This window comes from Pteronotus mesoamericanus, unplaced genomic scaffold (genome assembly GCF_021234165.1).
Source record: "Pteronotus mesoamericanus isolate MK-2021 breed Mesoamerican mustached bat unplaced genomic scaffold, CSHL_Meso_final contig_84, whole genome shotgun sequence".
In the NCBI taxonomy this organism is placed as follows: domain Eukaryota; kingdom Metazoa; phylum Chordata; class Mammalia; order Chiroptera; family Mormoopidae; genus Pteronotus; species Pteronotus mesoamericanus.
In genome coordinates, this window is record NW_026555267.1 from 5,151,759 (window position 1) to 5,223,847 (window position 72,089).

At 43.8% G+C, this 72,089-nt stretch overlaps 1 protein-coding gene across 1 annotated transcript; it reads right to left on the reverse strand.

Moving 5' to 3' along the window:
- Positions 1-12,022: 12,022 nt before the first annotated feature.
- MMD (monocyte to macrophage differentiation associated) lies at positions 12,023-39,194 on the reverse strand. The gene is made up of 7 exons (XM_054585436.1): positions 38,903-39,194; positions 31,681-31,762; positions 27,660-27,820; positions 24,036-24,110; positions 22,320-22,421; positions 20,304-20,373; positions 12,023-13,903 (listed from the first exon to the last, which is right to left on the reverse strand). The coding sequence occupies exons 1-7, from the start codon at positions 38,926-38,928 to the stop codon at positions 13,703-13,705; spliced, it is 717 nt and encodes a 238-aa protein (XP_054441411.1). The 5' UTR covers positions 38,929-39,194; the 3' UTR covers positions 12,023-13,702.
- Positions 39,195-72,089: the final 32,895 nt, after the last annotated feature.

Genomic DNA, 72,089 nt, shown 5'->3' on the forward strand with positions numbered 1-72,089 from the left:
TTCAGTTGGGGGGGGCGGGGAGAAGAGGCAGGGGGAATGGAGACTTGGAGAGGTTAAGATACAGAAAATAACAAAATAGAGATGCCTTTCTGAGACCCACAAGCTGTATCAGATCCTCTGTGAACAGGTGTGTTATGCCTGGATCCCGGCTGGACTGGGAGTCCCTCGATGGCTGGTGTGTGTCCTAGGCGTCCCTGCCTCCCCCAGGCCCGCTTGAGATGTTTGTGAACATGCTCTGAAATGAGCTGAGTTGGAAACAGGTCCCCCAGGCACACCTGGGCTGAGTCGCCTCTTCGCTAGTGCGTTCATTTGGGGATCACCTAATTGCCTTGCCTCTAACTTGACCTTTCTCATTCTCTATTTCTTCATCCATAAAATGAAGGTAATGATGGTCCCTGGGGTAGTACAAGGTTAAACGGTATAAGGTGTCTGAGAGCTTGCCGTGACCTAGAAAGGGCTGCGAAGTGTTATTTTGGAATGTCCTTGCCTTTTGGGAGACGCGCACTTCCTGCATCGTTTCTACTTTTAAGCAGTGCTCTGGCTTATTCACTCCATTCCGTTCAACAGACATATGTCAAGTGCTTTCAATACGTCAGGCATATCACGAAGGGCCTCACCTGGGTATGGAAATCTGGAAATGTAAGATGGGGACACGTAGGTGCGTCAGAATCCTCGTGGGGAGAGTGTGTGCGGCGGGATGGACCAGCTTCCTGGGGTGGGGATCGCAACCCCCCGGAGGCCCCATCCGTTAGGATGCCCGTGGTCGCTGGGCATTGAACCTAAATCAGAATGTCCTGGACAAGCAGTTGGTGCTCCTGACTAGAAGGTCCAAGGCTGGGTGGACTTCCGGTTCAATGACACAGTGGCTTAAGCACAGCATCGAGGACTCAGTCCCCCCTCTCCTTCCCTGCTCTGGCTGCAGTGCATGCCTCACCCTGTAACAAGCTCCCCTCAGGATACGGGCCGGCTGCCAGCAAGCGGGGCTCTTAGCTTCCTTGTTCACAATGAATGGAGGCAGGGAGGGCACTCAGAAACTGGAGCCACAACTCATGACTTTGGCCACCCCTCCCTTTTTTTTTTTATCCTCACTCCTCACCCAAGGATGAGAGAGAGAGAGAGAGAGAGAGAGAGAGAGAGAGAGAGATCGGTTGCCTCTTATACAAACCCCAACCAGAGGGTGGAATCCGCAGTCTAAGTATGTGCCTTGACCAGGAATCAAACCTGCAAACTTTTGGTGTATGGGATGATGCTCCAACCTACTGAGCCCCCAGCCAGGGCCTGACCACCCTATATTAAATAGTTATCCCTACCTCCATTCTTGTTAGCCCATCACTCTGCATCATTTCCTTTGCAATTTGAAACATTCTTTATTTTACTTATTATTTATTTACACATCGATTTGTTCATAACCAGCTCCTCCTCTGGAATATAAGCTCCATAGGGTCATGGATTTTGTTCACACTGGTCTCAAAACCACCTTCACCAACGAACGGGTCCCTCCTCTATCCATAGCAGAGAGTCTGAATCTGTTACCAGGGGTCTTCCCCTCCGTCCTCCTTCCTAAGCCCACCTTGCTTCCTGCCTGGGTCCTGACCACTGGTGCTGCCAATCAGGATTTGGCTGGAATAAGAGGACCTCAGGTGCCACGCGGAGGCGTGCCTTTCTAGACAGGATCGGCCTGAGTCGGGATAGCCGGGGTGCACAAACAGGAGAGTGGACCAGGGGAGCCCACTGTAAAGTTGGGAAGACAAGATGGATAGACAAACTGTCCTGGAAGTAAGAAGGCAAAGAGGTAGAGGGCAGCAAGAAGGGTAGTCAAATGGGTGAAAGCAAAATGGCGTGAGGCGAAGGGTTTAGGACCAGCTCTGAACAGAGGGTGGGCGGAGCTCTCGGGGCGCAAACTTGCGTCCCAGAGCACATCTACCACACTTAGTGTGGCGGTGCTCCACGGGCCCTGTGAAATAGCGATAATAGTCCTGCACACTGTTAGAGCGTTTTGTAACTGAACCAAGCAGATTCCCAGACATGGTCTCATGTCGCTGTCACAGCCACTCTGGGCGGGGGTGGGGGGTTGGTTTGATGATTCCTATGTTGCAAGTGAAGAATCCGAGCCTCAGAGTGACTTTGCAGAAGCCACACAGGCAAGAGGAGGAGAAGCTGGGTGTAGGTGGTCTCCTTCAGCCTCGAGTTCATCCCACCTCAGTGCAGTGGAAGAAGAACGGGCTAACAGTTTGCACAGGTGGAAATACATTTATACTCCTTAGGCCTAGGGGTTTTTTGTTTTGCCTTATTTGCTTCCCTGTTTAGAGTTAAGTTGTTGGGTACTCTTGTATACCTATGGCATTTTCCATAATAAAAAAGTTTAAAAAAATGAAAAGAATCAGGTGGAGTTGTTTGGTGAGCCCCTGGCCAAGTACATCAAGGGGAGATCAGGTGAGGAAGGGTTGGGGCTTCAGCGCTTTAACATTTGACTTGGGAAAAAAAAAAAAAGAGAACATTTGGGAATAGACATAAGAAAATTCATGTGTGAGCTCAAGCAGCTAAAAAAAAAAAAAAACCACACACACACACACACAAAGGAATGAGTTGTTCCCTCTGGGTTTTATATTCTCTTGCCAGATCCTTTAATTATGCTTCTGTTCTTTTTTTCCCCAAATTACTTTTCCCCGGGACTTAAATAAAGAACAGACGATGCTTCATAGAGACTTGGTGGAGTGGCCTTTCAGAATTGTTTTCGCCTGGGTGCAGGTCCCTGCTCGATCTCCAGCTCACTGTGTGAGTGCGGGTTACTGCTTACCTCCTGGGAGGTTCGCTTTCTCCAGCTGTAATGGAGGAATCAGACCACTTACCACCCAGTGGCCTCCTAAGAAAACTGAAAGAGAAGGCAGGAAGGCCCTTGGACAATTTCTGAAGCAGCCTGTCTTGGGCTGGGAGGTGCTATTATTAGAGCACTCCTTATAGTCACCAGGGTGTGTGTGGGTTCCAACAGTCCAGGCGCTCGGCTGGCCCAGAACCAAAGCCGAGAGGACCTTAGTGAGCCACCCGGCTGGGGCCTTAGACCTTGTGAAGCTGGTGCTCTTTCTGGGGCTCCAGACGCCTCCTGGTTGATTTGACGTGGTTTCCTCCCACAAGGTGTTATCAATTTGCTCTGATGCTTAAGGAGACAGTGTCCTGAGAGAGATGAGGGCAGGCCTTGCCGTCCATGCTAAGGGACAGAGTATAATCTTAAAGAGCAGATCATTTCAAGGAGTACAGATCATTTTCATTCAACAGTGCAATGATTTTTTCACTGGTTGGATTCCCAGTCAGGGCACATGCCTGGGTTGTGGGCTAGGCCCCCAGGAGGGGGCGTGCAAGAGGCAACCAATTGATGTTTCTCTCACTCATTGATGTTTCTTTCCCTCTCTTTCTCCCTCCCTTCTCCTCTCTCTAAAATAATAAATAAAATCTTTCAAGAAAGAACCTGTGTTAAATCAAACTATTAGGAAAAATTAAACATTAAAAAAATGGATTTAAAGATTTAGAAAAGAGCAGAGAGTTTGGGCCTCGAGACCCTCACCATGGGCATCAGTGGGATCACCAGCGATGAGTAAGGAGGGAGAGAAAATAAGAGGCTGAAGAGGACCCTGGAAGCCTCTGTTTAAGGATGAGGAGAGCAGGAGATTGTCAACGAAAGAAACATCCAAACCTGTAGAGAATATTAAGAGTTTACTTGACCCAAACCAAGGACATATGCCAGGGAACACGATCTCAAATGCTCCAGCAAATAACAGTTTTGCAGCTTCTTTTATACGTTGAAATTAAGGAGGGAATGTAGGTGGAGGGGGATAGGAAGCAGGGCAGGAGCTGGATTACAGGATAATTAGCAAGATTATGAGCTTCACTTCTGGTGTTTCAAAGGTGTGCTAACCTAGGTGCGCAGGACAATGGTTTAAAAGCTTTCACTGAAGAAATTAAAGTCCCAGGGGGCGTGACTACTCACCATGACCTGCCCAGTTAGGAATTTATGACCAGATCCCCCTCAAGGTTACTTTCCATAGACCCTCTTTTTTCATCCACAATGTGCCAGGTAAGAAGACAGAAAGAGAGGCCAGTAAGGCATGAGGGAAACCAGGGGGACCTCTGTCAGGGAGGCCAGGCCGAGGGGAGATTTAGGCAGGGAGAGTCGAGAATGCTGTCGAGCTCTTTAGGGAGAATAAGTGTAATGGAGGCCCGAGGGGAGCTAGGGTTGGAAGAGCAAGGCCCACGTCACTGATGGGCATGGGGAAGAGCCTTCGGCAGGACCATGGCCATTGACCAGTCAGTAACATGGGACGAGAGGAGCTAGGAGCAATGCCACCTGCCTGTAACCCTTTGCCCTAATTTCTAGCCGAGGGCTATTTCACATTCTGATGAAGAGAAATGGTTGGAAATGGAATTTTGGCACCTACTGATTGTCAGGTTCTGTGCTGGACACTTTATGCAGATAATCTCACCTCAGCCCTTGGAGGCTGATTGCATAACCTTCCCTTTCCAAAGGAGGAAATCAAGGCTCAGCAAGGCCCAGTCTCTCTCCTCTCCACTGGTTGCCAGGTCGTACCCCCCAAAGCAGATTTATGAAGATCCACACGAGTGGCTTCATATCTGTGAAGGGCCAGCCTTTCATGTCTCACTGGCTCAAGCTCCTTAAAGGTAATAAAAAAGAGAGATTTGGGTCAGATATAGGATATGGCGCTGAGGCCTCCACGTGAACAAAGTAAATCAATGGGCAGAAGAGGGAGATGACAATGAACAAAGAAGCTTTCTTTTAAAAGAGGGAAGGACAGCCCGGAGGGCTGGGGGAGGGGGGGTGGGGCGGAAGGACAGCCAGGACGACTTCGCTCCTTCCCCATTAGGGAGCTGCGGCTCTGCCTCTGCACAGTTACCCCACTCGGGCTGCCTGGGAACACAATGGCCCACTTTTTATCTTTAAGATTGGTGCTCATTTTCAAATTAATATTTTTACAGTGTTTCACTACCCTCTGAGGCTGACGGTCATATTACTGTCATTCGCGTTTTAAAGATAAACACACTGAGACTCAGCGACTGGCCCGCGTCCTGCCTGCTATCTACTTAGTAGCCAGGACTCAGACACTGGGGTCTTTCTAATAGACCCAGGGATGGATGATTCCACAAGGAATCTCATCACTAATGACAACACCCCACACAATGCCTGTGGATCTTATTGTGGCTTCCAAGGCCCTGTGGATCCCTGTTCAAGAAAAAAATTACTCATGACTCTTGCTAAAGATGGTAAGGCAGACTTTATTTGGGGGGTAGGAGTGGGGTTCCTGCACGGGGGGTTTAGAGTTGTGGAGAGAGACAGGACTCAACAATACAACAAAGACAAGCAGGGATTCACAGACAAGTAGCAGGGAGGAGGCAGTGGATGGAAAAATACTAAGAGGAAGCACCAGGACAAGGGGGATTCTTACTGAAGGCTGGCTACAGACACCAATAGTGAGGATGAGGGATTTCATTTGCTATCAAGAGTGGGGGACTTTCCACTAAGCGACTCAGCAGGATTCTTACTAAACCTAGGCCAAACAGGCCAAGGGCAGAGCCCCAGGTCAGGGACCTGACACAAGTTTGATCAGAGGAGGGTCTTTATCCTCATCACCAAGACTGCTCTCCCCTCGCTCAAAACACTCCAGTCGGGGCATCCTTCTGTACCAGGCATGCTCCTTGCCAGGCCTTCGCACACTGTCACTCGGCTGGAGTGGCTTTCCCAGCGGCATCAGGCCCTGTCAGGTCTGCACTCACCCTGCCCTTCTCAACCAGGACTTCGCCAAGTGGCCCCTTTATGCGCTCCTGCCCACCCTGTCTACGGTGGGCATCTTTCCTGATGAGTTTTTCTCCGCAGTGCTCATCCCCATTTAAAATAGGATTTATACCTTTGGTTTAGCATCTGCTTCCCCCGCAGTGAAAGCACGAGTCCCTAGAGGCAGGAGCGTGGCTCTGCTTTGTTCCCTGCTGTATCCCCAACACCTGGAATAGCACCTGCACTGCAGGAGGGACTTGTTGAATGAGTGCGATGCCTGCATGAAGGTCTCTCTAAATAACCCTCAGATCTTGATTATCTATGTCAGAGATTTTCCACCTTGTTCATCTCATGGTACACAGAGTAATTACTAAAATTCTGTGGCACACCACAAATATATTTCTTGCCAATCTGACCCAAAAAATAGGTATGATTTTGATTCACACTGATGGCTGTTATTGTGTTGGTGGTTGTCATTTTTTTTCATTTGACAGTCCCAGGCTGGGGTGTCCAACATTTTGGCGTCTCTCAGCTGCACTGGAAGAAGAGTTGTCTTAGGCCACACATTAAATACATTATGATGCGTAATCACACACACACACACAAAATCTCATAGTATTTTAAGTGAATTTATGATTTTGGGTTGGGCTGCATTCATAGCCATCCTGGGCCACATGTGGCCCACAGCCGGCAGGTTGGACACCCCTGAAGGGGAAAAGAGGTCAGTGTCCCTAACTGGATAGTCAGGTATTGCATGTTTTAAAAATTCTTGCAGCATGCCAGTTGAAAATTGCTGATTTATGTCAACAGCAAAGGATAATAATCCCCAAGGATGGATGATCCATCCAACAAATTCATAATGTACTTTAGCAACTATTATTTCAGTTTAATACAGCAACAAAAGAATGAACTCGGGTAAACCATGACATATGTGCCTTTCCATAAGAGTTCTACATGTTACGTGCTTATCGGGGCAAGGGGAAGAAGCCCAGAAATATTGGGACAAAAAAAAGGCATCTAGGATTCAGAATTTGTTGCAGAAAATTTCACATGCACACAAGGTCATCTGCCTTACTCCCCAGAATGACTGATGAGTTGATGTACGTATATTATGTATAGCAGGCCCTTGGCAGGCACCCAACCTGTATTAGCTGTATGAGGTTATTATTATCTCCCCTTCCAGGCATTCAATGCAGCATTTTCCCAAATATACCTCACACGGATTCTGACACCTGCCACGCCTTCTCTCCCGTGCAGGCCCATGAGCTTCCTGTGCCTGGGGTGCTGTCTTTCCCTTACCATGTTTTTGCCCCCTGTCCCCTGGTAATTCCTCATTCACCCTTCAGGTCTCAACTGAAACAAGCTCTGCAGGGAGGACTTCTGACTCCCCCAGGCAGGGTTAATCATTCCCTCCTCCAATAATAGCATCCCATACAAACACTGCTATTCCATTGCATTATACTTCCTAATTTGTTCCCAAGTCCTTCTCCCCCAGGGACAGCAGGAGCCTGGAAGGCAGAGACTTACCTTACCCAGTACTGTATCGCCAGCCACTAACGAGGGTATGACACACCCCAGGATTGGGGTGAATGACGGAGGGGCTATAGGTAGCCCCGGCACTGTCAGCAAAAAGGGAGGCCGCTCAGCCTAGAGAGGTGCTTCCCAGTCATCAGCCCTGCCCCGGGAGGCTAGGTCACCCTGCTTCAGAGGAGCCTGACCCATGGGAACAGAAGTGCTGCTGACACGGAGGGAGCATCGTTCCTTCTGCAGGGCGGGGTTGACCACAGGTGCCTGTCCCTGAGCTTCTGTGGCGCTGTCCAAAGCAAGAGCTGATCTCACACAGGGAAACTGAACCCAGCGCAGCAGATTCAAATCTGCACGAAGTCAGACACTCCCGGTGAAAAGCTAGTTGTCAGCATCACCTCCCACGGGCCCGTACACACTGTCCCGTTCACTGGCCACAGGCATCTGGGTGGTGGGCAGGTCAGCACAATCTCACCAAAGCCTCAAATCCAGAATGAGGCACTGGGCCAGGGAATCATCTGGCCTGAGCAACAGGCAGGGGTTTTGTCTTTTTTTCCTTCCACCCCCGCACCACCATTATAGCATCCTCAATGCCTAGACCAGTCCCTGGCACACCCTTGATACCCATTTAACATTTGCTGAATGAATGTGTGACTAGGGGCCCCCACAGGCCACTAAGGGTTGACCTGGTTGGGTGGGACTCTCAAGAGGCAGGCTCATGTGTGGGTACTGTTACAGTTGTCTTCTTTTCTACCCTTTCTCCAGCTAGGGCTCAGCCTCTGTCTTAGGAAATACTGAATATTAAAGAATGCTTGTTACAAAAGATACAAAATCATTGGGGAGCCTGGGGTGACCACATGCCTCCGCTGAGTCTCGGCCTTGGTTCGTCCAGGACCATTTTTGAAGAGCTAAGAAATGCACAAGGTTTTTTAAGGAGCGTTCCTACACTGTTCCTTCAGGTTGTTTCCATATGAAAAACCCCGGCAGGTGGACTATAACCATAATTTTCAAAGTTTGGCCATATGGGAAGGAAGCTAACATTTATCTAGTGCCAATCATACACCAGAATGTATAAACCAGACACTTCTTAAGTTAATCCTTATGGCTGCACTCAGAGGCAGGTGCCATACCTCTTTAGCAGATGGGAACTGAGGCTCAAAGGTGAAAGTAACTTCCTAAGATCACCCCGCCCACCTGTCACAGGCTGGCGGGCACCACGCCCACTCAACACCCAGACCCCAGATGGGATTCAGAAAACACTCTTGATTTTTAACAGAACCAAATCCTTTGGCTCAATAAATCTTCCTAATTTTTGCAGGGACTGACACATCCGATCGGGTGTACTACCTTGGCCTGCTACAGACGGCAAGAGGCCCTGGGACCTCTCCCAGGAGATAAGGTAAGGCTGCGATGCAGATTTTTCCTGAGGTCCCTTAAGCCTGGCTGTTCTATTTTGACTTCTGCACTCCTGACTGCAGTGGAAGTCAGAGGGATAATGAGCTGTGTAGGAGACCGAGCACATTCTGTTGTGTTGAACAGGCTCCTGATGAGAATAGCTTAACTCCCCTCGCAAAGGAGCTGAGTGCACGGTAGCACCACGGAGACGTTACAGGGAGGTAGGTGGGAATGAGCAGCACAGGACGTAAGAACATGTCGGCCCTGTCTGCTTAAAATAGCAAAAGCAGCAGCAAGACGCGCCTGCCGCAATTCTAACCTTGTTAAACTAAAAACATTCCTCAGGTCCTCTCGGGAACCTTTACTTCGCTTCACAAGGAAGGAGGTGAACCATGGCCTTCCAGGTTGGTCTCCTTTGGAGGTTTTCCTGTTCCACTCTGCGTCTAACTGGCACATGAAAACAGTAGATATAACCTAGACACCAAGTAAAAATGCAGATGTTTGAAATGAGCTGGGTTTCTTTTTTTTTCTTTTTTAAGCTCTTCCTTTGAGTAAATCCATTAATAAACCTTTGACCTAGGAATTGCACTTCTGAGAATGAAAATAGGCTTCCTGGGAAAAAAAAAGATAGTTAAAAAAAAAAGAAAGAAAATGGGCTTCCTGGGTTCAGTCTGGCCCTGCCACTTACCTTGTACAAGGAAATGCCTGCATCTGTGCTTGTTTCCTCATCAAGAAGCTGGGCATAATAAAACGGTCTGCCCGTAAGGTGTTTTATAAAGGTTACACGAGACACCCCATGCATACTAACACAGCGCCCAACAGAAACATTGCCTGCTTATTATTGCCTTCAAGACCCACTCGTGAATATGTGCAAGGCTATGCACTGATGTTCACTGCAGCTCTGTTTACAATAATTTAAAAAAATGTAAAAATCCAAAATTAAGTGAATGACTAAGCAGAATGGCACATATCCAGTCCAGAAAGTTGATGGAGCCACTGAAAATTCTGGCTTTGAACATTATGTAATATTTTTAGATGCTATGATGAAATGAGTGAGGAAAAAAAGCCACACATACACATACACGCACACACAATTACATGTAAGGCATATTTTATAACTGGATAAAATAGAAAATATCCTAGAAGGAGGGTAAACAAGATTGACAGGAAGTCCATGAAAAATGCCCTGGGATGCATGAACTCGGGGTCCTTTTTGGTTCTCTGTTCTCTATTTTTCCAAGGTGTTTTATATATTTTTAAGAGTAAAAATATGTGAAATATTTAAAATGAAGTTGCTGTTGTTGTTGAATATAATCTGCCTTTAGGCTCAGCGGGTCGCAGAACTTCACGCAGTTTCTTTTACTGTGTTCAGAAAGGAAGACCCGAGGGAAGTAGGGTGGGCAAGATGATCTCCCAGGCGTGGGTTCTCTGGAAGCTTCAGCAAACAAGCTTTATCTAGGATCCACTACTATGTCCATGCCAGTTTCTCGTCCAGTTTCCTGCCGTCGCTATGACTGTTCTGGCCGACCCTTAGCCGGGAAGCCATTAAGGACGCGGAAGCCATGAGGCAGGCTCCAGGCCGTCTGTGAGAGCCAGCCTGGGTGTTCTTGTTCTCAGGGTTCAGTGTGTCCTAAAAACTTTCTTCTCAGTCTCTCTCCTCCAAGCCACCCCTCTGTCAGTCCCTGCTCTCCTGCTGTGAGCCCAGCGCTATGCTAGACGCGGAGGGCCGAGCTGGAGCTGCAGGTCCGCCTACAAGGGGTGAGCCCCCGGGCCACAGCGGGAGCATTCAAGCAGGCCCAGTCCCGTGAGGGAACAATAGTGCTGTGGAGTTAAGGGGTGGGCTCGGCTCACTGTGCACGGGGCCTGGGCCACCAGCACAGCAAAGGTGGCCTCGGACGGAGGTGTGGAATGAGTGAACATTTGCCAGGGTAGAAGGGCTGAGGTAATGGCATTCCAGGTCAAGGTCAAGGCCACAACAGGTACAAAAGCAACTACAAAAGCCCTGTGAGGGCCTGTTGGTGTGGGGGAAGGCCATGAAATTCACGGTGGGGCCAGCGTCTGTGGGGTGCAGTAAGGGGAAGATTGGGAGGAGTCAGTGTGGGAGGAGCCTGTGCTAAGAATGTTGGCCTGAGTGCAGGCTACCCGGTCAGTGGGTTTTTAAGGCAGGGGACAGACATGCTCAGATTCTCTTGTGGGAAGGTAATATTGATAGCAGAGTAGAGGATGAGCCCATCCGTGGGTGTGACCAGTGGCAGGGGGTACGAATGAGATGGCAGCTGTGGCCTGCCTGGAGCTTCTCAGGGGCTGCAGTGAGAAGAGAGGCGAGGACCAGACCAGGGAGTTGCGGCCGGGGTGGAGGTGGTAGCTCTGGCTGCCTGGTTGGACCTGCGGGGGCGGGAGACAGGACTCAAAGGCGTAAGACGCTGTAACTAAGAGAGGGAATGTCAGAGAAGTGGGCTGGTTGGGGGAGGGAAGGTAAGGAACGCGGTTTGGGACTGCGTACAATGTGCTGGGGGCATGTGGGCAGTGGATCAGAGAGGTCCGGCCTTCAGCGAAGCTTTAGGCTGGCGATACTGACCAGGAAGGTGACAGGATGAGAGTGGGCATTTGCTCTGGACGTAGGTGAGGCTACCCCGGTGGACGATGGACAGGAGAGCGGAATCCTTGAGAACAATCACGCTGCATAACACGCTGGCTTCTACGTGAGATCTGACGGCAGGTTGCACAGGGTGTATGGAGGCTCCAAATTGCATCAGCGGAGTTTTCTTTTCCACGCGCATGCCTAATTAAATTTCTTTCAGACCAAATTTTTTTGTTTGCTTTTGCTGACTAAAAATGCAAGGGTGTCCAGTGCACGTGAGACTTTGGAACTGGGCAGACCGGGTTCCTGTCCCAGCTCCCTGGTTCTGTTTCCCGATGGCAGGAGTGAAGCACATCCGACACTCGGAGTGGGTAGGTCTGCCATATGGTGTGTGTCTGGTTGGTAACCTCAGCCCTACAGCATATTATATAAGTAAAATTGAAAGTTTTTTTTCTGGTAAAGATACATCACTTATAATATGTATACTCTTTAGGTCCCAACTAACATATTTTACAACAAACTGAAAATGTGTGTTGATTAACGTTTGAGCTGGCTCTGGAATTCCAATTATTAAAAAGGGGACTAGAATGTTCTAGATGACAGGACACATTTGTTTTTCTTCCCATCCTGACTTTTCAAAAATAAAAAAGTCTGGTGTACAAATTACAAATGCCAGATAAACTCAGGCTCTCAGAAGTGCATGATCATGTTCATAGTCTAATTTAGAGACAGTGGAACAAATCCAAGTAACAATTTTATTCTAGTTTACAGCCACAGTTTTTTTTACATACATTTTAGTGGTTTTGACAGTGTTACTTTTGAGCAAACTTAAATGAATCCACAAAAGTTAATATATTAAAAATAAAATACACACAATAAAACAATAGGCATCCAAATGTTCAGAATCATGCAGGTAGGGGTGGTCTGGTTGGTGTTATTACTGAGTACCTCGCCCATTTAAAACTTCACCAGCGAATATTAGTTCTTCTGTTCTTCACTCCCATATAATTCACCAAAATGAGAGAATTCTAAACATACATGCACAAAATCAATAAATAAGCCTCAATGTAACAACAAACCAGTAATTCCATTGATCAAACCCAGTAGAAAATAGTCAATATCAGCACCTGATCTAAAGGCGAGGTTGTCTCATTTATTAAAACACCAACAGGAGATTAATCAACAGAGCAACTAATATGTTAATCTTAATATAAGACACTGAGGGAAAAAAACCAAAAATAATACATTTAAATACCACTCCACTGAGCTAGCATGTAACTCATGGACTACAGACACATGAGTTTCTATCTGTCAAACAATGCTTTAAATATTTTTCTATCAAAAAAAAAGGAAAAAGGTCCATCTAGAGGTGTAGAAGGTAGAAATATGGATTTATGCATCTAATTCCACAGTTTAAAAATGAATATCAAACTGATCATATAGAGCTAAGCGACAATGACTTCACCACCGGGCACCAAAGAGGCAGGACCACTATTCACTGTAACTCCTAACGCTCTTGGGGAGTTTTCAGTGGATGGCCAACCCAACAATATGGTAATGCAGACTGAGCGCCCATCCACTGCTGGAAAAGACCCTGAAGAGGACATGGCAAAGGCGCAGAGAAAAAGTGGAATCTTTTGAAAAAGTTAATGATATCAAAATACTTTTCCATCATTAGTAAACCAAACTAGGTCAAGTTTATGGCCCAAAGCAGCATGAAATTCAGAGTCAGAGGTTGGCAGAAAAAGTCTGGAAAACTGCAGTTTTTAAAAATTGGCAATTTCTCCATGGCTAATAAAACTACCAGAAGAGGTATAATGTTTGTTCGTTTGTGGAATGTTGACAGCTTGCTGCAAAAATTCACATGGATGAGGAACTGCGGAGATGCACGTCAATGGAACATTTTTTAAAAATTTACAAAAAACTAAAGTTACTATTTAAAAAATAACCATGTTATGCCAAGATGAAACATGGTAAAAGTAGTGTAACTTCTGTCCATGATTCTTTACATGGCTGATGGGAAAGTGATACAATTTTCTCTTAAAAAAGGAAGCTTTGCTATTGCACTGACTTTGACAACCTGACCTAGTCATTTAGAAAAATCATGTAGTAAAATCTGTAAAATTAAAATACAAAATTCTGGTTTGTAAACATCAGTTGGCCAAGTCTATCCAGAGTCTTGCATGATAGTGGAATGGAATGAATAATTAATTCACTAGCTTATTTATTTGTTCTGGAAAATTGCAGAACAAATAAGTACAGCATCTATACTTTCACAGTAATTATATTCAAACTATATAAAGAAAGTCAGTGCAGCTGTCTTCTTCTTTCTTTTTTTCTCCTGTGCAATATTCAGCTTTTACCCTACTCCCAACTGCCATAATTGAGATAATACTGGTTTGGAGACCTAGTATACAGACTGGTCATAAATGTCGCATAAAGTCTGTAGGACTTCGGTAAAGATATTTCCAAATGGCATAGTAATGCACTGCAGCTGCTGTGGCCACGAACAGGTGCCAGATGGCATGGGCAAATGGGATAATGCCATCGCTCTTGAAGAACACAACTCCTAGGCAATAAATTAAGCCCCCACAGGCAAGTTCGTGAAGTCCATCGGTGTTATTCTGTCAACAGAGGAAACAAAAAGGTTTTGATGTTACTCTGACGTGACAAGCTAAAGAAATTAATTGCAATTTCCCCTAAGCCTCCTAATTTTCTAGACAGCAAAGTAACTCTGCAGAGACAGATTCCTGATCTGTATATATGAATTAAATCTAGAAGTCTCTCATACCTTCACCTCAATTACCCTTTGGGCTGAACATCATTTTTTTAAAATTGACTTTAGAGAGAGAGTGACAGAGAGAGGAAGGGGGCTGGGAGAGAAACATCGACTTGTTGATCCACTTAGTTATGCGGATTCATTGGCTGATTCTCCTGTGTGCCTTGACTGGGGATCAAACCCACCATGGCTTATTAGGACGACACTCTAACCAACTGAGCTGCCCGGCCAGGGCCGGGCTGAACACCCTGATGCAACCAAGCAGGCAGGTACAGGTCCCACAGTACAGAGCAGCACATTCTGCTCACCTCCGGCACGTCTAAGCAGGCTGCAATTGCATCCAGGCACTGTAGTTTGTTTTAATGTAGTATAACCCTTGGCTTGCATCTTCCCCTTTAAAAGCTGTCTTCCCACTAAGGCATGCCCACACCACTCCATTTATAATCTACCTATCAGCACGAGTTTCCACTTCCCTTTGTCCCCCTCAAGCTCTGTTCTACAATGACTGCTTTCTTAAGACTTCCCCTGCCTGTGTGTTTATGACTTCCTTAAAGCTGACACAGTCAAGTCATAGCTAGAAGTGACCTCAAAGACCAGGGAGCATATAGTACAACATATTTTCTACCCTTTCTGATGTGGCCAGGGCTTTTTGCCTTTGAGCCTGAACTGTTCTTAGCTTAGCAGGAAGTTAACAGGCATGTGTGCTTTAGCACAAAAAGGAGAAAGTTTAGGCCACTCTTGGTTTTCAAAGACCTAGACCCATCTTCAAGGTTAAACTTGGCTGTATGAATGGGAAGAGAGGCAGGGCTTAGGGAGCTGATGAAACAAGTCAGTCCCCTGGATTCCCGGGCACCAGGAACAGAAAGGTCTTGCATTCTGCAGGGGAGGCGGAAACCTAAGCCAGATGGAGGCAAGGCCTCGGCGGGGGACAGGTGTGTGGGTGTCCCGGAGGCCTGGGCACTGACAGCTGTGACCTTTTGAGCCTTGGAGCAGGTCCTGTGGCCAGTCTAGCAGGGACCATGAGGATGTCCTAATGCAGCGGCCTACTCGAATGGGCCCCATGGGCTTAGGCCCAAGCAGTGGCAGCAGCCAATGACCCTGACCTAAGAACCAGGCAGGAGGGTCTAGGGCCATGGGATCAGTCTTATCTTCAATGCTCTCATTAAGCCCCAAGACTTTGGTTGGATCGAAAGATGGGAAGGAAGCCAACTCCAAAAGACCATACCAGATTTCTCATTTCTCTTGGTAAGATGGAACCTGAGCCAGATTTATTTTAACACACACACACATACACACACACACAATTTTGTAAAGGTTTCAAAGCAATTAAGATTCATTAATTATGCAAAATTCTCTGTGTATGTGCATTAGGAGCATTTTTCTAGAGGTTGGTTAAGGCTTTCATTGGATCCTTAAAGAAGGGGTGTGACTAGCAAATGGCAAGAACCACTCGTCTAACATGACCTCCTTATTTTAGAGATGGAAAGAAAAAGACCAGAGGAAGGAAATAGCCTGAACAAAGTCACATAGCTGGTCATGGACCAAGGTACCGCTCTTTTTCATTCCGCTAAATTAATAAGCAAGAGACAAAACCAAATACATGGGTTGATTTTGATACATATTCTGTTAATAGAAAGTTGCTCAAGGAACTACATTTACCTTTCCAATTTTCCAAGAACCAAAACACAGTTAATCCTAAAACAAAACAAAATGTTTCCTTCATTGTCAATGTCATTATTGTGTTCCTATGTACCAGGCACTGTTTGAAGCCCTGAATGTATTTATTCATTTAATCTTCACAACCCTGAATTAGGTATTATTATTAGCCTAACTTTACAGCTGAAGAAACTAAAACACAGGATAAATCACTTGCCCAAGGCCACGTAACTTTTTAAATGTCAGAGGCAGAATTTGAATCAAGGTGTTTTGGTTCTTGAACTTACATTTTGGGGGTGGGGGGGTCATTTTAAAAATTGATGATTCATTTCCAATGTGTGATACATAGATTTTAAGTGAACAGTAGAAGTTTTGATCAATGTACCCACCTATGTAACCTATATATCTCTTGAATTACACAATTATCCCAACACCTCAGAAAGTTCATTACCCCTATCCAAGCCCAGACAACCCCCTTCCACTAACCATTTTCCTTATTCCTGTTACCACAGACTAAGTCTATCTGCTCTAAAACTTCACATGACAGAATTACACTCTATGTACATTTTGGCTTCTGGCTTTTTTGCTCAATATAACATCTTTGAAATTCATGCATGTGTTTATGTGTATCAGTCATTCATTCCTTTCTACTGCTTAGCATTCCATTTATCTGTTTAACATAATTTGCTTATCAATTCTTTTCATTTGGGGTCTTATAAATAAAATTAATATTGATGTTATTTTACAGGTCTTTTGTAGGTATGTTTTTACTTCTGTTGGGTAATACCATTTGAGTCCTAAGTGTTTAATTTTATAATATACTGTTAAGAAATTTTCTGAGACCTCGGGTCAAGATGGCATAGTGGCTGTACCAGTTTACCTGCCCCCAACAATGAATCAGGGTTCCAGTTATTTTACATCCTTACCAGTATTTGGGGTCAGTCTTTTTAATGTTCACCATTCTACAGGGTGTACAGTGGTAGCGCATCAATGTTCTAATTTTCATTCCCTTGGTGACTAATGATGTTGAGCACTTTTTCAAAGGCTTATTGGATGCTTGCATATCTTTCTTTATGAAGTCTATTTTCAAGTGATTTACCAATTTTTATAGAAGTGGCTTTTTATTATTGGAGTGTTTTATATATATGTTCTGTGTCAGATACATATAGAGAAAGCAAATAATTTCTTCAGTCTGTAGCTTGTCTGTTCATTTCAAGTTCATCGATCTTTACTTCTGCATTATCCAATCTGTTGCTGAACTCCTCCAATAAATTTCTTTCATAATATATCATGGTTTTCAGATGTAGAATTTCCATTTGGTTCCACTTTATAGTTCCACGTCTTTTCTGAGATTCCCCTTCTGTTCATTGTTTTAAAGCCCTTGTATGGTACTTTTGACATCTCTGTCATTTTGGATCTGTTTCTAATGATCTGTATTTCCTTTGATATGTGCATTATGTATTTTCTGCTTCTTGCTTATCTAGTAATACTTGTTTGGATGAGGATGCCAAGTTGTTAAAGAGTATAGACCTTGTTGCCTTCTTTTAAAGAAGGTTGAGTTTTGCTCTTCTTGGCAGCTTATTTACATAAGCTGCCAAGAAGAGCAAAACTCAATTACTGGAGAATCAACTGCATCCTTTCCAGTCTTGTTTGGGAGCTTAATTATCACAGTTCCAGCACAGTCTTCACTCTAGGGCTGGAGGAGCGCTTCTAAGGCATGGTGTCGCCGACTACCCGAGTTATTCGGCACCATCTTTCCACCCCTGCTGGTCGGAACTGATATCTCCCCCCACGAGGCACCCTCTGGAATCTCCATTTACCCCACAGCCTTCCCATAGCTGCCCTTGCCCAGGGCATGCAGAGTCCTTCCCTGCACCAACGCAGCTCAGTGTTCAGCCAAGGACTCACGGGAGCCCTGGAGACTTCCCTGTGAAGGTCCCTCCTCCTTGGTACCCTGCCCCAAACCACTGCTGGCTAAGCAGCTGAAATGCAGCTTCTGTTTCCTACCTCCGCACCCTGGGAGGCTACTCTCTGGCTCCACTTTTTCTGGGCGCAGTTTAAAAAGTGTCCCCAGGGAGAAAATGGGGTAATTTGAAGCTTATCTTTTGGTTTTTCTTCCCTCAAAGATCACAGTCCTGCACTGCCTGTATCCAATACCAAAAGTCTTTCACACATTTTCCCCCCAGTTTCATAGTTCTTTACGGCAGAAGGGCGGGTCTGAGAGCCATGATTCTCACCAGAACCAAAGCTTTGCATCATTGCTCATGCTGTTGCTTTGTGGGTTCCGATGGATTGTGAGGTCCTTTTTGGTCTGGTCTCTGTCTGGCTCAACACCTTGGTCACAATTTACCTGCACAATTAGTGCCCACCCTCCCCCCTGCCCGGCCGCCACCATGCATATACATCCTCAAACAAATACATACACACTCACGTTCCAAACAGTGAACTATTCTTAATTCTTCAAAGTGGCTCGTACATCCCCCTTCCTGGCTGTATCCTCTACCTATACCACCTGCATCGCTCCTACTCTTTTTAGGCTCCTACTTGCCTTTCTGAATCAGCTCAAATATTACTTCCTCTGGTATATCTGTCTTGTGCTCCCATAGCAACCTGTGGTTTCCCCAATCAAAGATGTTATAAAACTTTATTACAGCTTATTTCATATGAATTGTATTCTTTTGAGATAGAATTTTATTAGAGGAACAACTTTAAATAAGTTTATTACCTCCAGAATGTGTTTTACTATATAAGCTGCTGATCTTTAACCTGAAACCATGCAGAAATAGAGAAAACAAAAAGATAAAAGAAAAACTAGCTCTGGTTGGTGTGGCTCAGTGGACTGAGCACTGGCCTGTGAACCAAAGGGTTCCTGGTTTGATTCCTGGTCAAAGCACAGGCCTGGCTGCGGGCCACGTCCCCTGTTGGGGCTGTATGGGAGGCAACTAATCGATGTGTCTCTCACATGTTGATGTTTCTCTCCCTCTCTTTCTCCCTTCCCCTCTTGCTCAAAATAAATAAATAAATAAAATCTTTAAAAAAAAAAAAAAGAAGAAAGAAAAGGAAAACCAATCATGAAAAATAAAGTACATGAATCTTTAGGGAATGCAATACTGTAGAAAACTATGTTTTTTAAAAATTAAATTTACTTGGTGACATTTGTTAATGAAACGGGTTTCAAGTGTACAATTCTATAATGCATCATGTATGTATTTCATGCTTGATTCTAAATTCTGTGGGGGCAAGTGTGGGGATTATCCTGTTTGATTATAATATTAGCCACCTGCTACTTAACCACTTGTAAAAATGCCAACAAGGCTAATAAAGATACTGGATAAACCAGCTCTTATGATACCCAGAGGGATTTACTTGAAGTTCTTCTCCAAGGCCTGATCACCTGTCTCCAAAGACCTTGCTATATTGCTTCAGGTGTCCTCAGTTGCCCTTTCACCATATAGCATTCAAGACAGATTACCTCCTTTCAGCCCTTCACCTCCCTCCCTCCAGTCCCGGTTGCTTTGGTGCTAGGTAAAACTGTTCAAGCCGTCATAAACCTCCTATCTCAAAGAACATATTTTATTATGTTCTCATAAGGCATATTCCCTGGAAAAAAAATAAGCAAACCTGCAACTCCTAAATCTTTTAAAGGTGTTTTTGTGGCCAAGCTAAGAACTACGTACAGTAAACTGCATTGCTATGAGGTGCCTATGAGCTCAGGAGTGAAGTTATAGGAGCAGTTCTGACCACGGCAGGCTGAGAAGGGAGTCCAGACTGAACGCTCTGTGACTTCCTTGGTTAACACAGTGGCCAGCACCAAAACTCAGAGGAAGACACTGGAGTACACAAGCTACAGGCACAAGTAACCAGCTGGATGAAATCTGAGGTTGTGATGATATGTTTTTGCTTCAAGTTGACATATACACGTAGATTTCTCAATGGTAATTTGGTTTGAAAGGGAGTTCAACATGTACATGTGCAACTGCCTACCACAGGCGATGTGACACTTTCACCCATCAAAGTCCCCAAGGGAAATTTTCAAGCAGAGTTTAAAAAACAGCACTTTCCTGAGAAAGAGAAATAATATGACTTATACTAAGTGAGAGGAAAAGTAAGGTGCAGAGATTTCTGAAATATCCAATAATGTTGAACCTTTCAGGTTCTTCCAATTCTTAGGGTTTAAAAAGTGAGTAATTTATATTTCCTCCATTGTAAGAAACCTCAGAATGTGCCCTCTTCCATGGATTTAGGGTTAAGACACTAAGGAATACCCACCTTCACATAACCTCACACCTGTCTGGGGGGAAGAGTGGGAGCAAGGGTGGGGTGAACAGAAAGGTTACCCCAAAAGAAACAAACATAGGCAGTTACCACATAGAAATAAGCACACTTAAGTGTATATTTTTTTTCCAAACTATAAACAATAGCTAGTATAAGTTGCTGGCAGTTGGTCATTTACGCATTTTTTGAGTCTCTAGTTAATGGACATACAACTTCAGAAAGAAATGCTACATATATCTATAGACAGGTTATGAGTCCTAGTGATTTAAGACGAAATAAGGTGAAATAACTAAAATTATGAAGATGTTTCTTACCATTGACGTCACCACCAAAGCCGGAGAGAACCCCATTGTGAGATAGAAAAAGAGCTCAACCACCTTATACCTGCAGATGGAAACGCAGTTAATTTAATGTGTCTATTCCTACAATACTTAGACCATTTTCATATCAGTTTTTCCTCTTTTCTTTAAAAGAAAAAGGAAACTCAACTATTCAAATAAAATCTATTTCCCCCATAGGAGACCGTTAGGCCTCTAACTGAAACACTCTGGCCGAGTAACAATAAACTAGCATTTCTTTTAGGATTTAAAAGGCATCAGACTCCAATGCCACCTGGAAAACGTTTTCTGCCAAAGGAGTTATTGTTGAATCCTCAGTCATTTAGTCATTTTCCCTTCCAATCCCAGAGCCTTTGCCTTCATTACCATTCCAATCCACTGCTACAGGAGACTGAAATCGGGAAGGTGGGCAAGAGTGCAGCCTGAGGCCTAGCGTATCAGTAGCAACGGAACAGTGGCTCTAAGAAACAGAGGGCGTGCACTTTTTCTTTGTCTCTTTGTTTTGCATCTGCACAAAAAAACTCCAATTGGGAAGGCTCATCATCACATCAGGCTACAGAATATCTGAAACTTAAGAAATTATATTGAAATTCCACTTACATTTCTGCCTAATCAAACTAGACCTTAAGTTCCTCAAAGGCAGGGGCCGAATTTATTTACGTTTGGATCTGCAGGGCCTAGAGCAGCACCTGGCACAATGCAGGAATTCCCTAGTGCCTGCCAGACCGAGTGGCCAAGTGTGACTCGCATCTCATTCTTAGTGTTTTATACTCAAAGTCCACCATGAAGTAGTCCTATCAGGGAACCGGGGAAGAAGAGGTTTGTAGGCTTGGTTGACATTAGCAGGCCTGAAATAGGAGAAAAGATAATTGTCTTATAAATTACTTCCTATCTTATCCAAGGATATAAATTAGGGGTTTGAGTTCAAGAAGCAGTTTCCTTGGATTTACATATACTGTATAACACCACTCAGAATTGTTAATTATGGTAAAAAAATGCATTGAAGTAAATTTCAAAGTTGGAGGGAAGTGAGCAAAAACTACCATTTTCTTCTGAAAAGGAAAAACAATGCAATGCTTTGTGGTAAACAGCAATTATGTTCAATTCTGAGAACCATTCTGCCAACCACAATAGATAAAGAACTTAATAAACTGTATCCAATGACAATGATTTCATGGGTGTGAGTTTCTCAAATTCAGGCATGTGGAATAATGAGAAGAGCTGTGAAATAGGAACTAGGACACTTGGGTCCTAATTGCAGATGAGTCACTAATTAGATGCATGTCCTAAATGTTCTCATTTTTTAAGCATGAAGCTGGAATAGATGACTTTGAAGATCTCCTCTTGAGCTAAGATTCTAAATATATGTAAGTTTTCCTTCTGATAACTGCTTAATACTTAGGACTACGAGCTACAAAGAATGAATTTTACAAATGTGTCCCATGGTTAGGACTGAAATAGGAGAAAAGTTTATATGCCCTTCGAAACATCCCCCTTCTCAGGGGATCCTAGTTTGGAACATCCTCTAGGTTCCTATCTAGGTAGGTGCTGTGCTGGGCACTTATGAGCTTCAATCTTCACAGGAACCTTACAAAGCAGTTATTTTTCTCACATGATAACTGTCAGTCAGAGTTGCTAAGGCTGGTCTGCTGCTAAGACCAGTCTTCCTGCGGATGTGAAATGAGGTCCAACTGAGTCTAAAATGATCGTCCACCTTGTCCCTCAACTGCACCACACTATACACGTGCCACCTACTTCTTTCTGCAGCAATCTGCCCACCAACAATGAATACCAAATGGTTCTGAAGATATGTTTAAAGCAATATATTTTCTATTTATGTATTTCTACTATTTGGAAGTGCAAATAGTTTAAAACAATATATTTTCTATTTATGTATTTCTACTATTTGGAAGTGCAAATATAAATTGTGATGGAGATAAAATTTCGGCAGTTCTTTTTAAAAGTATCAAAGGTAAATTATTTTTCTCTTACTTTTCATGGTAGAGAAATACATAAATGGTTCCTCCAGCTGCCATGAGCCAGATAAACCAACGCATATGAGATGCCAGGGGTCCAAGTTCACGGAGATTTAACCTAAAAATGTAAACATGACAACAAAGAAAAGAAGTGATAAATGAACGGAATTTGTAGAGCCTGTGCTTTCCCTTAGTCTCGAAAGTTGGGATAGGACCAGGGAGAAAGGACACTCAGCACCCCTGGGGGCATTTGGGTTAGCTGGCCCACATTGAAAACTCAAGGATAAAACTGTCATCTCACCTCGAAGACTTAGACTAGTTCCAATGTGGTTTAAAAAGAGAACTCGCTCACAGGAGATACGCGGAAGTGAGTCCCCGCGCACTTGTGGGGCCCGACTTCCCTTCGTAGGCAGCCCGCTTGCCCTATTATTTCTGACGATGTGTCTGAGAGCAGATTACTCACACATCTTAGTGAGAGCCCTGAGCACGGTCCTGGGCAGGGATCACATAACCACAGCAGAAACCTAATACTCAGATCCAGGGTCTCCACTATCAACCTCTCTTCCAAGAGGGAACATGAGAAGAATTAGCCCAACATATGTTACAGAAGACATTTTATTAGAATTGTACCATGGACTCTTGGGAAGCCTGAATGTTAAAATGCTGCAAATACATTTATACTAATTCCATATGAAGAATATAAGAGGAAAAAAAAACAAGTGTTCTGACTGGGTATGACTATAAAATTTCCGAATGGAAAAAGTACTGCCTGCATGTCAAAGATCACATGTGAACAAATTGCTATAAATATTTGATTCCTCAGCCTACATTTAAAATTTTTATTGACTTACTTTAAATTGAGGTATACTTCACAAAAGCCTTTAAGTGTTCTCCCTCCAATATAGTGCAGACCTGTAATTTAGTAACAGGTGCTGGAGAGAGATAGCACTTACTTTTTACTCCAATAGGTAATTAGGTTTCTCTTGAATGATAGATGCCGAATTACTCAGAATCTAGAGGCATGCTATTTCTAATGACTATGTTAGTTGATGGCATAATATGAATTTCTGAGTGTTTAAAACTGGCCCATGTCTTGATGAGGAACACAAATGTTTAATTACAGGTTCCAAAGCAACAAAAGATTCCATCTGATCTCTGTACCAAAAGGGTAGGAAGATCATGGAAACTGACCAGAACACTAGATATTTTAAATAGCTAATAAATTTGGCTAGGTGTCTTACTCATATAGCTAAGAAATGAGAAATGAACTATAAATATACTAACTCCTGTGCTGCAAACTGAAGACAAACAGTATAAATTGCAAACCTGCGCTTGTTTTCCTCATGCATATTTATAGCATTTCTACTTAAACAATGAGATGTCTAAGTATTCTGAGCAGCAGCAGCAGTATACAGAAAGACTAAAGAAGGCAAATGTAACGGATTTCAGAAATAAGGGAGCTGCCTACACACAAGTTCATAGCGCTTCTCTTGAACGATCCAATGCCAGATACATATTTTGAACAACAGCAACATTCTCCCCCTAAAATCTGCATTCTCACCCAAGTCAGTCAAAATGGGACAAAAATTGCACATACGCATGTGTGTTGTGGGGAGCGGGGTTGGGTATATGCATGGAGGCTGGACACAGGGACAGGGGTAGGGAAAGAAAGAAGGACAAGGAATTCTATCCTAAAAAAACTATCTTCAAACATAGAAAGACGGTATCTTACCATGGCGCGTAAGAAGCAGCGATGAAGAAATAGATCACCATTCTATCACACATATGGAAGCAATGCTCCACGGTCCTAAGGGGGAGAAAACTAAGTTAGACAAAATTTACGGAAAGTCCGACCGGAAGTATCACTCCCCTGTGCTGCAATCTCCATCCTTGCCCTCGTTTCTCGTGGCCTTTATAACCTGGCCTCGGAAGTCAAACAGCTGTTTTGAATCCTATGAAGCCACAAGTAAGGGCTTTCTATTATTTTTAAGATTGCACATGCAAGACATACTCACCATGTATGAGATACAGGGACAAACCCCACAATACCCAGGAACTCTTAAGTGGTTAAAATAAACAAAGAAACAAACCCTGTCTTTTCTGATGTTTTCCATTTTTTCAAATCCTATGTAATGGAAAAGTAGAATTCTCTGAGGCTCTGAGGGCAGGTCACCCTCGGGCCCCTGTCACAGTGCAGGCGCGAGGCGGGGATGCTCAGCCAACACTCCCTGAGGTCGCAGTCTCCATGTCTTTTCAGAATGTTGCTAGAGAAGCTTTTACTTCAAATATCTTAGGGTGCCAGGGGTGTCCGAACTTCCAGGACGGCTGTGACTGCGGCCCAACACCAAATCATGAATTTGGTTAAAACATTGGGGGTGGGGTGTGTGTGTGTGTGTGTGTGTGTGTGTGAGAGAGAGAGAGAGAGAGAGAGAGAGAGAGAGAGAGAGAGAGAGAGAATGAATGATTTAACATGTGGCCAAAGACAACTCTTCTTCCAGTGTGGCCCAGAGGTGGATGCCCCTGGAAGACAAGAGTTGTAGTAAAGGAAATTCATATACGGACTTAGGAACAGCAATTAAAAAAACAGAGAGAGAGAGATTTGCTTCAAGACAGTGGCCACCTGGATTTCTAAGCAAGTTCCTCCTTCCAAAACTGGAAAGTCAGGAGATGGGCAAAGGTCTGGCTCACCAAGGTCTGTTCACAAAATGGGACTAGACAATATCCGCCCCTCACTGAGGAAATTTTAAAGTACAAATACATCGCACCGTCCTGAACCCATTTTCATTGTCCAAGGGGTAGGAGCTATGACTTGGTGAAGCACTGGTATTAGATTTTTGCCTCACCCTGCACGCAGTGGCGACCAAATCTGAGATGTTTTAGTCACAGTTAGTGTTAACGAAGTAGTGAAAATAATTTAGCTCACAGGTCTAAAAAGGCAAACACTACATTAATGCTTCTCAAATGGGACTGCATGTCAGAATCACTTGGGGAGCTTATGCTATCCGGTCATGAACTCCAGTCCACAAGATTTTAACTTAAAACGGCTAGAAGATGGGGCACAAGATAGAGGGAAGAGGAGAGGTTTTTAGTTTTTTGTTTTTTGTTTTTAAATTCCTAAATGACTACGATTCCTAGCCAGGTTCATGTCTTTCTAATTTTGTTCTAGATTAGCAACTTTCAACTGGTATGCCGCTAGAATTTTTAAAACCTGCAATTCCTGACTATCTAGTCGGGCGCACTGACCTCTTTTCCTATAGATTGTCAAATTAAACAATGACAGGAGCCAGCACAACAATAGTCACCCAGTGTGAATGAATCCAAATTATACCTATTTTTTTTTTTGTCACATCAGAAAAAAGTAAATTTTTTTGGTGTGCTGCAGAATTTTAGTAATTAGTTTATGTGCGCCATGGGCTGAAAGAGGTTGAAAAATCATTGTTCTAGATCATTAAGCACTGTTACAGCAGGTAAAGTCAGACCTGCAATTTTATTCAAGATTCTCCACTCACCGGTGACCCTCACTTTCTTCATATATAAAAGGGAAATAATAATGTCTCTATCAATCAAATCTGTGTAAGCATTAAATGAGATAATGTGGCCATATGTTTAGCACAGCACCCAGGTCATCGTAGGCACTCAATGAATAATATATCCCTTCTCTCTTTTACTTAAATTAAGGCAGAGCAAAAACCCACAGGTAAATTGTGCACCTGAAACCTAATTTTGTTAGCCAGTATCACCCCAATAAATGCAATAGAAAGGGGGAAAAATCCACACATGGATGATTATTCTAGCAGGTGCTATTTCAAGGTTCAAGAGAGTCTGGTTTCTAAACACCTTCTGCTCCAGCCCCTGGCAGGGAGGCCCTGAGTAGTGAAGCAGGCATCTACAACTCTTTATTGATTCAGAAATCTAGACATCAAAGCCAAGTCAGCTGAGGCAACCACAGTGTTGGACTGTGCCAAGAAGATAATGAAGTGTTCTGGCCTCTGGGCTCTGTGACAGTGTGTCCCGAGGAGCCAGGACAGGTCCTCTGGATGCTCTCGTGTGAATGTGCCCCATGGCTCTCTCGTGATCCAATGCTATGATTTTATTTTAAGCCAAGGGAACTGTCACCTCGCAGGCAGAGGTAGCAGACTGCATACTGTAAGTGATATTGTAAAAGATGGGAGAAAAAAAACAAACAAAAACCTCAAGACTGGGAGTCAGAAGTCCTGGGATGATCAGATTCTGCTGGTATCACTGACCCAGGCAAGTCAGGCCACACCTCTGAGCCTCAGTTTCCCCAGGTGAAAAGTAATGGGTTTGGATTAGGTGATCCCTCAGGACCCACCCAGCTGTTAACACTCTTTCAGAGTCTGATTCCACATGTGAGGAAACCAAAAATAGCTCATAAGCCCCAAATATGACTCTTAAAGTATACATTTTTACTCTTAGATTGTTTGAACAGTTCGAGATATTTTTGGACATTCTGTAAAACAAGAAGGTATGTTCTAATATCATTTTAAGTCACTATAAGTCTGCTCTGACGCCTCCTTTTCTGAGAAGAAATTTTGCCCTTTGGGTTGTACAGAATCTATCTCATAAGCAATTAAATGGTGCACTACTCCCTTTGTATTCCCCTAAATTGATCCTTCACTCAGAGGGGGAATGCTTTTATATCCTTCTCATTGTGAGGCTAGAAACCATAGTATTTTTGAAAAGTACCTGACAGCTAACAGTAGCAACATACGTGAATTGTGCTTGATAGATACACAGGGGCTAACTCAGAAAGCCGAACTTCACAAGACCATGAACCCAGGCTGCAGTATACCACCTAACACCCCCCAGTCCTAGGTCTTTTATAATTTTCAAATCCTTTTCACATGCATTAGCTCACTCAGCTATCACTATAACCCTGTGAGTCAGACATTATCTCCATGTTAATGATGAAGAAACTGGGGCTCTATGAGATCAGGTGACTTACGCAAGATTCAAGTGGCAGGGATGGGACTGGAAGCCAGGTGCTGCCTCCAAGTTCAGTGTCCTGGGTCATTACCTCACAGCTGCCCCGCTCTAACAGTGTCCTTTCTGCACTGGATAGCGTGGCCAGAGAGGGGTCAGGATTTTCACTTGTAAGTTCTTGGGAAGCAGTGCAGCTTTATTGTCTGAGCGAAAGCCTGCTTTCCTAGAAACACATGGGGGTCCTCAAACTGTCCAATCCATAGAAAATTTCCTAAATAATCAGAGAGCATTGTAGTAGGCATGGCAGGAAAATGTCTACTCTCTTGCTTCATTTGACCAGAATGTGCCAGTATGGGAGTCTAACCTGAGTCAACTATTCTGATCTTCCGAAATAGCGAGCACTCCACCGTACCTTAAATGGCTCTTTTTCCAGGACACGATGTGGAATACTGTGGAGACGATGAAGAGGGCGCACAGGCCCATTCCGTAAATCCATGCCGTTATCTTCTCCCAGCAGTCGTCCGACAGCCGGTGGAGGAGGGCGCTGCCCACGATGGCCGGGACAATGAGGAACTGAGGGAAAGGCGAAGACAAGTAACCATCCTGGCTTCACCAAACTGAGACCTTTGTTAAAAATACATATCCCATTGTCTGGTCAGACCACTCACTGTCTGAAGACATCTCGATTGCTTGCAAGTTTTGGTCATTTTGAGTACAGTTGCTATAAATAAACACCCATGTGCAGGTTAAAAACAAAAATGCATAGGTTTACCAGGGATAATTTTAGAAAGGTCACTTCAAAACAGACATGTGCCTTTCCTGGGTAATCACAGGAGAGCCAGATGAAGTAGTCATTTGCACTGGAAACAGGTACTGCTGTTCAGGGCGTGGAACTGGGCACAACATGAATTCAAGCAAATTTTATTCAATGACGTAGGTGCCTAACCTACATATTGTACTAACACTATAAAATAACTTAGTCTGTTTTAAACACTCTTCATAAAGGAGTAAATTGGTCTCCCTTTCTATTTCTTGTCTTCAGACTATAACCCAGTCACCATTTTCCCCTTGAAAGGCTCACTAAATGCAACTTTCACAGGGAATAATGAAACCAAAATGCAAAAAAGGGGAAATTTATATTGACACAAGAAAACACCAATAATATAAGATTAATAGGAAGACTATGAAAATTACATACATATTCACAAACACTACACATAAAAAAATGAAGAAATGCACAATGCTAAGTTATCTCTGAGTAGTTTTATTTTTTAATACATTTTTCAGTATTTACTAAGCTTCTTAGAAGGAGCACGTTTTGATTTCATAAGAAAAAAAATTAGAATTTAGAGGAGCTTTTTCCTCAGCAATAAGGAATAACATTTGTACTAAGGAGCATGGCCCCCATGGGAGCATGGGGGGTGGGGGGGTAGGTGTGACTACCAGTTTCAGGAGATCATTCAGTAGTTAAAAGCACCCTTTTCTTTTCAATTATATTTTATTAGTTATGCGATTACAGCTGTACCAGTTTCCCCCTCATTCCACCCAGCAACCCCTCGCTCAGGCCATCCACACACCATTGTCCATGTCCATGGGTCACGCACAGGTTCTTTGGCCACTCCATTTCCTGCACTGCTTTACATCCCTGTGGCTATTCTGTACCTACCTATTTGTACTTCTTAATCTCACCTCTTCACCCATTCCTCCATACACCCCCTCCCATTGGATAAACATCAGAACGCTCTCCCTGTATCTATGATTCTGTCTCTGCTCTTTTTTTGCTTAGTTTTCTAGATTCAGTTGTTGATAGATATGTGTTTGCTGCCATTTAATTGTTCATAGTTTTGATCTTCTTTTACTGAAATAATCCCTTTAACATTTCATATAATAATGGTTTGGTGATGATGAACTCCTTCAGTCTTTTCTTGTCTAGGAAGATCTTTATCTGCCCTATGATTCTAAATTTTATTGTGTAGGGCAATCTTGGCTGTGGGTCCCTGCTTTTCCTGACTTTTGAGGATTACTTGCCAATCCATTCTAGCCTGCAGTTTCTTTTGAGAAATCAGCTGACAGTCTCATGGGAATTCCCCTGCAGGTAACTAATTGCTTTTCTTTTGCTGCTTTTAAGATTCTCTCTTTACCTTTAACCTTTGGCATTTTAATTATGATGTGTCTTGGCGTGGGCCTCTTTGCATCCATCTTGTTTGGGCCTCTCATGCTTCCTGGACTTGCATGTCTATTTCCTTTACCAAATTCGGGAAGTTTTCTTTCCTTATTTTTTCAAATAGATTTTGAATTTCTTGTTTTTTCTCTTCTCCTCTGGCACCCCTATGGTGCAACTGTTGGATGTCTTGAAGTTGTCCCAGAGGTTGCTTACACTGTCATCATTTTTTTTTGGATTCTTTTTCTTCATACTGCCCTGATTGGCTGCTTTTTTCTTATTTTCTTATGTTCCAGATCACTGTTTTGACTCGGCTTCATCCACTCCACCATTTCCCTGTGAATTATTCTTTATTTTAATTACTGTATCCTTCGTTTCTGACTGGATCATTTTTATGCTGTTCAGGTCCTCACTAACTTTCTCGAGCATCCATATACCCAGTGTTTTGAGTTCTGCATCTGATAGATTGCTTATCTCCATTTTGTTTAATTCTTTTTCTGGAGTTTTGATGTTCTTTCATTTGGGCCATGTTTCTTTGTCTTCCCATTTTGTTAGGCTTCCTGTGTTTGTTTCTATGTATTAGGTAGAGCTGCTATGACTCCCTGTCTTGGCAGCATGGCCTAATGGGGTAGGCATACTATAGGGTCCAGTGGCACAACCTGCCCTATCACCCAACCTGGGTAATCCAGGTGTCCCCTTCATGTGGGCTGAGTAACCCTCTTCCTGTAGTTGAGCCTTGATTATTGTTGCCAGGTTAATGGGAGGGATTTACCCAAGCCAGTCACCTGCAAGGCCTGGCTGTGACCTGGCACCACCAACCTCCATGGAGGATCACCTGCGCCGGGGCAGGGTGTTGGTGCTCTGACATAGTCTGTAGCTGTCCACTGGGTGTGTAGGCTCTGAGGTTTTCTCAGGTGGTGCAGGCTAAGGTCAGCCACTACCTGTGTTTTGCCTGGGGCCACCCTGCCTGAGCTGTAAAGCAATCTGAGGTGGCTGCTACTTGTGCTGGGCTTGCAGATTCCCAGGTGAAACTAAGCTGTGAATCTAGGCTGGCTGCGGCTAGTGCCAGGCCTGGGGCCCCTTAGCAAGAGGTATGGGGGCTCGGAGCTCACTGAGGCTAGCTGTTGCTCATTTGAGAGGATTTAGGAAGTTGTGAAACATGAGTCAAGACCAGCTATTCCTATGAAAAAGAAGCTTGGGTGGGACAGAGTCTCTGGGGATCTCCAGGGCAGGCAAACAGTGCTAGCTAGGTTGATGGAGTCTCAGATACGGCACCAGCCTGCCGGCTCTGTGGCTCTATGTGGGGAAGGTTCAGAAAAGGGTCAATGACTCTCCTTTCTGGGAGAAGGCTCTCCCTCAGCTCTCACCTTGATGCCTGACACTTCAGTTCTTCCCCCTATGCTACTGGTGCCTTTCAAGCTGCTACCCCGGTGCTAGAGCTCAGAGAGAGTGAGTCTGGGTAGGTCTGTGTGTTCTTTAAGAGGAACTGTTTTGGGACTCCAGAAGTTTCTTCTGCTGACTCAATCCCTGTGGTTTTTGTAGCCAGGAGTTATGGGGGCTTATTTTCCTGGCACTAGAACACTGGGCTGGGGGGCCTGGTGTGGGGCTGGAACTTCTCATTCCCAAAATATCCCTCCTGAATTTTTATCCTCCACATATGGATGTAGGACTAGCCTGTTCCGCATCTCTGCCCCTCCTACAAGTATGGATGGATGTTTTCCTTAATTCTGTAGCTGTCAGACTTCCACCATTCAAGTAGATTTCTGACAGTTCTGAGTGATGGTTGTTCTATATTTTAGTTATAATTTTGATATGGTTGTGTGAGGAGGTGAACTGTGTTTACCTATGCTGCCATCTTGACTGGAAGTCCCAAAAGTACTTTTTTCAACAAACTGTGAGCTCTCCTTGCCGAATGGACATAGCTGGCTGTCTCAAAAAGGTGATTCATTTCATTTCAGGGTAACAGTGTTCATAAATAGTTTTCTTTTGTCTTCCTATGACTAGGGTACTTACTGTTATTCATTTTAAAGACCTTGTCAGAGAAAGCAAGTTCAGGACTGAGTTGAAAACAAGTACAGACTCGACTGTAGGTCAGAGCGCTGGACATGCTCACACAGTTTGTGGTGATATGACCCAGCACTGGTACTCTGGTAAGTTAGGTCACAGAGATAGGTAAATCCAACTAATTGGGTGGAGGTTTCTAGAGATAACTGTTCCTTCCTCCCTACAAAGCCTTTGGGAAGAATGCAAAAGGCATAAAATGCATACTCACTGCATGTGTGTAACAGTTAGCAGCATGTTCGTAACAAGTTGGTTTGTAGCGGCCATTGGCTGGGGCCCGGTGGTTCATGAACCTGTAGAAGCAAAAAGACATCATGTGAGAAGCACTCAAAGCGTATGAAGAAAAGTGGATAGCCTACTCATGGTTCATTTAGAATAAAGAGGTGACTGCTGGAAACACCTAGTTACGACAACAGAACCAAAGCCACTAAACAGGTGTAAACTGAGCCCACAGCAATGATCCAAAAGCAAATGCCCTGGTTTATTCTTTCAGTTTATTCAAAGGAAAAAACCTACCAACCCAAAGCAAACAGAAACCATATCCACCCCCTTCAACTGATACCCACAACACTAAAAAAAAAAAAAAAAAAAAGAAAGAAAAAAAAAAGGCATAACCAAGTCTTAACTCTTAACAGAAAACAAATCAAGGGAATTTTTTAAAACTTTACTAATTCCAGTAATCGCCATTAAATGAAAAGGAATACAATGCATTTAAAAGATTTCTATTTTCTCTCTCAAAATTCATAAAGCTTTATATGTATAGATCTTTAAACCCTACATCCCATGATTAGCCCGCCAGTCCAACTAGTTTCTCTCTGTCACATTCTGTTTCTGGCATCAGACAGCTTAAATAAATGGTACCTGGCTGCCTCTAGGCCACCTAAACAAGAGGTCCATTTTCACCGGCATCCTTCCTGAATTAAAAGAGTTTGCTTCAAAATTTAAATATATGACTAGTGGCTGAAACTCTGACTATAAAATTCAAATATACACACAAATATACATTTTTATACACATTAGATATGTACATTTGTATGTACCTAAATATCAGAATTGTGACACAGATAGACACATACCCACATTCCACATACCCACATTCCATACTTCCCTCTGGGCTAACTCTGCAGCAATCAGCAACACAGCTAAAAGCATGGACACCCCAGAACTTGGAGGGGACAACAGCTTTCTCCCACTTCAGCGTGCAGGGTGGGGTGCCCCCACCCCACCCACACCCATGCCATGTGCCATGAGGGATTCTGGTTTAGTCTGTCTTCTCTGGGAAAAGGAAGATATAAACTCAGGAATATAAACAAGCAGCTGCCTGAAAGAAACAGATGCAGAGAAGCAAATGGAGGTAAGAGCACCAGGCAGGGTTCGGGTCTCAGAGGCCGGGCCGCATTCCTGTGCTCCAGCCTGCGGGATGACAACAACAGGCTCTGCACAATAAATTACCCTTTCCCTTGCGCTACTTTCGGGTGGGGGAAGGGTGGATTTGGTTATTTGCCACTAGGGGCTCTGACTAGTCACACCTCATTAATTAACACGTTGACAAATGGTACCAGGCTGCACTGAATGGCAGAGCCAGGTAGCCAAAAATAGGCAAAAACACATGGTCAAGCCATTCGAAACAGTGTCCAGTTTACGAACAAAAGACCAGCACTTCCTCCCTGAATTAAGAGGGAGCATTATTCTTAGGGCAAATAAATGAAAATAAAATGGCAGTCCTTACTGACCCAATAGAGAGTTCAAAAGGAAAATCCACCGGGGAGTGAATTTGGGAGAGTGAAGGACAACCAACAGGTTAAGCTAACTAGTTTGTAAATACGTGGATATACTTATCGAGTGGAATTCAACAGATGGCCTGAAAACTGCTTAAGAGAAACATGCAGTTAACGGCTTCAGAATTTCTCCAAGCTATTCTCACAAATACATCTTTTCTCCCCTGATAATCCTTTCAATAATTTTACTAATTTCCTAAGGGATGAGAGCATTGCTATACAGCTCTTATTAGTAAAAAAAATAACGACACTCTTGGGGAGAATGCTTTAGAAGTGTCCCAAGCATTCCAGGATCTATCACATCATTACCCTGAGACACGACAACAGAGCTATAAGCGGCACACCCTATTAGGGATTTTAAGGGGTAGAGAGCAGGGCTCCAAGATGGCAAAGGCTAGGGTGCAGCTGAGAGCGCTCTGCGCAGAACACAGCAAGGAGGGTTTGTCTGCCCACCACCAGGCTGCAGACTAAAATAGCAATTTATATCTCTGGCAGCCCAATCTAAAAATAGTCAGACCATTACACAGCAACAAGGATAGACTTTCACATTTTCTCCCAAAAGCAAAGAAGCTGGGTGGCCATGTTTGTTCCGGCTTCGTCCCTGCCCACCTGGAATCACTCAGGTTAAAAATAAACTCAGAAGTTGTGGTGAAAAATATGCCACCTATGTGACTTCAGGTAGTTTCTGTTATGGACAGAGCCAAAATTGGGCTATAGGGAGAGGTGAGAACAACTACGCTAAGAGCAGATCACTGTCTGGGGCTAGCGGGGTAGAGAGCACACCTGCGTAGTTGGGAAATGTACGATGTAATTTTCCCATTTCTCCCTGTCCTGTCAGGGTACAATCTAGCCACTTGCTGAAGAAATCACTCCTAAGATCTAAGCGATGTAAAGTGCAAATCAACTCCCACACACTGAGCCTACTTGCTCCCCCCCACCCAAAATAAGGAAGTTTCTCAAATGTTATGGAAAGCAGCACCCATTTATGCAAGGCCCCTCTATTTAAGGCTAGGCAACCCCAACAGTGACCCAGTGCTAGGCTCGAGTATTCCACAGGCTTTAGAGGGTTTGAGGAAAGGTGATTTAGCTTTGGGTATGGAAACCACACTCACTAAAACTACTGTTTAGGCAGGGTTTGTTCATGCATTTCCTCACTTTCTCCTTCGACACGTTCCCTCACTTCCCCCTTGCCCAGTGTCCTTAGGCCCACCCTGCCCCCCACCCCCAAGATGGAATTTCAAAACTGTGGGAAAAAGAACAGATAGGGCCCTAGAGGCCCTCCTCAGCACACTTTAAATTTAGCCACAAGCACTGTGCCTCCTGAAGGTAGATCTGCGCTCCACCAGCAGATCTCAGAGGCCTAAGATCCAATCCCGGAAGTTGTCCTTGATTCCTAGGTATTCTTTATTCTCCAAATGCAAGTGCTGTCAAATACATTTCACACCAGCCTACCTCTCTACAGTTCCAAAGATCCTACCCTACATCAAGACATGGATATCTCTGGTCTATAAAAATACCAATACTTTTACTGGGTCTCCCGGCTTGTCCCCACATAGGTTCTCTACACAGCAGCTGCAACAGCCTATTAAAACCAGACCACCTCACATGCCCTCCCCTAATTTACAGCCTGCCTCTGACTTCTCAAAGTGGTCCCGGAGTGGTCCACAGCCTGCAGTAGTCCAGCCCTCACCTCTTCCCCAGCCTCAGGGTCCCGCCTTCCTCTCGCTCCCCACCCTCCAGCTACGCCTCCCATCTGCTCCTCAAACCACCAAGGTCTTGTCTGCCTAAGGATGTCTGTATTTGCTATGTATTTCTGTCTAGAACATTCTTCTCCAGAAAGCTCAGCTCTCCTCCCTTTTCAAGCTCGGCTCAAATGTCACCTCCTCAGGTTTTCCTCACCACCCCACCTAAAGTATCACTTCAGCCCTCCCCGCCCCAACAGCCCTTATCATATTCAGTAAGATGTTTTAAACTTGTTTTTTTATTTCATCTTTCCCCTCTGGAACATGAATTCCATGAAGGCCACCTGGTCCGCCATTTCATTTCTGATCCCAAGCACAATGCCCACTTTATTGCTGAAGCTTAATATTAATAGGCGCTGAATGAATGAATAGAAAGGCGGACATTGTGGCTTAACTGTTTCATCTTAACCGAGAGATATCCCACTGTCACTGGGAATATAGCAGGTTTCTGCATGTCACAAAGAGAAACAAACTCTCTTAGAACCAAAAGAACTCAACCTTGTATAAAGAAAATTCTTAAAGGCCTAGACCACAGACATTCTAAGGGCTTCTTCAACATCATCTGATGGGGCAACGTAAGCTGAACCCTGTGCACGGTAACTTATTAGTTCCCTTTTATGAAATGAGCATATTGCCAGAGGTGGTAGCAGTGGTCAGGGGGGCATTTAATTATTAAATAAGGGAGAAGGCATTTTTAGGAACACTACCCCATGCCTATGATTCTGCGCTCTGAGAACATGTGCAAAAAAGACAACAGGCAGTTCTGGCAGACTTCCTAATGCTTTAGAATAAGATGTTTCACCTCCTATTCAATTTGAATGGTCACAAGACTGGGGCTGAGGAAAGAAGCATCCCTTTCCCTGGTTGTTCAGTTGCAAGGCTGGGGAAATGAGCCTGCATCAACAAGACAGGGTAGACCGGGGTCCTTGGCCCCTACAGTGCACACGCAAACATTGCAGGGTGTGCGGTGAGACAGAATGAGGTGAGCTGGCAGCATGGGTGATAAAAGGGACAAGAAACTGAACCTTTGAATCTGCCCTGTCCTAGCCGTGTGACCAGGGCAAGTTCCCTTTTATTCTTGGACCCTATTTTTCTTCTGGTAGACAGATATAAAACTTGTCTTCCAGGGTTACAGTTGAGGATTAGATGAGCAATAGACAAGGGTAGGCAAAAGCAGGCTTACAGTTGTTCATATGGAAAAAGACATGCAGGTTATAATTATTACAACAGCTTTATTAACTCAAAAAAAAATGTCACAACTTTAAACCTTCTTTTTTTGCCCACCTGCTGTACAAATACCCAGCCACTACCTGGCAAAAGTTGACACTCAAGGGTAGCGGTTATTCTGAGCAGTCAGAGGCTGTGAAAGGGCGGGAACGACTGGCGGGAGGACTGAAATGTAGAAGAGATAAAGCAAAAAAGGTGCTATGCTGGGCCCCGGCGGCATTTTTCATATCCTAAGCTTTTTTTAAGCAGCTGTGCGTGCATAAAGCCCCCCACATAGGACAGTGGGCTACGTTTCCTTACAGCCCTCCTCCGCAGCAGTGGCAGAACTCTGCAAGTTGATCCGAAGCTACAATGACCGCCAAGTTTCTGTTAAGAGCAAACCAGCAGGATGTTCAGGTTTTTTGTAATTTAGGCAGAGCCACAAACTACGGCCTGATAAAATGTTTTTACTGCAATCAAATGCTCTTCAACTGAGTCCTGATAAATCTATCAGAAGGAGCACACGCGTTACAGACAGCGTTGCTTCCCTCTGGTTCCTCTGCAATTTACCCACCTGCAACGATCCCGAATGCTCAAAAGATATATAATGAACATAGCTTTAAATGTTGAGAAAATAGTACACCTAACATCTCAATGTGTGGACCACAAAAACCAGGACTTTTTTTTTTGGTGTACTTTTCCTTTCAGGCTTTATTTCTAAATTCAAATTGACCCTTAGAAATAGCTTTCCAATCTAGCCTATGTTACAAAAACAAGAAATTATGGGATGACTCAGTCTTCAAAGAAAATCAGGGTAGGTCTAGATGTCATCTGGGAAATAACTGTTAAATAGCCATTGATATTGTGCAGCCACTGGGAAAATTACAAAGTCTATGCTGCAGCAAAAGAAAATATCTCTATTTTTCATTTTTAAATGAATAAAGTAGAGTGCAAAATCACATTACAACTGTGGTAGGTTAGGGTCCAGCAAAAAGAAGATACGTCAATCAGTTGAGACAGTCCTAAATGACGTGCTTTCTTTTTCATTTCTCTTAACACTATTTTAATGTTTGTGCAACAAGTAGTGAAACAGGCCCTTTTCTTTCTTTCTAGAGTATTCAAAGGATAGGAAAGAAATACAAACTCTTAATCAAATAAGGAAGGGTAATTTCACGGAATACTGCTGTTGTTCTCTGAAAACAGGAAGAGCGCAGACATGTAGAAGTAAAACCAAATCAAACAAACCACATGCACAGGGCTTTGCCAATCACGTCTGAGTGCATGTTACATTTTCCCTTAAAAGGACCCCAGTTTTCATTCCTGACTTCGTGGTCCAAAGCCAGCAGAACATCACGGTTTCTTTTTGCCTTTTGAAGCACTGATACGATGTTCCCAGTGGGGGCACAGTGCCAGGCATTCAACACCTTGAGCGACATTTAGAAGTTAATCCAAGTCTTCAAACTGATGGCCCTTCTCACGGCATAGTCCACCACAACTCTTCCTATTCCTTTTTGGCTCCTTTAGCCTTTGGGACTAAGGGGCAGAATGAAATAAGAATAATGGGTGAGTGGGCATTGAGGGATTAAGAAATTGGTAAGAAAATAAATGCACTTTAAATTTTTAAAACAGAGGGCCGTGCCTACACAGTCAACAACAACCTCCTTGAAAGATTGCGCGCATTCCTTCTCTGCAATTCCCCCGTCACTGCACACTTAGCTAGCTTGCTGGCGAGGTATGGGAATGGAAACAGCTGCCTGATTCAGACAAAGAGATGGAGAATTACCACAAACAAGGGGAGGTGAACTTTCACCTACTTAAACGAAGAAGAATTAGAAAAAAATGCTCAGAGCTTCCTTTCCGAACCTCGGGCCAGCCTCCATCCACTGCTCAGTGGCAGAGACCCGGAGTGGAGATTAAGGCCACGGTGCCTCCCCGGACTGGCGTTCTCACGAGCTCTCCAGTCAATGAGCAGCCAGCCATCCTTCCGGTGGCGCCTCCTCATTTCCTCACCCAGGCGCCCCAACAGCAGATCCTACCACCCGAATGCTAACTTGGCCCCTTCGCCATACCCAAAATAGCACCGCCCTAGGGCGCTAAATAAGCCTGAGGACCATCAAGGCCCAGACAGGGCCGGGCAAGCTCAATCTGTGCAGCGTGCCTCAGTTTCCCTGTTGCCAGAGCCCTCTTCAAAGTACCAAAAACGCCCAGCACCCCAGCGTCACCACAGGTCTCGCTGCAGGGCGCAACTACCCGGCCCTGCTTCTTCGAGCATCAGAGCCCCTCTGCGCTGTGGGTAAAGGGGTGGCGGCCAAAGTCAGGGTCTGAGGACCCGGAGGCGACGCCTGCAGCTGGGATTCGGGTCTAGAAGCATGCAAGAGACCCGCCTGGACGGGAATCGGGCGGTTAAATCGGGTGAGCAGTGGGATCCCCCGGGAGGAGGGCAGGCTGGGGGTCCGGGATCTGAAAATCCGAGGATAGCAGTTCAAGAGAGGGAGCCGCGGGTCTGGCACTAGATCTCAGTCCTCGAGGGAGGGGATCGCCTAGGGACTGCAGGGAATCCCCCAGGAGCTGGTCCCCGGCCAAGGCTCGGGATCCACGGGGGGATGGATCCAGGTGAGGAGCCGCGACCCACACACGCACGGGAGGAGGTGGGATCTGGGACCCGTTCCTAGAACGGGCGGTGGCTTGGGGGCTCCATCCCTCTCACCGCTGGAATCGATTCTTGAACCGCATTGATCCTCAGCTCCTCCTCGCGGGCCGGGAGCTCCGTCTCGTCAGCGCCGGCGGCAGGGCGCGCGGCCCTCATGGGCTTGGGTTGCTCTGGAGGCCGCCCGGGTGCCCGGAGGACCGCTCGTCAGGGCAGGGCCGGAGCGGGCCAGGCCGGTGGTCGGGTTAGGGCCGGGGCCAGACCGGGCGGCTGGGGGCGGGAGGGAGGCCGCTTAAACGGCCCCCGCACCTCCCGCCTCCTGCCTCCCGCCTCCCAGCTTCTCCGCCCCCGAGCACCCGCGCCCCGCCCCGGAGCCCGGCTCCGTCCCCGCTGGCTCCGCCCACCTGCGTGCTCCCCTAGCTGTCAGCGCGTCACCGAGCCGGGCGGCCAATCAGCACCTCGAGCGGCGCGGCGGCAAAGCTGCCATTCATTTCGGCGGAGCCGGGGCGGAGGGGCGGAGGGGCGGAGGGGCGGAGGGGCGGAGGGGCGGAGGGGCGGAGGGGCGGAGGGGCGGAGGGGCGGAGGGGCCCCGCGGCGGAGGGCCGGGGCCGGAGGGGAGGGGGTGGAGAGGAAGGCTAGAAGGGCAGCTGTCTTCTTGGGCCGTAAAAATAGAAGAGGCAGAGGGGAGAGAAAGAGAAATTATACAGGAGGTAGTGAGCCAGGAATCTTAAAAGCAATTGTGAAGAAAATAGCAACAAAGAGCCCCCAGGTGTATTGTAACACTGGCTATGTGTCATTCATTCATTCTTCATCATTCATTTCCTCATTCCTCTTCTGTTCATTTATTCCTTCATCATTTTGAGGGCTAGCTTCCACTAGGCTAGTGTGCGAGGCTCCAGAGCAGATTTAAAAACCTTTCCTTGTCTGCCATGTGTTGAGGAAGTTGAGATTATCTTTCCCTGAGATTTAATAGAAACCACAAACGGAGGTATGCTCTAAAGGGACCCTTTATGTTGTCCTCCAATTTTTTTTTTATTTTTATTTTTTAATCCAAGCAGTTTCCAAATAAACCGAAAAAGTACACTTGAATCAGGTCCTGATGCTGAACCTAAACTCAGAGAGCTTGCTTGAAGAGAGGTTCTAAGGAAAGTGGATGATGGGTCACTTTTTGATGCTTTCCTTTATCGTTCCTGGAATTTAGGTGTGCTCCCCTCCAGGTAGTCTGCCCACACCCTTCCCCCCAACACTCCAAATTGGCAACTCTCAAGGGGACATAAGGGCAGCCTGTTTGGAGTGTTTACTGTACGTGCAGTGGCTCACTGAAAAGCTGGGAATTCTTTCACGCATAATTCTAGTTTCCTTTCCTCTAACACCTTCCCAATTGCTTGATGTAAAGGGTGTTTTCCAAGGTTATTTCATTAATCCCCCCACCCCTAAGTCCAAGAGATCTTAGTTGTTATTTTACATTATCTTACTCATTTCACAGACAAGGAAGCCGAGAGGTTTAGAATCTTGCCAAAAACAAAACTAGGATTTGTACCTAGCTTTGTCTAACAGTTAAGCCCCTAAATCCTTTCAGTACACCTGACTGACTCTCCCTAAGTTTTAAAGTAGTATGTCTCTTCAAAAGAACAACAACAACACTTTTTTTTCTACTCCAAGTCAAAAAAAATAAGGATGGGTTGGAAATTTTACTAACCTGTTCTGTCAGGCCACAGGACAAAATTAATTGGATGGGGGAGGGGAAGGTTACAAAGGAAATAACAAAAACATTAAAATTAATGGTATGAAATAACATAAGAAGCGTTAAAAAAACAATGCATCAACAGATGCTAGGTCATATCCCATCAATGACTTTGGAACGCGCGAGGATAAGAAGCCTTTAGAGTGTGGTAAGGCTAATTAGGGAAAGAGGAGCCGGAGAGAAGGAAGTCTGGAGAGGGGTACTGAACGAGATGATGGGGCATGAGTTGGCACAGCCTTTCATACGGGGAGAATGGCTTGAACAAAGATGAGAACTGGTCAGTATGGAGGCAATTTATGAGACGCCACTTAGGTTTAGAAACACCATTGTGAATACAAATCAGATTAATAAGTGAAAAAATAAGATACAAATCAGATTAAATTGATAGAATAAAATACCTTGACCTACAGTGGTCTCTTTCACAGAAATGCAGGAATATTAATGGAAAGTGAAAGTGTTTAAACAGTATGATCACAAATTCAAATCAGACTCATTGTTGGTGAAATGTTCCCCCCAAAGTAAAAGCAATCCTCACAGGATAAAAATACAAGAACCTGCTTTGAATTAATTTTTTAAACACCTGCCACATTTTTTTTTCAGTGAGGTGTCCTTTTGAATCTGTTCCTGGGAAGAAATCCTGAATATGTTTGTAGAAAAGAGGTACTAGGTTCAAGTTAGAGATTAATGTGTGCAGTGGAGCAGAAGAATGTGGAAAGTTTTTTGAACGAGCATGATATGACATTTTTGTTGAGCTCAGAGAAATGGTTCTTCTTTCTGCAAAACTGCAGACGCACATTTGCATGGGCACTACCTGTGCCCAGAAGATAGGCTTTGTAATGGAGCAGGCGCCAGCTCAGAGAAAACTCTTGGGAGAACACCTGCCCTGCCCGCCGAGGGACACAGAGTTCCTGGACAGGATGTGACCACACTAGGAAACACCTGGAATCTAGTTCTCTGGCGCTGATGGCCCAATCAGAAAGTAGCAGCTCTGCTCCAAACTGATTTCGGATGCCCCGGGAAGGTTGCCTGAACTTGACTGCAGGTCTTGTTCTGTGCCTGGCGTTCAATTGCTCTCTTCACAAAGATGACAAAGCAGTTATTAAAATGTAAGAGCATCCAGCCTTTCCCCATTCCTGAAAAGAGGAATGCTGTCTTTCCATACTTAGTCTTTCGTCTATGTTCCATGATGATATGGTCTGAATGTTTGTGTTCCTTCCCCCCAGCATGAATATGTTGAAATCCTAATGCTCAATGTGATGGTATTAAGAGGTGGGGCCTTTGGGAGGTGATTAGGTCAACCACTGCTCTCATGAATGAGATTAATGCCCTAATAATAGAGGTCTGAGAGAGTTCCCTGGCCCTTCCACCATGTGAGGACACAGGGGGAAGTCAGCAGCCTGCAACCAGGAAGAGAGCCTTCACCAGAATCTGACCATGTTGTCTCTCTGATCTTGGACTCTCAGCCTCCAGAACTGAGGGAAATAAATTTCTATTGCTTATATGCCACCCAGTCTGTGATAGTTCATTACAGCAGCCCAAACAGACTGAGATCTGACCTTTAAGAAGTACCCATCTCCTTCCTGCCTTGTTTCTGGATTTTCATGATGGAAAAAAAAAATGGGAAGAAAAAGAGATCTGGAGAGAAAGGAAAGGCCTTGATAGCTAGGCTATATTGATCTACATGATGAAGATAAGAGAAAAAATGTTTCACAATCTAGGGGACATTGGTAAAGGTATTTTGTGAGATGGGAGGAATTTATCTAAGTAAGAGGATTCATGGAATTATAAGAAGTGAGAAGAATAGGAAAAAGATTGTGAGAAGCTTTGCTAAGGGTATGATTTGGATACCCTCATATTTTCCCTTCTTTATTAGTGCCCCTTCTTTATTATTCTTGGCTGTTTGGTTGTATTTATTTGAAAGTGATTTATTTCAGAGACTGGACCAGATAGAAGAGGGATGTGATATGATTACACAGATTCAGCATTTTGAGTGCCTAACATGGTCTTGGAACTTTTACATCTATTTGCCCATTTTATCCTTAAACTATCCTCTGGGGTAGTTAAGATCATGTCTATTTTATAGTGAAAGACATGAAAGCTTAAGTTTTGTGAGTTACTTAAACTTACGAGTGCAAATGAAAAAGTCCAGATCTGAGCCCAGGCTCTCTTCCCCCAAGGCCAGTGCTCTCCCCGTCCAGCCGTCCCTGGGGGGGCTGGTGGTCAGACAACCTGGACTTACATCTCTTGTGCCTGTTTATAGATTTCTTCCCCATCGAGGAAAAAAAAACCCTAAATGATTCTCTAAAAGCACAGACAAGTCATGTCAACTGTTACTACAGTTCTTGTGAACATGGAAAAGAGAATTACATTGTGTATCACTCTTAAACATCTGTGTCTCCAAAGTTCTGCATTCTACGGGAGCTACCATATCTCTCACTCCCAAACAACCCCACTTCCCATCCAATATTTCTTCGCCACGCCAGCAGGGAAAACCCTCCACCTCCAGAAGGTCTCTCTGTACCTATTCTCACAAAAAGAAATTTGGTCTTTCTCTTTGGGCTCAAATCGTTTGCATCCCAACAATCTGCTGAGCAAAACCAAGGGCCTTCACGGGGATCGATCTTTAGAAGACACGGGAAGGCAAGGGATTGAAAATAACTAATAATGTATTGTTTTTCTGTATCACATGGTTACTCAATGAGCATTTATTGCAAGTCTAATGATATACAGGTGCCAGCTACAAAGTTGAGTAAGATGCCCTACCCTCAAGGAACCTCCAGGCAGCAGGAAAGAAACAATTGACTGTAGATCACTGTTCAGTTTGTTAAGTGCTGTGATGGAGCATTGTTCATAATGATAAGAATCTTTAATGATATTCAGGTGGCGCAGGGAAGGGGCCTTTGAAAAGGAGACGGCATTGGAACTTAGTACTGAGTGATTAGATGAGAGAGAATAAATAATTAAGCAATAAAAAAGTTGACATTTAAAGGAAAGAGAGCACAGCATATGCACAAGCACTGTATGTCTGAAGACCTCAATTCCACATGATACAAGTGAAAGTCATTTGTGAAGTATAGTAGATGGAGGGGTAAGAAGGGTTCCGATTAAACAAAGGACTGATTAAACCAAAACTTGGAGTTTATACTGAAAGCAGTAGAGACCCATTGAAAAACTTTAAACCACAAATGAGGTGATTAGTTTTATATTTAGAAAGATCTCTGTGATAAAATGTGTTCAGAGAGTAGCCTGAAGGGGTGCAGACAGGGTTGATAGTTGTCTCTATCAGCTCTGTCCAGCAGAATTTCCACTGATGATAGAAATCTTCTGTCTGTGCTGCCCAATAGCGTAGCAGATAGCGCCTTAAGCCACTGAGCACTTGAAATGTGTCCCGTGCATCTGTCCCGTGCATTTTTACTCTTATCTAATTTAATACATTTAAATTTAAATAGCCACATGTGGCTAGTGGCTACCACATTGGGTAGCACCATTATATATCTTTCCCCTTTTTTCCTATACTAATAGAAGCCCTAATTGGGAGCACATGGAGTCCCAGAATAAAGCTCACATATTCTGTAAGCGTGGGCCCTATGACTAAGTTCTGGGCAATGGGATGTGATCCAAGGTGCAGTTTCAGGGTTATGCCTCTAAACAGAAGGGATGCCATCCCCTTATCTACATCCCCTTTCTCCATGGGCTGAGCTGTGGACACAGAAGAGAGGCATTTGGATTGTGTGGCGTAGCCAGGCAGTAAGATACCCAGAAGGAACCTGGGCCTCAATGGCTTTGGTCCAGAGCTGCCTTGAGAGTCAGACTTTTAATGGCAAGAGGAATACATTTCTATTTCATTAATAAAGTTTTTTTTTTTGGGGGGGGGGCTTCTGTCACATCATGCTATCCTAACACATACTGTGAGTGTGGCTAGAAGTAGAGTGACCGATGCCAAGCAGCATTTGAGGTCCTGCTTGCTGCCCGCCAGCAGAACAATTCCTGAGGCAAAGGTCTGTTGATAAAGAAAGGAGTCTTCATTCAAAAGCTTCACAGTTTTGGAATAACAGCTTTCCACAAACGTTAGTGACTTCAGCTTATCAAGGCCAGACTCTAACTCTTTAGTTACAGCTTGAATCATTTAAGCCTATCAATTAAGGCTAAACCGTTTAACACGAGTTCTCCTAGCATTCCCCTGTTAGTTTTGATTATCTTATTTCTATAGGGTTAGTTTACAAACTAAAACAACATGAGATACAAATGCTACACAATTTTGGAAGAATGGCAGGCTTCTGCCTCAGAGGTTGTCCCCTCTAGAGCACCCAGAGAAGAATAACCCTGCCCTCCTCTGCCAGGCTGGCCCGACTCTAGGCTGCACCTGGAGTTCCTTCCCATCCCAAATACTATCTGTTCGGAAACACAGGTGTCTGCAGCACAGTCACCCAGGCATCCTCGAGGGAGAGGAGAAGCAGAGAGAGCCCGTGCCTGCCAATCCGAGAGCCCTTCTTTTATTTTAAATCTTCTTGCCCATGGCTCCACGTGTTCTGGAGGCCTTCAGCTTCTCAGCCAATCCTATCCTGGGCTGTTTACTGTGGCCTTGGCATACTCCTCCTACGGCCATTCCCTACTTCACCCGAGTGATTTGGTCAGATCTCTCTCTATCATTACCAGTTACAACAGGATTAGAATAATCCAGGCAAGAAGAGATGGAGACTGAACTAAGGCATTCACAATGGGAGCGGAGTAAAAGAAACATCTGGGAAGGAAGAAGCGTTTCTTCATACAGAGCCTAAATCTGTGAAAACTCAAGGGGGACTAGAGTTCCATCCATGACTGCTGCTGTGGGCATTACCTTAAACTCACAATGCAAGACCATTTAAAAATAGAAATGTAATGAGTAAAGGGAAACAAATAGGATGTGCTCTTCTGCAGACCAGCTCAGATCTATTGCGATATAGATATCATTAAATCAACGTAGTACATTGACTTAACTCAGGACCTGAGAAATCTTTTTATTTCAGACTAAATGGAGGGATGGCAAGCTACGAGCTAACATACAATACAAATTCTAGAATGATTTAAATGTGTGTATTTTGTGTCTATGTTTTGTGTCAACAAACATGGAGACAAGTCTTAAGAGATGTCTTAATGCAAAAATAAAACATTTTAAACTGCAGCATGTCCATTGCCTGCCAACAATTTCCTAAGATTTAATATTATTAAGCAAGTTGAGCAAGTCTCAAATTTCTATTCGTACACTAAATATTTGCATCTTCACACACAAGTTGTATGATATTCTAGTTGGAGACAGTTTGATTCTAAAAGATCTTATAGAATTTTGAATGAATAAAGATTTAAAAATTTTTTCAATTAATGTTTACTTTCAATTTATTTTCTATTGGTTTTAGGTATGTACTTTACAAAATGATCTCCCTCAGTAATTCCAGTACCCACTTGGCACCATACATAGTTGCCACAATATCACTGGCTATGCTGTAATTTACATATCTATGACTATTTTGCAACTACCAACTTGTGACTGGGTGAAAGAGGTGAGGGAATTAATAGGACAAATGATTATTTGTTAAACACAAGTTCCTATGTTAGGCATTTTTGAAGATGAGAACTGCAAAGAAATCATAGAAGTAAGGACTCTATCCAAACCCCTACACCAAGAGGCCTGGCTAACCCTAGTAGCCTAAGGTCTTGTCCTTAGGATGACCTAGCCCCTTTTTGAGTTCCTGTCCGGAAAAGCTCAGGGCTGTCAAAATAATTTATAGTTTGTTCTAGCCAAAACCTGACAATAGACCCCTGACCTTGCTTGCTTAGAGCATTTACTAAAACAACAACAACAACAAAAAAAAAAAACAACAGCAGCAAAAACAACAAAACCTTACAATTGTAAATTCTTCCTCTGTCCTTTTGAGATGTACAGGTGTCTCCTACAACTTTGCTCCCAACCCCACACCCCCGATCTTCTCAAAGACCAGAAAGCCCTTCCTTTGAAATATGAGATCAGTAAGTAGAGGGCCTCTGTCTCCCAGTCTTTCTAGGCGGATAGAATCCTGCTTCAATTATTTCCAGCTAGCAGACACAGCTGGCTTAATAACATTTACACTAATCAAGCCCCTGCCATTTTCACTTCCCTTACTGTACTGGAGCTCTGGCTCCCTTCCCTCCCCCACCCCCTCTCCCATTGTTCCTTTAAATGCACTGTCACCTCTGCACAAATTGGAATAAAGATCAGCTCTTCCCCCTGCTGTCAGTAGACACTGACTGAAATCGGTTTTCACCACTTTCTTTACCTGATGTCTAGCTTCGTCTCTCTTCGACAGAGGCCTGAGTCAGGTCTGCTGGTCTAACAATTCTGTGACACTGGCTTTATCATCCTTATTTTGCAGATGAGGAAATTGATCGTCCTAGAGATAAAATAACTCACCCAGCATCACATTTTAGCTCATTAGTATTTGAGTCACCGATTTACATAATTATTGAGCTGCAGGAAACTTTAGGGTTCATCTTGTGCAGCCTTTTCATTCTCTAGAAGATTCTCAGGACTGGAGAATTTAAATGTCCTGTTCTAAGAGTCAGAACTGGGTAGGGTTGCCAGATTTCGTAAATAAAAACACTGGATGCCCAGTTAATGTGCATTTCAGTTAACAACTAATAATTTTTCAGAATAAGTCTGTTCATACTATTGTATGGGGAAGTATATACTAAAGGTTAAACAATTGGTTGTTTATTCATTATTTGTCTGAAATTAAAATTTAACTCAAAGTTCTATATTGTATCTGGCACCTCCCCGCCCCGGCCCCAGGCTGCTCTTTCTCAGGGTTCTTCTCATTCCCTAACTTAATAAAGTAAGCATCCACCATTTCATAATTTCTTCTTGGAAACTCTGGTTACGCCCGCGGGAGTTACAAGATAGGGAGACTACGAGTTCGTGCGTTTTGTGGTTTTAATGAGATGCCTAAACCATTCTGCGGTTGGGAAAACCCCACAAAATAATATTTATGAGGGAGGCATGGTTCACTTATAAACAAACCTACAAAAAGTTTAAACTAAATTTAAAACCCTCTGTGTCTTGTAAACTTAACTGTATCAGAAAATCACACAGTTGGCTGGACTCTCTAGCTGATATCTATTTGGCCCATCTCTTTGTTGCCAAGTCGGTTTCTCCCCAAACAATCCAATTATAGTCCCCTGGAACCAGGAGCCAGGAACCACAGCTCGTGTGGAGGATGGGGAGGAGGCCATCCAGGCCCAACTTGGCAGGTAAGGTAAGGTTTGGAGAAGAAGAGTAATGTGGGCCAAGGCCATGGTGGACCAGCCCAGGAGAGCGTTTCTGCTGATGCACAAACAGAGCGGAGGAAAAATAGATAGGTGTTATTGATAAAGAGGCTGGTGTTATACCAGAGTTGACTAATGAGTGAGAACAAAGGAATGCGAGTATTTTCTGGCCATACCTGTGACTTTGTAAACAGACAGAGAGAGGGAAATGGTGATAACCTTACCTTTTTCTTTACTCACTGGCCCAGGGCCACTGATAAAAAGCCATGGTTTACACACAAGCCCTAAGGAATGCTAAGCTTTAAAAAAAATGCTCCTTATTTGCACAACCTTTTCACAGACTCTTAGGTAACCGGCAGCCAAGCTCTTGGCTGGAAGCAGGAGGCAGGACAAATGTTTTGTTATTGGCCCTCCCTCCCTCCCCCCACAACCATTTTATAAAGGAAGCCGTTAAGGTTTAAACATTATCAGGGACCACTTCAAGGTCAGCATGGCAGAGCTAGAACTCCAAGGCCCTCTGACTCTGAGTAAGGAATTTCCTCTTGAGCTAGAGGCTCTATAGCATCAGAGCTGAGCTGAGCTTCTGACCCTGCAAGGGGCACGACTTCTGAGTCCACCAGCTGAACACGCAATATGGCAACGCAGGCTTTGAACAAGTGCACATGGGTTCTTTTCATTGCAAAGAAGCCCCGCTTGGTTTAGCTCACACAAAGGTCAGTTTATCGTAAACAGCTGGGTTCACAAAGTCCTAAGGCAGGAAACACAATATTTGCCAAGCCCCTGGGAGTTTTACAGCTGACAGGAAGTGAGGTCTTTCTGTGGCTGTGTAATCTTTATGTTTCTCTCTCTGCTCCTCCTCCTGCTGTTGTGGTGGTGTTTTCCTCCTTAGATGGGCTTCCTCTGCTTCCTCTGGCTTGTCCATGACCTTCAAAGGGTGCCTCATTTCTGAGTCTTCAGGGCATTCCATCCTGTCCTTCCTTGCCCTGCGGAGACATTTCAGCACACAGGTTAAGGGCACAGACTCTAGCGAAAGAGTCCCTGAATTTGACTCCTGGTTTATCATTTAACTTCTCTGGCTCCAGTTTCTTCATCTATAAAGGGGAGCTAATAACAGCCTCCACCAACTGTGAGGAGTAAATAAGGTGAGGTCTTTAATTACTCAGCACGGCGATATCACATACTACATGCTCAATGTATACAACTGTATCTTTTCATCATCGTAAAAACTCTGGTGTTTACAGCTCATGGTTGAGTATTTCCAAGTCCCAATGTAAACTTCCTGGCAGAAAGAACCATTGACTAAGCTCATCTTATCTCATGGGTCCATAGGTATCCAGGCTTTCGGATCCAGTCGAGCCAGGCTGGAGGATGGACTATGGTATGTCAAGCACAATGCGCTCATCCATCATTTCATCAGGGGCTGTGGGTGCAGGGTAATTCTTTTAGAAGGGGATATGAGTGTAACTAGCACCTGAGAGATGCCTGATATTATGTGTAAGAATTTGTTCTCAATCATTAAATATCTAACTTTAGTAAGAGCTTGCAGCCCCAGAATTATAGCTATCTGCTCTTTCTTGCTCAACTTGGGCCAGGAAAGGAATTCTTCCCAATCTCTATTCCAGTGATATGCTTTCCTATGACCCAGAGACTCACACAGCTGGCCCTCACTTGTCAAATGCCTGCTACGGGGTATAAGTCATTATGGTCTGCACCGTGCACATTGTAAAGGTGGTGGGGGCTCGGGTCAGAGGATAAGGCACGAAGATAAGTAAGTAACAGTTTGTCTTTCAAGGCTCTTAAAAGCTGGTGGGCTTCACACAATAATTGTAATCCAAGGGAGTGAATGGTAAATTTGGTGTTGGAGGCATAACGTGTTAAGCCGCCATGGAAAAGGATAGGTACATTCCGTCTGCTGGGGTTTTAAAGAAAGTCTTCATGGAGAAAGTCATTCAGCTGATGGTGACAATGGGAAAATACTGACCAGCCAAGGAGAGTAAAAAATATATTACATACAGTTTAAGTAAATAATGTGAGTAAGTTTTCAGAGATGAGAAGGTATGGAGCCCATGGGAACCACAGTTAATGGTCTGGTTTGGTTCAAGTATAGATTATTTGCTTAATGAAGGAGAGTGGGGTGGTGTGGTAGTTTGATAGAGTTTCAGAACCACTTGTTTATGACAAAAATAAAGTTGTTTTTAAGAGTGGAGTTGTCTAATCTAAGAATGAAGTTGTTTCTGTAAGTAAAGTTGTTTCGATATGGAGGGAAGGTGTTGTCAGGATGTCATGGGTATCTGTGGTTGCTGCTAAACTCAGCTGCTGAGGAGGGTTGCTGGGGACTTACTGATAAGAACATATGAAGAAGCACCTATGGCAAGAGAACATTTGGACTATAAATACCTAGAGTTTGTGAGGCCCATCTGAGAGTGTTCGGCCTTGGCAAGGCTACCCTTTGCCGACGTAAATAGCTGTCCACAGACCTTGGGGCATTAACTACCATGGTGAGGTGATTCTTTACAGGTGGTGGAGAAAACCATGATGTGGCCCATGAAGGGGACCGTCTTGCCCACCAACACCGGCACCGCCCTTCCTTAGCAGCAGTGTTCTCACATGAGAGGACATTCACCGTTGCACTGGCACCTCTTGGTTGGTTAAGCCCACTCTCCTGAGAATTAACTCATGGAAAGATACTTGAACTTAAATTTGAACTGTATTCCTTTCATCGCCACTTGCCAGGAACAGTAGTGTAATGAGTCTATCGTTGATTTAGAGTATGCTATTTCTTTACTAAGAGACATTATCCTGTATGTTATTGGCTTGTGAAATTATTATAATTCCTGCAGCGAACCTGTGTTAAATAAATTATTGGTAAGGACAAGCTCAGTTTCTGAGCATAAGTTTGCCTCCTGTACAAAACAAACAGGTGACATGTGTAGAAACACTGGAAAGATATCATAAAGGGCTTGATGCCAAGCCAAAGAGTTGGTGCCTGATTTTATAAACAGGTAGAACCTACAAGAGAGAAACAAAGTGGCTGCTACCTAATTGTGTTTTTGTTTTATGTGCTTATTCTGTTGGCTGCATGGGTTGTAAAAGTATGCCCATTATGTGTCTCTTTCTACCAGCTTCTAAAAGATAGGAATTATATAATAACTACTGAAGGCCAGGCACTCACCTTTGTACCTGCCAGGTGCTAATCTAGATGCTGGACTGGCCTTCTGTCCTAATAACAACCCCCTGAGGTAGGCACTGTTCTCCTTTTACCTGTGATAAGGGTGGCACTGAGGGGAAAACAACCTACTTAAAGCCACCCCCTTGATTGAGGTTAAAGCTGAGGCCCGAACCCAGGCATACTGCTCTATCACACGGCCTCCCACTAGCTCAGAAATCCTTTCCCAGCACCACCTCGTCTAGCTCAATCAACAGTTCTGGGCTTTGAAGAGAAGACTTCACTGTAAAGCTACGCACAAGGTGATGCTTTTGATAATCATGAAGACAGGAGGTGGAGCAAGCCCCGTTACCTGTGGCCTAGCTATCTGTGGGTGGCCTTTCTCTGGATGGGAGAGATTCAAAATATAGCCTTGGCCCAGACTTGAGACATGATAGAAGATCCCTGCCTCCAAGACCAGAGAGCAATTCTCGAAAGGACTTGAAGCCCTGAATAATTTATGGAGTGATGCCTTCCCCTCTTCCATGAAGCTTTTACGTCCAAACCACTAGAGCAAACAGAAGCACAGGTGTTTTCTTAGAATCACCGACTGTCCGAGTTGGGAGGACATTTAGCTGCTGTTTATCACCTCCACTCTGCAGTCGCCTCTTGGCTCCCTCACTACCACCTACCATCTGTCTCAGCTGTTGGCAGCCCTTTTGTTTCCACTACCCCTCACTTGATACATTGCCTCTGCTGATGAGATAAGACAGTGGGTCATGTGCAATTCCTGGCACACTCACTCTGTGCCATGCGTTTTTCTTCCACTCAGAGTAAATCAATAATGCAAATAATTAGGAGGGATGCTAGTATAGTGACAGACTGGACTGTACTTTAAAGAGTATTTTAAAAGCCACTCATGGGCAAAGGTTGGCAGTTTAATTGTTAATAGCCAAAATAACGAGTAACAATGCACTCTGCTGTCCTTTATACTGAATACATAACTTTTGTGGATGAAAAGTGCTGATTTTACCAGCTGTTGAAATCATCCAGTGACTGGGAGTTCATCATTTCTGAGTCATGACGGCTTTGGACAGTTTTACTGCCAGCCAATTTTTCCTTCTGTGCAGCTGAAAAATGTCTCTAACTGGAACGGGCCCATTTTCGCACTGGAATGTCCCTTTGTCCCCTGCTCTGCATCTTCTCCTAGTATTCTTAGAACCTATTCTAAAGTTTCACAATTTTCTTCAAGTCCTTTACTCCACTTCCATGTCCCGTACTCAGCCGTTGACTTTTCCCCGGGACAGGCTAAATGCTCTGAAACTGTTTGCTGGTTGAGTATCTCCTCCTTCAAAAAACAGTCGACGTGAATGACCCAAGTTCTAAATTCTATCCTACTGATACCTTACATCTGTCTTCTGGCCCCAATCTCAGAGGGCGGGGCTTGTTCCTTCTGTAAGGCTTATGGGCCCATTTGGACTCCAAATCTAATCTTCTTTGGCTAATTCAGAGACATGGTTACTGTACACACGAGAAACCCGTGTCATTCCTTTTATGTAGAAATCATTTTCCTTCCTCAAAGGATAATTCACTCTGAGCAAATATGCCATTTTAGAAATTTGAGTAGTGAATCTCATCTCTACCAAGGAGGAAACTCCGGCGTGTTTCCTTCATCTGCTGCGCTGTGTTCTCCTTTGTAGCTGCAGATCGCAATTACCTGGGAGCTTTTAAAAATTCTGATGCGCAGGCCACCTCAGGGACGTCAGAAGTCCGGGGTGTGGAGGTAGGAACCAGGCCGTGGGGTTTTTAAAGCTCTCCCGGTGATTCCAGGCTGTGCCCAAGGTTGGGAACTATGGGTCCAAATTCGGTCCTTGCTGCTCCCAGGGTGGTTCTGGGCCACCACCCTCATCAGCGTGTGCAAGCTGCTTAACAAATGCAGAACCTCAAGGCTCATTTACTGAATCAGAATCCACATTTTAACAAGATACCCTGTGCACCTTGACATTTGAAAAGCAGGGGCCTGGACCGGACTTTAGAGCAGGAGTCAGCAAACAAATCGGTAGGCAAGATCCAGTTCCCTGCCTGCTTTCCTAAATCAAGTGTTATTGAACGAGCCACGCCCCTTCACTTACATGTTGTCTGTGGTGCTTTTGTGCAACAGTGGAAGAGTCAAGCAGTTGTAACTGAGACCTTATAGCTGGCAAAGCCTAACATTTTGCTATCTGGGCCTTTAGAGAAAAAGTTTGCGGACCATTGCTTTTAAGGATGGAGTTTTAAGTCCAGCCAAGAAAGCATCTCTGGGCTTTATTCAGGGTGGAGGAGAGGACAAAATGCATCTGCCTTTATGCTGTTGTCATATCCCTTAGGGGGACAGTTCCTCTGAACAGGCCTTTTATATTCACATCTACCAGGGTTATTCTGCCAAACGAGCCTGTTGTTTCTAATGGAATTAATTCTGGATATATTCTCCAGAGAAACAGATGGGCCAGCACAAATCCGCCCTCAGAATCACGCTCACACACCAGCAGACATTTTATGCCATTTAAATGATGTTGCAGAATCATTAGATTAATGCAATACTGCAAAGCCTCTACTGGAAAAACAGGACCGCACGAACAAGGAAGGTGAGCTCCACCTGGCAATCGAAGTAATCTCTTGCATTCTGCATCCCCTCAAAAATAAGTGGTTTCTATTTATTTTCCTTCTCTCTATATGAGCTTGATTATATCTTTTTTAAAAAATGTGTGCCCTTTAAATTCATAAACCAGTGGCCCGCAGCTAGAAAACCAGAACTTACTCAGTGCGCCCAGTAAAGGGGCAGGTGGAGCCGACCTGCTCTCCAAGGCACGCTTTTGCAAGACAGCTGGCACAGCCTGGGTTTCAGCCTGCCCTCTGTTCCGCCTTGCCTCTCCTGATATGGATCATTGATTGCCTCAGTGGATACTTTATAGCATTCCTTCTCAAACTCAAGCTCACTAGAAACTAACCTGATCATCTCCTTAATTAGCAGCTTCTGATTCAGTCATTCTGGGGATGGGCCCTAGATTCTGCCATTTTATTTTTATAGATTTTTATGAACATTTTATTTTTTTAAGATTTTATTTATTTACTTTTAGAGAGAGGGGGAGCAAGGGAGAGAGGGAAACATCAATGTGTGGTTGTCTCTTGCACGCCCCCAACTGGAGACCTGGCCTGCAACACAGCCTGACTGGGAATCGAACCAGTGATTCTTTGGTTCACAGGCTGGTACTCGGTCCACTGAGCCACACCATCCAGGGCAGATTCTGCATTTTCTAGCAGGGTCCAAGGTGATGTTGATGATCTCAGGACCATGCCTTGAGCAAAAACATGGCCAATGGTTACATCCAGACCACTGCTTGCTGTTATAAATAAAGTTGTACTGGCTCATAGCCACGCTCATTTGTCTCACATATTGTCTGTGGTTGATTTCCTGCGAGAACAGCAGAGATGAGAAGTTATAACAGAGACTAGATGGTCTGCTCAGCCTAAAATATTTCCTGTCTGCTCCTTAGGGAGAAAGTTTGCAACTCTTCTTTTCCAAGGGTGGTCCAGGGAACTGCCTGCATCAGCATCATTTGAAGGATGTGTTACACATGTCAATCCCTAGGATCATCCCAGACCTACTCCTGAGGCAGTGTGGGGTTGGTCCTGGCAAGCTCCATTGTTTTCAAGCTGCTCACGTGATGTTGATGGGCCTCAATTTGAGGAGACAGACCATACCCCGTGCTCCTGAAGGCCTGTCCGGGTCATTGCTGGGGAGGACATTTTCCTGGCACTGAGTGCATTTCTTTCAGGGCCTCAGGCTTCCTTAGATACATACATCTGGGTCTTGCAGTGGCCCTTCAAGCGGTGCATGCCTCTCTTTCTTGCCATCAAAGTCCTGATGAGAAGCAGGCCCTTTGAATCCCAGTGGTGCCTGCAAGGTCCCCCGGAGGCTGACTCTGAGATAGTAATCTGTGTGTAGGAGGTTCATCAGGGAGTGCTCTTGGATTGGCACCTGTAGAAAGGGGGAGAGGGGAGCAAAGGGGAGAAAAGAGGAGGGAGGGAGGACGTGGGAGGGGGGCTTCCCCAAATAGGCTACAGTATAGCTTCAAGGAGGGTCTTAGCCAACCCCGTGGAAAGCCCTGAAACCGAGATAGCCTTTCGTACTGGTGCCCAAATAGGGTGGGAGTCAGACCTTTGTTCCTTCCAGAGCTGTCCTAAGGGTCGGGCATATCCTTGGACCAGGCGACCAGAGGGCTGAGAGCTGGGGCTGTCTGTAAGCAGCTAGGGAAATAATTCTGAAGGGAGATCTGGAAAGGGCCTCCCTACCTGCATTCCAGGATGTGTCGTTTTTATTTCATTATAGATTTTTAAAAGATTTTATTTATTTATTTTTAGAGAGGGGGAAGAGAGCGAGAGAAACATCTCTCTGAGAGAAAAACATTGATCCGTTGCCTCTCACACACCCCAGCTGGGGACCGGGCCTGCAACCCAGGCATGTGCCCTGACTGGGAATTGAACCAGCAACATTTCGCTTTGTGGGAAGATACCCAGCTGATGGCCATGCCATTTATAAGTGGAAGTTACCATGTACCAGGCCCCCATCTGGTGCCCTGCAATATCCTCACTTATTTCATCATCACAGTACAGCTTATGAGGTTGGAACTATTAGCTTACTTCTAAAGATAGCAAAACCAAGCTCAGCGCAGTGACATACATTTCCCCAGCCCCACCGCAAGGAAGTGATTCCAATCTGGACTTGCTAACACCTAATGTCATGATTTTCCATTAAGCCAGCATTTCCCAATTTGTATTCCTCGGAACAAAGTTTTATAGGTGTTCCATAATTGAGGGCAAAAAGACTTTTATAAAAAAAGCTATTTGTGTGGTCAAACAGCTTTGGGAAATCTTGCATTACACATAAACAGGTTTCTTTTTGGTAGGTTTTCTCAGAACATTTAACACACCAATGGGCAGTGACAGTCTCCAAGAGGGTCATTAATATGCATGATTCCCCAACTTTCTTTAAAAATGGAACTGTTTTGCAGAAGAGAGTACATGGACCACATTCTGAAGACATGATGCATTATCCTAATCAGTGTCTCTTCGAAGCTCCCCCACACCCTTTCCCTTTCTTGCCAAAAAGGGAACTTGCATAGGGCTTTCTTGCAGAAGGAATGGAATGCAGAGTTTACACTTTGTTGCCTTTTGTCCTGATTTAGAAACACTGGTGCTGGAAGGTCCCGGGCGGAGGGAGGGAGGTCAGCCTCTGAGCAACAATGGCCCAATCAGAGTGAACGAAGCAAGGCCTTTGCGCCTGCCCATCACGCTTGGCGAGGAGCCAGGGCAGTTTCCCCGCGGCGGCTGGGTGACGGTGGCGAAAGGAGCGCCCCGCTCGCTTCAGGGCTCTTTGGGTTTAAAGCTACATTTTGCAGTTGACGTACCTATTGTATATATAATATTTAAAATGACTAGTGGCAACAAACAATACTGACAACCTTAAGTCCCTTCCAAAAGAAGTTCGAAATACCTCTACCTAAAAGTTTCTTTTTGGGGGAGGGGTTGTGTGAAATTAAGGTGAAAAAAATCAATCTCAGTGCAAAGTTACTTTTGCATTGAGTCCATTTCCTAAATTAGGAAAATGCTGAAGAAGCTCTGCTTGGACCTGGGGTGGGGCCGGCGTTAGCAATATAAATAGAGGGTGGGCGGGTGGGTGGGGGTGCCGCTTCCTGCGTTGGCGCCCTTCTCATGGCCAGGGTTCTAGCCAGGTCATCTGCATTGCAGTTCTCCTCCAGGTTTGCACGTGAAGTCAAGGGGCTAATCACTGACTCTCACGCAACTTGTAGATCTCAAACCCAGGGCCCATTTTCAACAATTCGGTTAGAGGATTAGAATCTGTATTATCTCTTAACATCGGACGAGTTGGCCTTAGTGACTCTCGAGGAACTTAATTAAGATGGAAAGTCTCTTTGGCTGGGACAGTTTTGGAGACTGAACAGATTTTAGCAGGATTCTTATGCATGCCGCTCACCAATCTGACTTCCTTACGTGCAGGGAGCCCAAGGTTTACAGAGTGCACTTCCTGCCATTGGTGGACCGCCACCCTGAGGAAGTGAGGAAGGATGAGATCTGAGCTTAGCTTGCCAGACCGTTTCTGACTGAGGGGGGCAGGCTTGCAGCTTAAAATCTATCCGCCACCCCAACCTTCCCACAGTTTGAACCCTCACTCTCTTGCTTCAGGTCCCAAGGAGTCTCTGCCCTTGCTTATTAAATAAACAGACTTGATGGGGTGAAAAACAGGCCAGGGGACAGCCACAGAAAACACTTTTAAAATAGAACCGTAAAACTTTAGAAGGGAAGTGACTTGTCTAGTCCTAACTTAATTTAAAAAAGTTTCATAATTAAATAACATAGAAGAGAGTTGGTTGTGCAACTGCTTATTCTAAGCTCTGGTTGCAGCAAGGCGAAGTTGGAAAGAATCTCATACTTTATTTTTGTGGCCAAATTCTTCATTTCACAAGAGAAGGGCCGGAGAGGTAAACTTATGTTCCTTAGGTCTCATAGCTGTTAGCTACTGAGCCCGCATGACTGTTTCCCCTTCCCACTTTCAAAATTGAATGAGTTGACCCCTGAATTAAAAATTGAACAATATTCTGGCAAGATTGAGGTCATTTCATTAGACAACTTCCTAAGAGACAGAGGTTTAGCAATATCAGTAGCTGCGTTAGTAAATATTTAAGGGGTGAAAATGGAAGATGCGCTCCTTGGGTCAGGAAGTAATCGGGAATGCAGGTGGGGGGTGTCGTTCTGAGCTCACGGCCTGTTTGTTTTTGGCGTTTATTGTAAGTGGAATAATTCACTTTAGATCTGTCAGGGATTGGCCTTGAAATGGCCCCATGGTCTCTCTTTAAAGATCTGTTATGTAATTGAATATTTTCCTTATCACTGAAGTGAGAAGAATGTTAGTACCCATCTCATAGAGTTGTAGAGATCAAATGAGCTGCTCATATCAAAGCTTACAACATTGCCTGGCACTTGGCACACGCTCGGTAAACATTAGCTATTTTTTTGTGGTTGTTATTTTTATTTTTATTTTTTTAAAATAAATTTTCATTTGGAAAATGTCCAAATGCATGGAAAAGTTGAGCAAATAGTGCAAATGATTCCCAAAATACCCAACATCTTCATTAAACAACAGTTAATGTTTTGTCGTATTTGCTTTACCTATGCACAGGGCATATGTTTGTGTGTATTCTAATTTTTTTTTTTTGCCAAACCTTTTGAAAATAAGTGTTAAGACATCATGGCACTTCAGCCCTACGCACCTCAGCATTCATGCCCTAAAAAGGATGGTTTCCTTCATGACTGTGTCCTTATCATAATAAGGAAAGGAATGATAATTCCCTAATAATTAATTTCTATTCCATATTCAGGTGTTCTTAATTGCCCACTTTATAATTTTTTTTGGAACCAGAGTCCACTAAAGTTTCACATGATATGTTTCGGTGTTTGATATCTCTTTAGTTTCCCGTAATCCGGAGCACCCCCCTTACTTTGCCATGGCATCAATGTTTTGGAGAAAGAAGGCCAATTGTCTCGAGGAATGTTTTACATTCTGTCACTGTCTAATTGTGTGTGGTGTTATTTAACTTATTCCTTTGTCTTGTATATTTCCTATACAATGGAAACTGGGCCTAAAGGGTTAATGACATTTGGTTGACGTAAATAAATATTTCGGGCAAAAATACAGTGCTTTGTAAGTCATGCTGGCTACTTCATATCACATTATTTTGGTAGGTACATCATATCGGACTGCGAACATTAGCTATTATCATTTACTAAGAGAAAATACGGTACTTAAACCTTCTTCAGTGGTTTTGATAAACATGCCCAGGACATGGTACCAAAAAGGAGAATTAATCTCTGTGCCATGGTGGTGGTGGTACAGGGGGGATGGGGACAAAAGAAACAAACAACCCTAAAATAGCTGATTTCCATTAGAGATTTTTGGATAATTCAGTATCTAGGCTGGTCATATAGAGCATCTCCTCTCAGGTTGAGGGTTAAATGTTAAAATTAAGTAAAAAATTTCCAAATCTTGTTATGGGCTACAATTTGTGCCAGATACTTGGGGTGGGAGACAAAGATGAACTTGAACATTACAGTGTAGTGACTTCCCAAAATTCTCTAACACCAGCTAAGGGAGTCACTCTACAGTTGACCTTCAAATAACATGGGTCTGAACTGTGAATGTCCACTTATATGTGGACATTTTTTCAATGTATGGCTTCACTGGCTTTGATCCATGATTGGGAGTCTGTAGATGCTAAGGGCCCATTGTAAGCACTGATCTACGACATTTTATATAGGGGACTTGAACATCCATGAATTGTGGTATCTGCAGGGGATCCTGGAACCAATCCCTCAGGCATGTGGACGGGCAATTAAGCTTTTGAGGCATCAAAAGTTAAATTTCAGCCCTGGTTGGTGTTGAACTTTGCCCTGCAAACTGAAGGGTCACTGATTCGATTCCCAGTCAGGGAACATATCTGGGTTGCAGGCCAGGTCCCCAGTTGGGGGTACATGAGAAGCAACCAATCAATGCATCTCTCATACATCAATGTTTCTCTACAATGCTTTTTCCCTCCATTCCCCTCTCTTTAAAAATAAGTAAATAAAATCTTTTAAAAAATGGTTAAAATGGTAAAATTTATGTTATGTATATTTTATTATGATTTAAGAAAAGGATACAGAAACAATGAGATTAAGTGCCCAAAGCACATGGCCAATATGAAGAGAAGTCAGGGTTCGAACCCATCTGTGTAGCATGTGACAAATTATCATGTGGAGAAAAAAAAATAGTGATAATACTGATCTCCAGATGAAGCCGAAACTGTTGAATAAACATTAGCTTCTCAGGTCTACTCCAGGCTAACTTCCTGACCCAAGGTTGTTTCTCAGATGAAGAGTGGGTGAGCGGAAAAAATGTAAACACATCACTCATTGACCGTTATCTGACCGCATCCTCATAAGCCTCTGCTGCCTGATGGCCTTGTCTGCTGGGTTATCGCCTGGTTCCACCTCTGTTTGAACTTTGAGAATAATTAAAGAAGAAAAAGAAAAATAAATATGCCTCCTAAAGCCTACAAATAATGGCTTTAATGAGAGTAAAGAGTTGACCTTTAAACAACACGGGAGTTAGTGGCAGCAACCCCCGACTCGATGCAGATGAAATATAACATTTTTAAAAAATATATTTATTTACTTTTAGAAAGAAGGGAGAGAAACATCCATATGCAAGAGAAACATTGATTGGTTGCCTCTCACACGCCCCCAACTGGGGACCTGGCCTGCAACCCAGGCACGTGCCCTGAGTGGGAATGGAACTGGAGGCCTCTCCATTCGCAGGTCGGTGCTCAGTCCACTGAGCCACACCAACCAGGGCTACGATTTTACCTACTTTTGAGTGTACAGCTAATGGCATTAAGTACATTTGCAACATTGTGTAAACACTACCACTATTTTCAGAGCTTTTTTATCATTCCTAACAGAAAGGCTGTACCTATTAAACCATAACTCCCCCTTTCTCCCTCCTCTCAACTTCTGTGAACTGCTATTCTACTTTTTGTCTCCATGGATTTGCCTAATCTAGGTACTTTATGTAAGTGGTGTGGACAGGGAAAAAAAGGGTCTGTGAAAAGTAACCTCACAGGGTGATCTGATCCTAAATTCCTAATTGAGCAGATCATGGTGAGGAGTCATGCCCAGGCCTATAACTTCTTCTTCTTCTTTTATTAAGATTTTATTTATTTATTTTTAGAGAGGGGAAAGGGAAAGAGAAAGGGGGAGAGAAACATCAATGTGTGGTTGCCTCTCCCCTGTCCCCCACTGGGGACCTGGTCCCCAACCCAGGCACGTGCCCTGAGGGGGAATTGAACCAGTGACCCTTTGGTTTGCAGGCTGGCACTCAATTCACTGAGGATTTTAACTTCTTTAGTGAGAGGTTTTAAGCCAAATCTTTTAATTTTTCTTGTGCATCTAGTTTAGCACACCTTTGCAATGTCAGAATACTCCTCAAAGTAGCTATTAACCCTTAGGAGAGCACATACTCTTGTTAATTGTCCTGTAATCCAATCCCTGCCTTCCTTTTCCCCATCTCGATACAATCTTCCTTACTTTATTTCAAATGCAATAAAAGCAGCTGTAAAACCATATTCTCTGGAGCATATGAGATCTTGCTTCCTGGCATATGTCGTCAGTTTGGCTCAAATAAACTCAGAAATTCTCCACATGTTTGGGCGTTTCTTACGTTGACCATGGAATCCTATACAATTTGTCCTTTTGTGTTTGACTCATTTTATTTAGCATAATGTCTTGCTGTCTCATCTGTGTTGTAGCATGTATCGCAATTTCATTCCTTTAGGGTGAATAATAGTCTGGTGTATGTATGTACCCCACTTTATTTATCTATTCATCTGGTGATGGACATTTGCTCCCACCTAATGGCTGTTGTGCCCATACTGTTAAAGGGGACAATAATATCTAATTCACAGAGTTGTTGTGAAAATAACTAGGAAAAGGATTGGAGAACAGAAGGCACTCATGTAATGTTATAATATTTTCTTTCTCTGTCTCTGGTGCAAAAGCTCATGTCATTCCTTTAGAACATTTAAGTAAGGGGCTGCGATGAAGAGGATAATTCTTTTCCTTTTCCTGTGCCTTTTCTGATCCTCTGCTGCAATTTCTTTAATTAATATCTTGGCTCTTTAAATTATTTAAAGGAGCAAGTTTTTCTGAGGATGTGCTGGGGTGTGGGAAGGGCCTACCAGAGGGGACAGGAGTAGGGTTAGAAACATGCATTCAGTTGGTTATAGGTTGCCAGGCCTAAGAACCTTTGTTAGTTGAAGGATTTTCTCACTTTTTCCAAAACAGCAATGGAACTTAATGGAGATAGTGATCTTTGAAACCCGACCCTTCTTATTGCAAAAGTCTCAAGTGTTTAGATCTGGGCCATCAGGACTGGGAAATGAAGATTAATCTCGCTTCAATCTTTTCCGTCTTCCTAGGGCAGATGCTCCCTCCCGGCCTCCTCCCCCCTCCCACCCACACCCACCCATCAGTGGGTGAAAGAGCAGACAGAGGCCGTATTTTCCTAAGTAGCTTAGAAGAAATGTGTGTTTCAAAGGATCCTGAGAAAAAAACGTATTTAATCTTGTCTTTGAAGAGGTTCAGAGTATAGCCACTCCAAAATATGCCACTCTGACATAAGGATTATTTTCACCTCACAGCAGCTGAGTGAAAGCAGACCCCAGAGGAACTGGCTGCCCTCGCCCTCTCTCCTAGGAGGGGCAGGGCGATTCTTAACCAACAGAGACAAAGGCACACCCGCCCCCGCCCTAGCTGGCACTGGAGATATCTGCATAACAGACTCGAGTAATTAGCCCTTATTTTCCATAGTTTCCCCAGTATATTTACCTGCCCACAATGTGCTGCCCCTAAAAGTGCAGTCCTTTTCCTTGGTCTGGTCACTTCTCTACAAATCGAAACAGTCTTCCGTCAGTCTCTCTTTCACGGCCCAACCAATGAACCTGAGATGGGTAGAGGAAAAACATTTTTTCCGTCCTGACAAATTCTTCTTTGTGTAAGTGGTATATCTTAAAAAAAAAAAAAAAAGAAAGAAAAAAAGAAAAAAGGCAGAGGGAGTTTTGAGAGGAGAATTCACAATGTGACCACAAAGGCAGAGACTGGAGTCCTAAGGCCACAAACCGAGAGCTCCCGGAGCCACCAGAAGCTAGAAGAGACAAGGAAGGAATTCTCCGGAGCCTCTGCCACAGGTCTCTTGACAAGTTCAGTATTGGTCCAACTAAGGACTCTTGCTCTGAGAAGAGCAGTAGTGGTCCCCAGTTTGGCTTATTTTATTTTTTTAACGTTTTATTGAAGTATGCATATACCAGACAGCGCATATATGTACACTGAATGGATTTTTAGAAACCGAACACACCCGCATAACAAGCTCTGAGAACAAGAAACAGAACATTCCCAGCTCCTCAAAACCCCTCTCACTGCCCCCTTCTCCTGCAAGAATGAATCTCCCACAGCGTATCCATCCAGTCTACCATTAATGGCAGGCCCCCAGGTGTTAACAGTAGACCCCACAGGTGTTCAGAGCAGCTGGTCAAGACTATTTAAGCACGACAGTGGGACGGATCTTCACTGGGTGATACCTGGAACAATGTACAGTTTTTCCCCTTTAATCAACCCACAGGGCACCATGGGAATTTGCCTTGTGGTTTGACCCCATCAGTTCCCCACGCACAGAGAAGTCAGATTAGAAAGACAAGGACAAATTAGAGCCAAACCTATTTCCTCTTTTCTCCAGTCATAGGGCCATTACCAGCTGATCACTTAGGGTCAGCGATGGAACTTTTAACAACACCAGAAGTAATTTTCCTAGGAAGGTTTTGAATATGTGCTTGGCAGGGGTCTTTGGAATATTCATATTCAAAAAGCTAGTTCACAGAGATGCTTACTAAAGGGAGGAAGTGCCAAGAGGTAAATGAAGTCCATAAACAAATTATCTGTGATAAAACAAGTCTTCAGAATAAGATGGGAAGGCTGAGAAAGGGAAGTGACATTTTGCCATATGTTACCAAAGACGGAGAGTATTGCTGAGGTCCGAAATCATCCTATGTTAGCATTCTCACTAAAAATAAACCATCTTCAGGGATTACCCTCTTTTTAAAAAATAATTCATTTAAAAATTTGTTGCTTTTTATAAATCAGATGGCTGCTCACAACTTTAAAAACAATAATAAAATGACACCTGTTTTGTTTTATTTCTTAAAATAGCACTGGTTACATTTTTAAACCTAGAAGACATAGAAAACCAGAAAATAACTCATTTTGAAATGTTAATTTCACAATCAGGGATAACGTCTACTAACTTTTTTAATGAATATCCTTTTAGTCTATATACATGTGTTTATATGCCATTTTATACTAACGACAAAAGTATACTTACTGCTTTGCAGCTTGTTTTAGTTGCCTAAAAAATGTGTCATGAGGTTTCTATGCCGATAAGGCTCACAGGAAGTTCAATAACTTGCTTCTCATTCAAGAAAAACACAATAAGGAAGGTAAAGTAGTCAAACAAATTTAAAATCTTCCCAATTTATCATGAACATTTCCCCATTAGCTATTCTTATCCAATATGATATATAATGATCGTATATTTTCCACCTTAAAGGAAGTACCACACTTTATTTAACTTATCCCCCATGTGTCAAAGTAGGCGATTTCCAATTATTCATTTCTAAAACAAGCACTGCAATGGACAGACTGACTGAGAAATCTCTGTGCACGTTTATTATTGTTGACTTCAAACACTTTCCTAGAAGAGGTAGTGCCCACTCCGAAGCTATGGACGCACTTTTGAAAACGTTTTGCTACTGATTCCCAAAACTGCCATCCAGAGAGGCTGCAGCGATTTACAATCCCAAAAGCAGTTTTTATGAACAGGTGCCAGTGCTGAGGAAGTATTGAAAATATGAGCATCTAAAGAAGTCTGAAAATTTGATAGGAAATACATGGTACTTTGTGGATTCTTTAACTTGTATTGTGCATGGAGGTTAAGTTCAAATTCTCATTCTGTCTCTGATGACTTTCAATTGGGCTACCACCTACTTTTCCAGTTTTCCAGTTCTGTCTCTCTCTCTCTCTGTCTCTCTCTCTCTCTCTCTCTCTCTCTCATGCAGTGATTTTTGTTCAAAGGAAGTCATACATTCCTAACTTTATTTTTCCTATGTTTCTTCTCCCCAGGTGAAACTCAAACTTCATCAGCTCTTGCCTTAGCCTTCCCACTTCTGTGTCTCAGAATCTATCCCTTATTTGAGACTATTTCGAAGGCCACTTCCCTCATCAGGTCTTTCTTTGACCCTCCCACGCAAATGTAATCTTTCCCTTTTTCTCCTTATTCTTTTCTGTTAATGATCTTACCTTACCCTCATCATACCTATAGTCAGTTCCAGAATGAGGGCTGTGGCCCTTTTTTTAATTCTTCCTGGCACTAGGGAAGTCCTGTTTCCTTGTGTCTCCGTTTTCTCATCTGTAAACTGAAGAAGCCTGATTCAAACTAGACAACTTTTGAGTGTTCTTTCACCTTTAAAAACTTATCCTTCAGTCTTTGTATATAACTTATTCCACAACTAGAACAGCGATCCTTACATTTCCTGAAGCCTCAGATGCCTTTGAAAATTTGGTCAAAGTTTTGGGCCCTAATTCCCCTCATATAGATTTAGAGATATGGAAATGTTGGGGCTTCAGACCAAGCCACCCCAAGATGTGCCTCAGTGGTATGCATAATATTTTGAGCTAAAATCAACTTTAGCTTCAGACTCAACAGGAACTTCAGTCCCTCCCCTGTACCTACTTACTATCTATAGGGCAGGACAAACTTCTATTTACTAAATGTCTGCTTTTCTTATCATCCTGCAATGACCCTTGGAAGCCCCCGAGGTGCGTTGCCTCATCCCCAGCTCAAGATGTCGTGTACCCCTCCATCCTCCTTCCTTTCTCTGAACCTCTCCTGCATGTGGGGTCTGACTCGCATGCGTGTGGTGTTCCCATACATAGGTATGCATTAAATTTGGTTATTTTTTTTCCTTGCAGATCTGTCTCATGTCTATTTGATTATTAGATGGGCCAGAAGAATCTTGAGGTAGAGGAAAGTTTGTTCCTCCTCCACAGTATTTAATAAATATATGGTTATTAAACCAACAGTAGAAGTCCATTGGTGGACCTGAGGTTAAGAACTGTGGCTCTTGAAAGCTATGTTGCATTAATTTTTGTTTCTCTCTTGACTATAGCAGGAAGGCTCATTAAATAAATGTTAGTGTGAGTCTTATTCAAACAGTAAGGTGGGAAGACTAAAAAATAATTAAGTTTACTCCTTGGAGCTAAGGATAAATTTCATTACTTTCTGGCCACCTTTGGTATTAAATCTCCATCCGTGTCACTACGTTAAAATGTCCAACTGAGAGGCTGTTGGAATACATCTGAATAAGCCGCGACCTTTCGTCTTTTAGGCCCCATTACCCATCAAGAATTTTGATGAGTTCCACAAAGCAGTTTGTGATTTCAGATGTCCTCAGTCAGAGGATTGCAAGTCAGTAAGCGTTTATACTATAATGTTACTCCTCCAACAGAAGGACCTAGACTATTAAGAGATCAGTTCAGGGGGCAGGAGGAGATTGAGAGAGGATAAACCAGGCAGTTTTCAGTTATGTCTATCTATATTATTACCAAATAAGTACATAAATGCTCTCTAAATGAAGAACAGTATTTATGTGGGCTTGTGTTTTAAAAAAAAGAAATCTTGTTGACAATTCTCAAGATCTTTATCTGGCTATCTCTTTATAGGGAAAAATATTTGTATATGCCTTAACCCACAAGCCAGTGCTTGTTCTGGAAACTAGCAGGATTAGAGTTGGATCTGCTTGCTTTCTGAACATCCACACGTGAATACGTGCTCCTGTTTGTAGGTCCTACATTTCTCTCTCTCATTCCTCCTTCTCCCTTTATGTGAAACTGAAATTAATGCAGTGCGAACTGCTTAGTCAGTTTGAGGGCATTAATCTTGTGTTTTGAAGTTGGACTTTTCTCCCTCTGGGTGCAAACCAGTACGAAAACTGAGAGTCATGACTCGACCTTGCATCTGGGCATGCTATCGCTCACTGTCCCTAACCGCCCCTCCATCCAAGCAGGCAGTCGCAGTGCATGGTCATCGGAGTTCCATTGCTATTTCTCCTGATGATGCTGATGTGCTGCTGATGACATCCACCTGCGTGGAATCAGAAGTTGACTCCCGCTTGATGATCCCAGGGGAAGGTGAGCTGTGTAGCTCTAACTCATCTTCACGTCACCCAGGGTTGACTCATCTCTCCAGCGCGGTCATTGGACTCAGTTTTCTGCAGCTCAGTCCTAGATTTCTTCTGTTCAAACTAATCCTTCTGCAAAAAGAATGCACAACTTGTCTGGCACATGCACGGTATACGTGGTTTGTTAGGGGTCTTTTATAGCCAGAGAAGCTGTCCCTGAGTCTCAAAATACGGTTAGGCCCTCCTGTTAGAAACTCTCATCCCACTCAGTTCTTTACAATTTTAGTAAAGTTACAATCATATTAATATAGTTAATTATGCAGTTATTTGTCTACTGTATGTCTCCGCAAAGTACTGTGTCTTTTTTAAAATGTTCAAGTAAGGCACTTAATTATCCAGCGGTATTTTATTTGTAATTTTTTCACAGTTTCTATTCAATGTTATTTTGCATTAGTTTTAGGTGTACAGTATAGTATTTGGACAATCATATACTTTACAGAGCAGTCTCCCCCATATTTCCAGTACCCGCCTGGCCCCATACACAGTTATTACAACATGATTGACTATATTCCCCACGCTATCATTTGCATCCCTGTGACTATTCTGTAGCTACCAGTTGGTACTTCTTAATCCTCTCCCTTTTTCATCCAGAGCTGTAGCCCCCTCCCCTCTGGCAACCATCAGTCAGAAGAATTGTGTCTTTTTAAAAAATTATTTTGTGACACACAAGAGTCTTAAAAAGTGCCTAAACTATAGTTGGTGCTCAAAAAGATTTCTTGAATAATTACTATTACTACTAATAGTATACCATCAATATTACTACTAGCAGTAAATATCTGTAGAGCTCTGGCAGTTTACAAAGCACTACACATTCGCTTGTTTTGGAGAAATCTTAAAAACATCGTGCTGAGTGCAAAAGAAACAGTACAAGCTCTACACCACAATACCATTTATGTATATTTAAAATGCATGTATAATACATAGATTGGCACTGTGTAGACTGTAAGGGTCCATCTATAACTAAACACACAAAATGAACACATGGGAGAGTCTGGGGAGAGGAGGAGAAGAGTGGTGTAAAGACTAAATTGAGAAACTTAATAAAATTAAGCAGGAGTGAGGCCTCATACAAACTAAGCATATTAGGACACTGGGAACAGAGAAATATGATTATTTCAACTCTGATCTAAGGCCACAAAGATAAGGGAAAGATTTTCTAAACTAAATTTTGGAAAAATCTGAAGTAATTATTTGTACCCTATTTTGAGTGCATTTGCTTTCTCAAATACCTGATTCTTGACTCAACATCACTATCCTCCTCAAAAACCATCAACCCATTCCTCTTCCTTCTCTCTCTTTCTTCTCTAGCTCATACACTCTTAAAACATCTTTATCATAAAAGAAATGATCATCCATGTTGCAACACGGGTGAATCTCAAAGCACAATCATGTTAAGTGAAAAAAGCCAGACTCCGAAGGCTACATACTATGTGGTTCCATTTGTTTCCATTCTGGAAAGGTAAAACTGTAGGAACAGAAATCAGATCAGCGGTTGCCAGGGACTGGGGGCGGGGAAGAGGATCAGCTAATGAGAGAACATTTTGGAATGAAAAAAATTTCTAATTTTGGACTATGATGGTGGCTACACAATTGTAATTATAGGCTAGGGCTGTGACAAAATACCACCGACTGGGTGGTTTAAACAACAAAATTTTATTTTCTCTTAGGCTGGACGTCCAAGATCAAGGTGCTGGCAGGGTTGGCTCCTCCTGAGGCTGCTTTTCTTGGATGCGGATGGCCACCTTCTTGCCGTGTCCTCATGCAGCCTTTCCTCTGGGGGAGCACACTCCCAGTGTCTTTTCTTCTTCTTACAAGCACACCAGTCCTATTGGATTAGGGACCCACCCTTTTGATCTCTTTTACCTGTAATTACCTCCGGAGAGGCCCTGTCTCCAAATATAGTCACATTGAGGGTTAGAACTTTTAGTCCATAATAATAAGTGTATACTAGAAATTCATAGAATTGTGTCCCTTAAAAGGGTACCCTTTAAGCTATGTTAATTATACCACAATAAACAAAAAAGAAATTATCCATTTATGTCAAAATTATACTGTACAGTGCAGTGGCTGGTTAGCTCAGTTGGTCAGAGTATGGTGCTGATAGAAATTGTACTGTATACTTAAAAACAGAAAAACCACACATTTCTATGAGTAGACAGACAAATACAATTTGTTTATATTTATGCCCCTCATTTCTTGAATGAGGGGAAAAAAGAAACCCTAGACAGCTCCCTGACTGTGGTAGCATTGAATGAGTTAAATGTATCCTTGAAGTCACATTGTTTTTGATTCTGTAATCTGGTTAAGAGAATAATTCAGTGCAGAGAGTTCCTGCAGAACTTCTTGCAGAAGAAGACAGCAAATGCAGGCTACGTTAGGAATCCATGGGGAGTCTGGTCTGGAGGAGCAGATGGGGAAGGCTGCAGAAATGGGCGGTAGCCAAATTCATATTGTCTGGGTAACTTGTTTGGGGGCTAGCTGGGGTCGAACTTGAAATAACTTGGGACAGATTTTGGGGCAAGCAATCTGGTGTTGCGGAAGGTGTATGGTCTTGGGTTAAATCTTGGATTTAAATGGGTAGCCATGGGTTTCAGTATTGGCTTCTCATATATATATCCTTGGAAAAGTTATTTCATCACTCTGGATGTTTATCTCCTCATCTGGAAAATGGGCTAATCAAAGCTAGCATGCTGGGTTGTCGTAAGGATTTGAAATAGGGTGTAAAAGCCCAGGCTGGGAAGCTAGCACTTGGTAGGTACCAGCAATCTATAGCATTTGGTATTGAGTGTGCTCAGGCCTTATGGGGTCATGGGCATCTGAGGTGCTCTAGTACCCTGGAGAGCTTCTGTGGGGGCCAATTGCTAAGTTTAAGGAATGATGGAAGGCTTCCCCGCCCTGTCCCCGACCCCAGAGCTGCTTTTTATTCAAATTATTTCCCTTATTATGCCCTGGCTGATGTGGCTCAGTGGATTGAGTGTTGACCTGTGAACTAAAAGTTGCAGGTTCAATTCCCAGGTGAGCCAGGTCCCAGTAGGGGGCATGCGAGAGGCAAACAATTGCACATGGATGTTTCCCTGGCTTTCTCCCTCCCTTCCCCTCTCTCTAAAAATAAATAAATAAGATCTTTCAAAAAAGTATTTTCCTTATTATAATAAATTTAGTACCTATGGAGCTGCGGATTTATCTTCATTCACCCAAGAGTATTTGGCCTCTGAGTCAGAGAGAAAGGGTATTTCTTCTGCTTTAATTGAGGTTTTCACAGGATCCCCCAGGCTAGATAATAGTAACACAATTATGGTGTGGATAATATAATAGGAGGATGTTGATTAGTAAGTTCATTGCTTGGTGTGGTGGGAAGTGCTCTGTGTTAGAAAATAGCCTGGGCCATTGATTTGTTTGTTTTTTCCTCTAAGTAGTTGATTTGAAGTAAATGTTCCTCTTTGGGTTTCATTTTAGGATTCTATGAAAGGAGGATGTTGAGTCAAAAGACCTTTAAGGTCCTTTTTAGAGAGGATATTCTAATATTCTATGGTTTGGAACTGCAGAAGGATCTTAATGAATTGATTGATTTATTCAAGTCTTGATGTAGCATTCATTCACTCTGTGTTGAGCCTTGTGCTATGTTCTGGGGAGTCAGTGATGAACAAGGCAGACATTGGCCTTTCCCAGTCTGAGCTTCTACCTCTGTGGCAATGCTACCTGTCCGAGGCCAATTTCCACTTAACACTTTATCGGTGACATAGACAGCATGTCAGTTCCATTTGTGGGAGCGCCAGAGCTGGGAGTGTTGGCACTGTAGAATCTGATTCTTACAGAATCAGGTTAAACAACAAAATAAAACACTTTCAAAGTTTGGAAAGATGGACCAACTCTCACAAGATAAATACATAAGATACAATAAGTACAAGTAGGAGGAAAGTCCTTCACTCAGGTTTAAAATTAACTAAATTTACAGGTACAGGAGGAGACATGGGGTTTAAGTATCTGACCTGTCCTTCTGCTCAGCCAACAGGGATTGCAGAGTTGCAAGTAACATGAGTCACAAAGTTGGAAAAGGATTGAGTCTCCCCTAAGATCTCTTCGCCCCCACAGTGTTATAATGCCAGTGATATGTTGGGAACCAGTGATATCATCTCTCCCATTCAGCACTCTCCTCTCTCTTTCTTCCCATTTTCTCCTTTGAGAGCAGAGTGTGCCTTGTCTAACAATGAATCCCGTCCTGCATCTATCCATAGCTCATAGTTCTCTGAGTTGCACATGATAGGAGATTCATAAAATACAAATAATAACTGGCTTTACAGCAGTCCATGTGAAAATAGACCAGGAGTTTTCATTGATTTTATTAAAGCATGTGATGGAGCTGCCAGGAAATACCAAGACTGTCTTGGGCTGGGTTAACAGAACTGTGCGGTGGCTGTAAGAGAACTCTGTACTCTGTGCTGGGCAGACACGTTCAACAAACATTGTGTCCCATTCTGCAGATTCCATTTAATGAGAGATATTAAAATTGGAGACTGTCCAAAGGAGAGTCAACAAATGGATGGTAGTATAGCGAAGTGGTTTAGGACATCTGCTCAGACCCACACAGGTCCGAGCTCTGATACTGTGTGACCTGGGAAAGTTCCTTAGCCTCCCACACTCAGTTTTCTCGTCTACAGAGTGGAAGTAGTAAACAGCAACTATCTCATGGAGTTATGGCAAAGATTATGCTGAAGATGATAAATTGTGATGTTCATTTGAAGGGATTAGAGTTACTTAGCGAGAAAATTTGAAGACTTTAGAGTGAGGGCGTGCTGTGAGGGAAGTGAATGGGGAGTGATACCTGTCTTTAGAGATTTGAACAACTGCTATTGGGAAGAGGTATTAGGCTTATTTGGGGTAGATTCATATCATTAGAATTGTTACCCGGAAGGAGACCTGGCCCCGAATGGGTCAGCCTAGGGCCAGCTGGTGGTGGGTGTTCTTGATTTCATACAGGAAGTATTTCACAACACAAGCCTAGATGGTTCTTAGACGACATTTATCAAAGCTGGGGACAGTGAAACAAGGAAGAGCCAGGGATCCTAGGGGAGGAAATGTGACCAGGCTGAGGTGCTTTGGCTCACTAAGAAGTCAGAGAAAAGGCGGACTTTGGGGACAAGGTCA

Bases quoted from the DNA above. Each gene is read 5' to 3' on its own strand.
- MMD (XM_054585436.1), bottom strand. From the start codon at position 38,928: ATGCGGTTCAAGAATCGATTCCAGCG. The intron at 24,111-27,659 runs GTACGGTGGAGT...TCTCCCCCTTAG, and splicing joins TGGAAAAAGAGCCATTTAAG to GACCGTGGAGCATTGCTTCC. The intron at 20,374-22,319 runs GTAAGAGAAAAA...TTCCATCTGCAG, and splicing joins GTATTTCTCTACCATGAAAA to GTATAAGGTGGTTGAGCTCT.